Source organism: Ammospiza nelsoni, chromosome 7 (genome assembly GCF_027579445.1).
Source record: "Ammospiza nelsoni isolate bAmmNel1 chromosome 7, bAmmNel1.pri, whole genome shotgun sequence".
NCBI lineage: Eukaryota > Metazoa > Chordata > Aves > Passeriformes > Passerellidae > Ammospiza > Ammospiza nelsoni.
The window spans coordinates 26,257,915-26,330,003 of record NC_080639.1 but is presented as its reverse complement, the minus strand read 5'-3'; the positions used below and the strand labels follow the sequence as shown (position 1 = coordinate 26,330,003).

The window sequence follows — 72,089 nt, the reverse complement described above, 5'->3', positions numbered from 1 at the left end:
TTACTCTTCTTTAGAGTAGGAATGCAAAATTATTGTCTTTTTTCTCTTGATCTGATGGTGCCATGGAATATATTTAATGCACTACATTTAAATGTCTGTGCTTGACTGCATTATGTGCATTTATTAAAAAGACAGAAAATTTGCATAAATTCAAGCTTCCAGTAAAGTCTGCAATCTTCCCAGTGCTCATTATTTGTACTTGGTTATGTCTCCAATGGCACAGGACTGCCAGTGCTCAGTGTTTTCTCAACTCAGTCCAAGTAATTTCCTAACAAAGACACCAGCTTCAAATGGCCAGTTCTCAATGCATTTTTGTTTGTGAGAGTCATTTTTGCCATATACTGATAAAGGTAAATGATCTACCTTCACCCTGAACATAATCATATGTACTTTTATTTGTATTCCATCTACCCAACTAGCTAGACAGGTTTTCCATCAGCTTTTAACCACCTACTGCAGATTGCTCTCTCTAATAACTTTGTATGCCAAGACAGCACTTAAGATAATGGGAGCAAATCATACAAGAATGCAAGATGAACAGACAGTTCTGCTACAGCTTTGTTGGAAATGAAAGTGAAATAATTTGCATGGATGACATTAGAGAGGCTGTTTAATACAATAGTCACACTAAGAGAAACCTTTGTCAGAGGGACTCAGTCTTAAGGGGCTTTGTCAGAGGGACTTTGTCTAATGCAAATCTGGTGAAGCAAAAACATTCAACTGTTAAGTGACTTACTGAAGTGATCATATAAGAAGGTAGAACTGTGCTTGTCCAGAGACATTAGACTGAAATCAGGTGAAAAACTGAATTCTGTCCAAATTGGGGAATGCTTTTTGGTAAGTGATTTCAGTCCAGGTAACACAGCAGGTATATTTCTATCATTGTCTTCCCAGTTCCACTTTACTATTTTCACACAAATTTACAAAAAGCTCATATTTGTCGGGTGCTGAACCAGAGATGAAAGCAGAAGGTTTAATCTGTTACATGCAACAGAAAATGGGCACCTTAGTGAGTGAAGAGAGTAGCACATTCTCCAAAAAAAAAAAAAAAAAACCCAAAAAACTATCAAGAGATTCTCTATCTTCTCTATCCCTAGGATCAGCACCCACTACAAGAAAAGACAAAATATGTCTTACTGATTTTGCCTCAGTGTGCCTCTAACCAGCATCCAATAGTGAACTCATGTGGACTCAGGACAAGAAAAAAAAAAAGGCAAGAAAATGCACCTCTTCCTTCCTAATACTTTCCCCATCCCAAATTATTTTGTTTTGGAATTTTTCTGACTCCACCCCATATGTCTACTTCCCCAAAGATTACCTCTTCCAAACTCTCATTCAGTCCTAAACTCATGCAAGTTTTTTTGCATTTACAGCACTGCTTAACAAGGTTGTTGGAGGAAATGAAAAGTCACTAAGCATGAGATTAGAAAGAAGAATTTTAAAAAACCAAAATAATGTTTGTTATGATGTCACAGCATATGTCACAAATGAGACAGCCACAACACACAGAGTGTCAGCATACAACATCAGAAGGCTCCAACCCATACAGAATAACACCATACCTCACCAGAAGGCTGCAAGCATCTGCCCTTGTTCTTTAGCCCAAACTTTTATCCCCCCATGTTGATGCACTGCACCTGTGTGCCCTCTGTCCCTTTGGTGGCTGGTCAGTGCCCCTGGGCACTCCATGGCTCATTGCTGTCAGTGCTGCTCACAGCTGTAGCCATTAGAGATGAGGCTCTGCCTCAGCCCCATCCCAATCACCACAAACTGTGTGCCTACTTTATGATATCTGTGCAAGACTTTGAAAAGCTATCTCAAAATAGGACAATTTCTAGGACCCTTTCATCAGGGACACCTCTTATTTCAACAGTGCTCCAGCCCTTCAGAAGCCAACCAGTCTAATCATTAAATTCAAAACTTAATGTCACATAGATACTGATACCAGTCCAGGACACTGACATGTATTTTAGCAATAATAATGAGAATAGGCTGGGAACTACAATGTGCTTTTTTTGGTAAATTGGAGATCTTCCTGAGAGCAACTGACCCTTGCAGCACCTCATCAATGACTAGGGCAAACCTGATATAACTCACCTTTCTAAAATGTTGTTCAACTAAACAATGACTTAATCCCAGGCAATTCAATGATCTGTGTTATTGCAGGGGTCATACTACACAATAATCTCTCCTACAGGGCTGTGACTTTTTCATATGCAGACTTTCCATACTCACTGAGAATACAAGGACACTTTTTTAAAAAACAGAACAGGATATTGTGGTGTGGAACTGACCTGGCTTAGCAGATGTTAAAGATCCATTGTTATAAAAGCTACAATAATTGAAACCAGCTTCTTTTACATAAATGTTTCTCTGCTACTGGATAAAATAAATGGATGTAAGAGTAGAGAAAAGTGCATCTCTCTTTGTCTATAAAGGTCTATACCTATGAAAGAGCTGCCTTTCAGAATAATTGAGATATGAACATTTGTTTCCTGGAATAGAATTGTATTCATTTCTGTAACTTCAGTAAAAGCTAGCAAAAGCTTGTCCATTATATTCTGTAGCCATATATAAGGTCATGAAACTTCCAAGAACTTTGCAGAGAGATTCATGTAGCACACAAGGCAGAGTATGACAAGGCAATCCAAAGGGTCCCATGAGTTGCAGAGTGGGTGTGAGTAGGGGTGATAACAATTCTCACTTTCCCTCAGACACAGGGGGAGCTCCCAGCAGGCTTCAGTTAAATGAGAGACCTTAACCCTGACTCTTGAGGTGAGCACCCCAAGCATGGGAAAGGGAAATATGTACTGGAAAGAGTATCCATACTTGGAAAACTGATTTATCCTTCCCATACAACAAAATCAATGCCCAGGCACAGATAATGCCCTGGGTGACATCCTACGTTGTGTAACCTCCTCTGCACACAACGCACAAGGCAGTGCATCCTATCCATATGCAAAGCAGTTTAAATTTCAGGTGTCCTGTGCTAACCAATTGATGCCCTTATAGCATATTCTAGGGAGTTCTGTCTGGAAAGTACCCCACTTGACATTGTCAATATTCACACATTGCAAAAACAAATGAGCTATATGGTGGTAGGCACAGTGCTTCTGTGTTCATACTCTTACCTCAATGCTGGCTCAGCCTAAGATATGCTTAAGCCTGTGTCTGAATAGAGATTTGCAGCTACACAGAGTAGGTGAGAGATAAGCTGGGGGAGAATGGAAACAGTCAAAGCATGTCTACCACATGAAGCAATAAAAAAGCACCAGAAAATGTAACTAAGGATTCACAAGCAAAGCCATATGTCCTGTGAAACAGCTCTTCTTACACATAATCCAGACAAACTTTGATGCAATCTCTTTGCACTCTCTGGGGGGAAAAAGTCCTTACGGCCAGGGCCCGAACCACATTTTCTGTGAGACACAGCTATCTCATTCCAAGAGTTCACACAGCTGCCCCTGTGGTGTCTGTGGGAATAATCCTGCAGAAGTGACCTGTGTTCTACACCAGTAACTGCACAGCTCCTTTCAATCCCTCCACAGGCTCTGAGTCTTGTTTTATTGAGGCAGTACCTCCCAAAATTACTAGAGCAGCACAAGAAGAGCACATAGAAGCTGTGAAACCCTGAAATTAAATGCAGAGGAAAGTAAGGAAGGAAACTGGGTGGGTGTAACGGGCATGGGTCACCATCTTATTGCAGGGGTTCCAGACTGTTGTCTCCTTATCACAAAAGTTCCATACCTTATTGATGGTTTCTCATGGTCATCTCCTCAGAACACTGAGTCCTCTTCTAAAAGCAGCCAACTGACTCCAGTTCCCTCCTTAATCAGCCACCCCACTCTTTTATAGCATCTCCGTCTCACTGCTTACAGCTGTGGCCTGTTAGTCAGGCCTGTTCCTAATCTTTGCTAATTGGCCCAGCTGCAACTCCTTAGGGGGAAGATTACTTTCTACACTATCTTTATTTCCTTGTATTCTATCCCCCTACAGGTGTGTGGAATAGATAACAGAATTCATCGTAAAGAAAAATAAAATATTTAAAAATGCAACACCCTAACTGTAATGCCACCTGAGCTGAAGCTGCTTCCCCCTGATGTGTGTGACAGACCAAACATCCACCATGTGGCAAAGGCTTTTTGCAGTGAGCAAATCTGTATGGGTTGGCATGTGCGAAGAATAATGAGTGAAACTTTATTTTCTGACTTCACTGATTTTCTACATAAATATAAATATTTTATGATACCAGATGGACTCTACCAGTTGACCATAAGCTGAAAGCAGTTTGGGGGTCCCTCTGCTCTCTTGGAGGCCTTTTCTCTTGAATTTCTTTAAATAAGTAGAAAACCAAACTACTTCAGAATACGCTAAAGCCTTAGCCATAATTAAATTAGATGGAAGATCTCCTTTAGTGGTCCCAAGGTCTCTATTCCCAACATCTAAGGAGTATAATGGAATAAATTTGTCATCATCACTGAGTTAATTTCATATTTTTCCCCAAACAGTATCATCAGGACAATGAAATACATTTTCTGGAAATCAGAATGAGCAGTTCCCACCTTGAAAGCCTTAGATAACAAGGACCAAGGCACATGCAAGGGGGACAGAGATGCCTGAGGCTCAAATTCTCTGCAAGAGTATGGTATGCTCTGGGAGATGCCTCATAAAAAATTGAAAAAAATCAAGAAACTTGCTCAGGGAATAATCATGGCTAGAAGGAAAATATCTGAGGAAGATACAAGTGGAGATTAAAGAGATCGGCAGGGGCTGAAGTGTAAGGAACTTTGCTATGGGGCACATACACTATCCTAGTGCAAAAATGAGAGATGCTTTTTCATTTTGAACTAGAACTTACCTGCACTTGACAGGGTCATTTTAGGGATTTTTTTATCCTAAGAGAACACACACCCATGAGGAAAAACCCTTGGAGGAGGTGACAAAACAGATAGTAAGAACAGAAGGATCTAAGAATCAGAGGTGATAAAGAAGTAGAAAAGAGTCATTATTCTTCTAGCTCCCTGGATAACTGAAGTTGGAAAATTCATAATTTGAAACCCATTTTATTCACTGAAGACTGTCATAATTTCAAAAGTTGCTAAGCATGACAATAAGTACACTACATTGTTGAATGAACAGAAAAATTTGCAGTTTAGTAAGAGAGTTATTGAACTCCAACATTAATTACTCAACTGGTAAGACTAGGTTTAATAACTTATTAAAAGAGTACAGGTATTGAGCTGTCCATGCAAGACAAACAGGAGAGAAGTATTACATTAAATAGGAGAGAAGTGGCACATCTAACACAACTTTACATTAGTAATCCTTTCAATAAATTGGCACTAAAATTTTTAGAAAATTTCATTGAAGGCAAAAAAAAATTTGTTTTGTTTTATTTTGTTTTCATGGGAGAGTAGAATTTTAACTGTATTAGCAAAATTTCAGAATCTTGGTTTTAGAATAAGCAAGGTCAATTATTGAAAATGTTGGTATATAACAAGCATATTCATGCCAATGGAGAAATAAAGTATCAGCTTACTTTTCCCTAAAATCATGTAAATTTTTTCCAGAGGCCTTTTATTTTATTAAGAGATATATGATGGACAGATTAAAAGAGAACTAACATTGTTCTGTTTCATTTTCACCAAAAAAAAAAAGAAAAATTGATCTGAACACACTGGCTAAAATCAGGATGGCCATTTACAAAACAGTATTTTTATGAAAGTACAATTTCTGTCTCCCTTTGTTTAACTTTATTTTAAAAAGAGCTTTCTGTGAGTTGCACTTAATGGTGACTTCTTTCAAATCAGTGAGATTATGGGCAGCACATTTCACTGATTTCTTTCTATTCATTAGGTTTAGGTCTGATGAGTGAAGAGGAAACTTTAACTTGCCTACACAGATTTTGGTTCTTTTCATCCTTCTGTTGAACCCAAAAGGTTTTTATGAGTTTGGTTTGTTTTAACTTAGTACCACAACTGAGACCCTTGAATAAGGGAACTGAGCACCGCTGGCTGTGACAGTTCTGAAGTCCTGGCTGCTGGATGCACCCCTTGGCTCTCTCTCCTGCTGCACACAGAGACAAAATTCAGTGTTTAATTCCCTGGATTCCTCTAGAAGGACATCCCAACATGGGCACAGACAGAACCAGGGGACAAAGACTCCTGTCCACTGTAGACATAGCTGTGGTCTCCCCATGACTGCCCTGAGTCCCAGCACCACTGAAGCATCCCCACATCACTCAGACAGGAAGGTGATGTTCACCTTTGGCACCCTGAAACACCACCTGGGAACACCTGTCAGCATAAACATGCCCAAAATATCCCTGTGAGGACGCTCCTGTGGGCACAAGCCTCTCCCTGTGACTATGTACTTCATAGAGGCCACAGGATGAGGTTTGAAAACTTTGTTTCTGTTGCTCAATGTGGTGTCCAAACGTTTGGTACTTGTCAGAAATTCTCTCTACAAACAGCTCTTGAGCCTTCACATTATGACTTTATGAACTTTTTCTGTATTTCTCTACTGTTTTCTTTGAAGTGCAATTTACATCACAGACAGCAGTGGGAAGCTAAGAACTCACAGATCCCACAGATTTAATGTTAGTTTGCTTAGGAAAGGATGGAGGAAAAATTGCCTAAAAACTAAATAAGCACTTTGAGAATAATAAATATTAATAGCAGAGCTTTCTGCTTATAGAGCAGCTTCCATCTGGAGGTCTTGCCTGGCTTCATAAATATTAACAATCCAGTTCTATCAAAATCTATCAGAATATTTCCACTGGGAGTCCATGAAAATGGGTCTTGGTGATAGGTTTTTATGGTGGTTATCATTTTCTAACACTTCTGATTTAGTAATCCTGTTCCTCCTTGGATTTTGTCAGGCATCGTAGCATGTTCTCTGAACAGGCCTCAGTCAGAACATGTATCTTTGATTTGGGAACTTAATTATCCCTGAAGTGATATTTTTTCAAGAGGTGGTGGCTTTCTATGTTTTTCCCTTCCTCTACAAGCATGAGGTAAAGCTGGTCAGAAAATTGTTATCATGAGCAAGCATATTTGCCTCAGATGTAAGTAGAGGCTACTCCTGAAAAAAGGATTCAAAGGCCTTCTCTTATTTTTTGAAGTCCCTATCTCTTTAGTATTTCTCTGTTGCCAGTGGTTCCTGTGCTACAGAAGGGCTCTGGTTAGTAGCAGCAGTAACAAGGAATAAGGGGCAGATCTTCATTAAAAAGTGCTCAGAATGAGAAGGTAGAAGGTGTTGCAGCACCTTGAACGGAATCATATTTGCCAGAATTGGGGTTTCACTTCTGAAGGATTTTTTCCCTTGACTTTTCCCAACAGCAGCTCTTCTGTGAAGGCTCAGAGCCCTGCAGTGTGAGGTGGCTGGATGTGCACCTCTGGGACAGCCACAAGATCCTGGATAGCTCCAGAGGCAGAGCATCTGCTTCCCATGACACAAAGTAAGATCTGAGTTCTGAAGTCACCAAGAGCCCAGAGCTGCCACCTCACACAGAAGACAAATTTAGTCATTCAAATAACATTTGTTTTCCTATTAAGGTACATTTTGTTTGCCTGTGCAGGTTATTGTCTTGTTTTAGTCTCTCTTGCCGTTTTCCTTGCATCCTCAAATATTAATTCACTGAATAATTTCTCTCAGGGCATCCACAGTGCCAAAAGAAAGACTAACATAACTCTGTGGAGCAGGAATTTTCTGCAGTCTGGCTTGCTGCTGATGAAGGGTTTGCTTTGTTTTCATTTCATGGGCTCAACGACTGCTCTAGAGTGCGACACGCTGCTGGACACTTTCCTGTTTGTGCAGTTTCCAGTGGAAAGTATCTGGGTTTTAAATATTTCTTTAAGACTTTTGAGGGTTTGCTACTAATTTTAAACAATTTGGTCCTTTCATGCTTGATTTACTTTACAGCAAAACAAATATTTGAGAGTGGATGTTAGCAGGGAAGGCTGTGAGACTGTTTTCGCTTTTCCCACTTCCTTCATCTCTAAATGAACAAACACATGGTCAAGTAAGGAGTTCACAGGATGACTTGGCACTTATTTTGGAAAAGAGGGCAATAATGAACAAAGTAGCATATTGGTTAAAAAGGTCAAACAAATCATGACTTGTGCATTCAAACAGGAATCTAAGAGTCAACATTGATTTAAACAAACATGCTAAAAAATGTTCTGAAGTAGTCTGATTCATCATGGTTTTAAAACAGAAAAACTCAGAGAAAAATTAATAAAAATCTTTTAAAAAATCACTTCTGGATCACAAAAGCCAGAATGTTAGTACTGTCTGCAAGGTACTCAAGTTTGGAATGGGTTTCTGAAGCCAATATACTTGCCAGTAGGGACGTAGTTCCCTTTTACTCAGTGCTTTGTGTTATTGTTTTGTCCTGAATAAATGGTTCCACAAGTGAGCTAGTGAAATAAATTGCCTTTAATTTAATTCACAAAAAATGAATTGAAAACAAAAGGATCTTCACAGTTTAAAGGAGAAACATTAGGTTCTGGTCTTCTTGTATCTGAAAGTCCTGAATATCTTGTAGAAAAACACACATACAATATAAATGCTGCAGCAGATTTGTTTGCTCAGAGAATTTGCCTATTGACTCAGTATAAAGTGAATCCATTCTCAGCTAATACTCCAGCTGAGCCCAGGGGGTGAAATTATGTGATAACTTTGTAAAGTGCCTTCCATGGGTGAGGCTTGCCTTCAAAATCTAAGCATTTTACTATCATATATCAGAAATTATATTTCATGAAGTGGTAGCTAAAACCAAGCCACCTGTGGCTGCCAGAACAGTGACCTGAAGCACAGAATGTTCAAAGAGGGGTTAAAGGATTTGTGCTTGTTTATTGAAGCAAAAATGAGGCTAGGATTCTTGCTGGCAGTGGCTGCTGTCTGCTCTTATGATGCCTGTGCTGTGTCTTTTGAGCAGGGGAACAGCAGCACACAACACTGGGACCAGGGGCCAATTGCTCAGGGAAGTGTCAGAGATCCAGAGGCACAGACAGCACAACTCAGCCACCCTGACCTCTTTGTTCCTTCTCTGACTGAAACTGCCAACTTTAATTCACCCACAGAGCGGTCAGAGCAAGGAGGTCACTGCACAGAGACTGGCCATGCTGCCAGGCACTGGCAGTTCTTCATTCCTTCCCAACCCAACTCATTTCCTAGATGTGACAGAGCCTGCACTTCACTGACTCTTCTGTGGGCAAGGCAGTCCTGCCGTACAAGCCTGCCCAGAAGGCTCTAAAGTAACACACATCTTTTAACTGCTCAGGATTTGACCTCTGACAGTAATAAGAGAGGCAACCTTACATGAAAGTAAACAGCCTGAACCTTTTGAAGAGGGAATTCAATGTTGAAATTTCACTGTCAAGTTTCATACCACAAAAACACCCAGTTTATGTACCTTCCTCTGCTCTCAGAAGAACATTTTCCTCCTCCTACCCAGGTGTCCTGGTCATTTGGTAGGGTTTCCTCCTCAAGAATAACTTTTTTTCCTTCTTTTTTCTTTCTCCTTTTTCTTAATTTTTTATTTCAGAAGAAAGCAAGGAAAACACAAATCTGCTGAATGGCATTCAGAACCTCTCCTTTAGTCCCCCATAGGATGTTTATACCAACATTCCTTCCTGGACTTGCTTTTTCTGCATCTTTGAGGGTTCTTTTAGCCCAAATAAACACAGTGCATCCCAAAGCATGGATTTGCAGCACTTTGGTGCAGCAGCATGAATATCCACCCCTGGCACTTGGGATATCCTTCCCTCCCACTCAGGGCAACTGAGAGCAGAGTGCTGTGCCATTCAATAGCTGTGGCAGAAGCAAGGCAAGGAGAAAAAGGAGGGTGTCAGAACCAGATTTTTGTTGAAATGTATTTTCTTTCCTGGAGACCAGAGCTCCTCCTCCTCTGTTGTGTTTATGCAGGGCTGACTCAGCTCTGTGGACAATAAGAACTGAAATCTCCCCTCACAAGACTTCGTGCTGAGCCACCCACCTACTCAAATGTGCATCCAAGGCTGCCTGAAGGTCTCCCATGTAGTAGAGAGACAAGTTTATTTTCTGTTTCTGGCCTTTGGCTGTGAGGGTATCTTATGCTCCCACACAGTGTCAGAGGGCCGTGCTTCTCCCAGCGCACCTCTGACCATGAGAAGTCTTTGCCACATAAGCTGAAGGCCTGAACAATCCCTTTTCCCTTGCTGGTGACCAGAACTCTTGTTTTACAGCTGCTTACAGATAGTGTCTTATCTTTAATCCATAAAGGAAACTGTTTGAGCAGCATCTGGGAGTTGTGGAGATGAATAGATGTTTATCTGAGTCTTCCTCTTTCAGGATGCCTTAGCTCAGAGATAGGGGAAGGATGCTAAGCCCTTTATTTGTTTTCTAATGTGAAAAAAAAAAAAAGACTCTGGGGGATTGAGAGACTTTAAACAAGAAGTAAGGAGGCTTGAGTGAATGCAAGGAGTTCTTACATTTTTCTTGAAAATAAAAAATCAGAAAGTGAAAGAAGCGGAGCAGGGTGAAAAGAGTAAACAGGTCTGATAGGCAATGGAGAGAAGTAATGAACAAGACCAAAGCTAGACATAAATAAAAGGGAAAAGTAATAATTTTTCAAAATGGAAACACAGTTCTACATTCTTCAAGTCATTACCTCTTTCTGAAGGGGAATACTTGAACAGTAAACAAAAAACAAAGATACTGGGATATGTCCCATAGGATGTCTTCCAGCAGATGACTGTGGAGCTCCATCAGTGGGCTGTTGTCCTCTGTGGACAGGAATTCAGCTTTGCAGGATGCACAGGGCATCCCTAGGAAGGGAGGATGACTGCCCATCTTCTGGGGTTTTGGCTCTCATACAGGCTGGGGTTCCAGAGCTGCATAGGGAAGAAATTGGGATGGCAAAATGGTAAGGACATTTTTGGCTGCCTGTTACCCTGCTGGTTACCCAACATTGCTCTATCCTTCCTCTTGCTCTTCCTCAGGAGCAAAGCTGTGGCTGCCAGAGTCTCCTTCCTGCCTCAGTGGCTGCAAAGCCCCTCTCAGTGGAATCTGAGACCAGGAAGCCAGTGCAAGTGTTAGGGATCCCAGGACATAATCCTGACCCCTTCCTTTCCTTTCCCATGGAAATTATTCCAGCTGCTGGTTTTGTGCTTCAGATTCACGGTCTTTGTGTTTGGACCTCACCATGATAAAAATTAGGTCTTCAAGAACAAAGAAGAGAAAGTGAAGAGAGCAATACTAGCAATACTAACAACAACAACAACAACAACAACAACAACAAATTATTATTATTATTATTATTATTATTATTATTATTATTATTATTATTATTATTATTATTATTACTAGGAATATGTTATTTTGCAGAATTTTTCAGAGATAAGGCAGCTGGCGATGGAAAAAAGGTCAGGAAAGTTTTCTGGTGTGCTTTTAAATACCAAGGCCGAAGTTAACCAGAGTTTTTCCCAGGGAAAAAAAAAACTTTCTACTTCAGTTGCATTGTGTTTTCTTCTCAATGCAAATAAAAAACCCCAGAGCTCCTGCTGACATCAAGAGATTCTTCAAAACAAATGCTAATATGATGTTCCTCACTTCCCAGAGACAGGCTTTAATTTTGAACAGAGCTTGTGAGTGTTCCCAGTTTCACCCCCTCAAACTCCAGAAGAAATTAATCCAAGCTACAGTCTGGAAAGACAAACACCCACTTTAAATTAAGGCTTTAAAATTACTCTCTATGAGTACTCCAAATGAAACAGAGGATTTGTATTATTGTGATTATATGACTTGAAACATAGCTGGAGAATCTAATCTAATATGCCACACTGCCTTGCAATGCTGAAGTCCATTAAACCAAATTAATTAACCAAGGGGAATTAATTAATTCCTTTTGATACTACCAAGTTTGAGAGTAAGTGTTTGGAATTGTTTTTTAAACCTTCAAACGGGCAGCTGAGAGAAATTATTTCTTTTAAACAAACACAAAATTTAAAAATATGCATGCTGAAAATAATGTTTTCTCTGTATTGATCTAAGAAAACTTAGGTTTCTTCCTCATGTTGTAATTTTTCCTATTATTATCTTCTTCCCTCTACCATTCCAGATGTTGGGTTAGAATATAAACATTATTTTTATTGCCTTGGCCCAAAGTAAGCCAAGGCAATAAAATGTTGGGAACAGAACCTAGGTGTGAAAGCAAGTATGGAAGCAGTGAACTAAGGAGCCCTTTTCTTCTCCATTATCACTGACTCCATTATTTCTTCTCCATTATACAAGACTACTTTAAAGCATTTTGCTTCTGTTACTTCTTGTCTTGGCCCTGCAATCATGAAAAACAGCATCCCTCTATAAATTTGTATATTTGGGATTGTTTCTGCACTCTGTGTTTTCTTTAGGCCAAGGGCCTAAATCACCAATTTTTTTCAACCAACATTCAATTCCAGATTGTGTTTATTAGAGCAATGATCATTCATTCATACAATCTCCCCTGAAGTTTTCAGTTGCTTCACATCTTTTCTATGGTATAGTATAGAAAGCTCTGCATTGCAGTTCATGTGAAGTCAATGCTCAGATAACTCTCTGGATTTTATGGGTGATACCTCTGCTTATATATTTGCTTTTCCCATGACATCATGAATACGACATCATGATTTGTTCAATTGCTGTAACTCTTCATCTGTCTGAAGAACTATTACTTATTTTTCACCTTGTGTTTCTACTCTCAATTTTTGCTTTCTCATTCTGGCATCTCATTTTTTTTCTTTTTATGTTGTGTCATTAGAGATTTTTCCCAATCATGTCACCAATATACCAGAATTAGTTTGAATTCTTACCTTCTTCTCTGGTATCTTTGCAAGTGCTTCTACAGTTTTAATAAACATAGATTCTATTGCACTAGGAAGGTTATTCATGAAAATGTTAAAAGATCTGGGTGATACGCCTGCAGAATTACAGGCAAAATCCTATTCTTTTTGAAGATGGAATCACTGAATCACTACATTTCTCTCCCTTGATATCCACTGGATATCAGTTTCATCACAGAAGCCTCCCTCTCTCCCTTCATTTTCTTTTGCTGTCTCACAAAGTCCCTGTGTGTCCCTTTCTCTCTCTCATGCTTTATTTCACAACTGAGGACAGAGGGTAGGAACAGGAAAATGCCGTGTGAGGTTTGACTCTTCAGTGTTTCTCACTGCCTGCCCGAGAGGCTGCTGGACCCCATTTCTCCTGCTTCTTTGCTTTGCTGCTAAGCTGATACAAAGTGTACAACAAAGCAGCATCTCATTTTTTTTCCTGGGGCCTGGTAAAATGCATTTTCTTATTAAAGAACAGAGATAGTTTCCTAGTATTGTCCCCCCAATGATGACCCCAGTCATTTCCTTCTTCCTGGATGTACAAAATAATTTGTCCAGCCGTTCCAGACTCCCCTTGTCTCATTATTCAGAGGTTATGGGGACATGCTACTTGAGGGGGGGAACAAACCAAATATCTAGTCCAGATTTATTAGGAAAATTGAGCGGAATAAAGAACTGAAGTCTAGGCTGTTCAAAGGCACTAATGCAGTAAAATACCCTTTTTATTGTTGAGTGCCATTCACTGTGGTTTTATTGTGACTGATATATTTTGTATATATATATATTTGTGAATCCTAGCTAGCATTTCCAGACCACATTTAGACCACATACTGCAGCACTAATGCAGATTCAGTCCACATTATTACATCTACTGCCAAAAAACAACCAGCAATATAAACACAGGTGATAACAGTCTCATCACAGATGATCTAACTTGCACAGCATCTTAACTTGTAAATTCTTCAGGGTTTGCATCCATGGCTGAGGTTTGCTAGACTCCCCTTAGAGACAGTAGACAGAAATAGGAATTTCTCAGTGGTGTTTTGTCAGAGCCTAAATTGCATGTTTCAGAAGGACTAGATGAATCATGGCTTGCAAACACCTCTTGCTTTCCCTGAGTCATAAAATGAATCAACATGATTGGTACATACATCAATATCCAGACCCTTCCTCAGCCTCACTGCCCTCCTTTGGACCTGCTCCAACACCTGTGTCCTCTTTGTGGGGAGGGGCCCAAAACTGAACTCAGTGTCCAGGTCACACCTTGTCCTACTTCTCTTTGCTGACCTGATGGGCATAAACACACCCCTGGAAGTGTCACCATTCCCTGGAGGCTGCATTAAGTGTTCAAGCCCCTTTCTGTTGTGCTAAATGTCAGCAGAAGGGTAAGACCTAGCTGGATAATGTCAGATAACTCTGACTTTCAAAAGTGGGTCACAGAGGACAAAAAATTAATTATAAGTTCATTTGGCTAACTTTACTGTAAGAGGCAGCCTTCTGAGTTGCTCACTTAAGCTGGAGCAATGTTTTACCAGGAAAGGGAAGACATTTATCAGGCAAGGAAGGTAAATCACTTGAAAATAACATAAAGCATGTCTTTGAAGGCATAATACAGCATCCTTGGAAATTCAGGGTAGTGGATGTGACTTACACAGTTTTCAGCAGGATTTAATACATTGTTGCGCATGGGCAGGTGGAGAATGAGATCAGTGAAGGCAGAGAAAAGAATGAGGAACTTGGTATGAAGAAGTCCAAAGATGTAACATTTAGGCATTGCAAGGACACAGAAATCATTGCTGGCAAACACAGCATGAGAATCTAAAGAAAGGAAAGATCTGTTGTTATTCATCCATGCTTTCCTTGGGATTGGTTCTGGATTGGTACAATAAATGGTAGCTCTGGAAAAAATGAGACTTGGTCAGGATACACAGGGTCAGACCCTCAGTTTGGAGCAGTCAAACCTTAATTGTACTAGTTGTTGAAACAAAATATCATAAAATTGCAAACCGTATTTGCTAGCTGGGAAATAACAAACTGATGAGGTGACAGATTTCCAAGTTTACAGAAAGCTGAAAAACAAACCCTCAATTTAGCAAAACCCCTCAATTTCTTTTAAAGGAACTGATGGGGCTGTGAACGAGCAATACAATAACTACATGCATGTATATTACTCTGTATTTTTGTGTTACAGACATCCAGAACCATGTTAACAGTGTCCAGCACAGAGCCAGGTGTCACTAACTAACAGCCCCTGGTAGATGAATGGATAGAGAGTGAACAGCCTCTGAAATGAGGAGAGGCCACAAAAAGCTCAGGAGAATAAATTTGCTGAATATAGGGAAGAAAACTGCTAGGAGATTTCACTACCATTTCAGACACCCTAAGAGAAAGTGCAGCTCTTTAGAGTGCCCCAGCTGGTTTACCTCTGAGAATCCTCTTAAACATTGGTCCTGCCTTTCATGGATCAGCTCCAAAAATAGAACAGGAAGGAATGATCTGCTGTTTTTAAACAGGAAAAAACAGTGAGGACAACCTGAAAGCAGGCAGCAAGCACTCAGCTTGCTTCACCAAGTGGACAGCACATCAGAGAGACCAGAAGAGGCATAAAAGAAACTCCTGTCATTTTGGGATGTATTGTTTAGAAACATTTCCTTTCTGCCTGGACATTTAACATTGCTCTGTATGAAGTGGCTGCATATCCTGCAGTGTTGAGGGGCACAGACTCTTCAGCCTCTGTAAATTTTAGTGGCTGCTAGCATGGTCCCAGCCAGCACAGTGCAGATGTGTGACTGAAGACATGACCACTCTGCAGCAGTCACAAGACACAAGTGGGCAGATAACATCAGTCCTTGGCACCTGGAGGCGTTGAGCTGTGTGAAACATGCTGAGAGGGGCTGCCTTCTCTTCTGGCCTTGGATTGTGACACCACCAGAGAGAACAATGCCCCAGAGCTGGGACTTGGTCCTACTGTGGATGTGGTGTGTTGGACCTACACATGCTGAAAAGTAGGAGGAATAGTTGGCTGGCTGGTGTGCAATCGCCACTATTTTTTACATGCAATAAGTGTGTAACTACACTCACTTTGTTTCCACTAACTGATTAGTGTATCAGCAAACTTCACAGATAAAGTGATGAATTTCTGCCATAACCTTCCCCTCAAAGTTTTCAGTCATTTGGGATCTTGTTATTTATTTCTTTTGCCTTCAGATATTTCTACACAGACAGGAATTACAGGAATTTCCACATGTTTGGTACAGAATTATCTAGACATAAGAGTTTTAAAATTATGAAAAATATTCGTCACAGCAAAAGGAGTAATAAAAGACATCTCAAAATGCAAATTATGATTCAAGATTTTTGTCAAGACAGTTTTTACTGCTACACTTAGATAAGCAATGGCATATCTATATATGAAAAACTATAGCAGGTTCCTCTGCATAAAGGAATAACAAAATACCTGCCCAGACATCCACAAAGCAGCCTTTTTCTAGTGAAAACACCCACCAGCACTAGTCTGGAGAATGAATAGTAAGATTCATCATTGGGATTGCTGGTTTGGAGCCCTCCTTTCTGTCAAAGGGCTTTCAGTGACAGTTCATCAGCACTGGTCTCCATCTTTTTCTTCATTGTCTCCCAAGGATATATTCCCTTCCTGAAGAAATGCACACAGACCTTTGAAGTCTACAGGCAAATCATCATCTGCACTATGATACAAGGATTTTTCCAAGGGGGAACCATTTGTTTCCAGAGTCTGCAGCCCCATCCCAAGGCATACAGACCCACTTTGATACAAGCTCCTTCCAGAAACTTCAGTGGAATTGCACATCACGTAATTCAAACTGAGGAAATTTAGGGACATGTGCCCTCAGATTTGAAACCAGATGCCTCATAAATAGCATTCAGATGTTAGAAAACCCAGGGACTCCAGAGGACTTCATAAAGCATAAAAGGAAGAAACATTATTACATTGTTTGGAGAAACCTGGTGTCAAGAAAAGAGTAGATATTAAAAGCAAACATGAAAAAGAAATAAGAGTTGTTTTGAAGAGCTGCTATAGTGTTAAGCATTGGGAAGCTGTAAAACCTCCTCAGTCATTCTTGTTGCTTCATTTTCCTACATTGTTACTAATATCCAAGCTACTATAGTGATTTAATTTTACTTTATTGCACTGCTTTTCCAGCCCTTCTAATGAGATAAACATTTCTGACAGTGTTGAAAATTGAGGTGACAACAATTTTCAAGACAGACCAGACAGAATATGAACTACACATATTATGAAGTTATAAACAAGAGGGAGGAAGGGAAAAAAGAAGTATATTCTGCATTCCTTGGAGTCAGACCAGGGAAGAAGGACTCCAGTTCTCACTGCTGAGAACCATTTGAGGCACTGGGGGGGTTGGCTCAGTGCATGACTAGCCATAAATTTGGCTCCCACACAAAACTGGCTTTCTGATTACATTAAACAAGAGGATGGATGCCTTTGTGGTTCATGTCCTTGAACTCTGCTCAGGAGGATGACCACACTGAACCTCCTGGTCGACCTTTTACAGGGCACATAGAAGAGGCTTGCTTTGTGTGGGGAGGGCATGTCATGAAAAGCTCATTTATTGAGTAGAGCTACATCCAGCAGCAATAGGAGTGCAGAGCTCTGCCAGAGCTGCTTTCCTTTCCAGAACTCCCCATGGTATTGGCACACCTGCCCTGGTTCTTGAATGCTGAAGGACAGAGACAGATAGATCATCATTCAGAGGTAGCTTTAGAACACTCCTACACTGAGCAGAATGGAAATAATCTCTCTCTTTTCCTCCTTTGACTGTTTCTAAAAGGAAAATTTCTTCTCCACTCCTTTTTCTTCCCATTTGCATCCTCCAAATCAGTTTACAACAATATCACATGATAAAATACTTCAACTACTACTATTTTTTATCTTGTTACCTTCCACTAAATCTCCTACTTCTCACTTCCAGGCACCAAACCATCCCTGACCCCATTGTTTGCCACATGTTTTGTCAATATAACCTTTGCTGGCAACACCACATCCTTCCGAGAGCATTTTGGGAAAGGAACAACAAGCAGGTTATTTTTGGTAGAGCACATTTCGTCACACCAGGGAAGAAGAGGCTGCACTGCAAGGACAAATATTTCATGATTTCCAGGGGACACCAGTGTGTTTAGGAGCTGTAGCTGCAGGTGCAAAGAGAGCTCATGGCATCGTCCACAGCAGGGTAGCAGAGAGAGCCTGTAGTGAACGACTCTGCAGCGAGAAATTTTGATGGCTTGGGTTCCAGCTGAGAAAAGCAGTTGTACTGAAATCATGGAATAAAGTAGAAAACAATATATCTTCCTGCTCAATTGTTCTCTCTGGGTAGTTTCTAAGTATTCTGAATACCAGGTCAGAATCTCTTTTATTTGCAAGTGAGTCCCTATTGCTTTACATTAGCAGAGAATTTGGCCCTCTCTTTCACACAGGGATGGGTGATATTAAATCTGACACCTAATATCACTCTTGGTTGCACAGTGATAAATCTGAAGTTACTCTATTCTTGAGCTTAGAGTACTGAGTGCAAATCCAACAGGTTTGTCCCACTTTTACAGGGAGATAACAGAAAATAAGCTGAGCTTTGGTGCATTAAGAACAGATAAAAAATACTGCAAAATGACCAACTTTGGACATAAATTATTTGTATTATACAAATACAAGAAATTAAAATTTTCAAAGGCAAGGAGAGAAGAGCTAAGGCACTCTGCCTGGAATTGCAATCTATTTTCTTTTCCCAGTAGAAGCTGCCCTGGACCTGATATGCCAGCTGCTGTCTGATATATGTCTCCTGCCTCCCCATATGCTTCATGTATATGCTTACATATCACTTTGCAGTCAGCCAGCAGCTTGAAAATGTCACAATGACGGCTTGCTTGGTGCCAGCCCGCACCCTCTGTGCTCATGACTGAATGTGTAGGTCTCAAATCTACCTATATGCACAAAAAAGCAGAACAAAGAGGGTGGTTTACAGTGAGATTCTTGAGCAGTGAGCTCTGGAGTGAGCCAACACAGATGGTTTCACCTGCCTGGGGCCTGTAGGGACAGAGGAGACATCACGATTGTGTTGTTGGATACTCTGCCCTTTATAGGCCATAGATTTTCACTGGCTGATTCACAGATTAATATCTTCAAGGCCACTCCGGCCACAGAATGATATTGAACTAATAACTTATGCTGGACTCATAAATCTTTCAGGAAGGTGTCTGTAAGATTTCAAGAAATAGAAAAATTCACCCTTTTTCTCAGTGCTTTCTTCCAAATCTTGATTGCTAAAAATTGTCTCTTTCTTATCACTTGCATTGTTACAGAGTAATTGCACAATTGTTAACACTCATTAAAATTTACTCCACTAGATTAAAAACCTCTTTTAGTACCTGATTTTTGCTTCTCACTGATATCCTTGTGAGCAATAAACATATTGCTTCTTTCTGATAAGGTAAACAGAGACATTTCTGCAGCAAGGCCCTGGCCTTGCATGAACCATGAGTCCAATATACTTTAAGACATTTATCTTCCATGCTTTAAAGATGGGAAAGAGAGAGGTCTTCCATGCTGTTGCATCTTGTTCTTCAAATGTAGACAAGATCACAGAAGTTAGCTCAAGCCACCAGTTTCCAGAATAAGTGAGGTCAGCCATGAGCTGTTCATCACAGACTTTTTACAAAGAACTGCAGCTGATGAGACATTTTTGTAGGAGAGGAAAGACACATTCAGTTTCAGAGAGTCAAATGGCCTAGCCAGGAATTTCATCCAGTATATGAATGGGAGCTAAAGTCCCTGTACAGTCAACAGAGGAAAATTAAATGACACCAAAAGGCAAGTTAGTGAGCCTAAGAGACATATTCCTGTGGTCCCCTTAACCTCTGTTTCTCCATGGGGTGATCAGACCCTCTGACACTCCATGGGTTCCCACATGGACCTCCCAGCCTGGAAACAGCAGGGCTCAGGGAAACTCCAAATATGAATCCAAGGAAATCCTGTGCAGCAAACATTCCACCTTCACAATGGTTAATGCACTATTCAAAACAGATGCCTGATAGTGGAAAAATCAACGAAGAATGAGCTCTAACCACAGCACTATGCCATGACCCCAGTGGAAGGTTAACTTCTCAGCAGAGAGTTATCAATATCTATCTGTGGCAAAGACACCAGTTAAGAGTAAAGTGGACATGACCTTAATTCTCATTGTACTTGTGCATATTTACAAGGAGACAGATCATGTTGGTAAAATTTTTATTCTGGCACGATTTTTTTTACTTTATTTATGTCAAACTAATGTGACTTCTAAATGGAGAAAAGCCCTTTATAGTTCAATATTGTAGGTATATTTCTCTTTATAGATAATATTTGCAGTGCAAGATGTTTCTAAATCTTTTTTTTCCCCAGTGATCAAAAAACTCAGCATTTCCAACCTTTTCTGGCAGTACATTTTAGATGATGTTTTGTTCCTCTAAGGGATCCAAATAATAGGTCTCTGCCAGAAAATGGCAATTTTGCAATATCAGCACACTGGCAGAGTACAGAGAATTGTTAGAAACACATAATCACAGAATCACAGAATATTTGGGGTTGGAAGAGACCTCTGGAGATCATCCAGTCCAAGCTCCCTGCCAAGGCAAGGGTCATCTAGAGCAGATTAGGCAGGACCTCATCCAGGTGGGTTTTGAATGTCTCCAGAAAGGGAGGATTCACAGCCTCCCTGGGCAGCCTGTTCCAGGGCTTTTCCACCTGCAATGTAAGGAAGTTCTTCCTCATGCAGAGGTGGAACTTGCTTGCTTGTGTTTTAGTTCATGGTCATTGCTCTGTCAGTGGTCACCACTGAAAAGAGTCTGGCACCATTCCCTTGACAGCCAGTTTTGAGATATTTATATGCATTGATGAGGTCTCCTCTCCTCCAGGCTAAACAGGCCAAGCTCCTGCAGCCTCTGGAGCAGGTGTGAGGAGCCCTCCCACTGAGGAGGAAGGAGCAGCAGTGATAGCATCTGATGGACTGACACCATTCCCTGTCCCCCTGTGCCACTGCTGGGGAAGAGGGAGGAAAAATCAGAAGTGAAGCTGTGCCCTGAGAAGAAGGGTGGTGCGGGTAGAAGGTGGTTTAAGATTTGGATTTATTTCTTAATATCCTACTCTGATTTGATTGGCAAGAATTTTTTTCTTGTCTCCTAAGGGAGGTCGGTTTTGCCCATGACAGTAACTGGTGAATGATCCTTCCCTGCCCTTATCTCAATGCACAAACCTTCCAATATATTTTCTCTTCTCTGACCAGCTGAGGAGGGAGGGCTGGATCAGGTTTGCTGGGCACCTGGAGTCCATCCAGGGCTAGCCCACCAGAGCAGAACATTTCAGAGGACATCTGAGAATCAGTTTTTGAAGTTAAAAAAAAAAGCAGAAGATTGTGGCAGGTGAAAATTCAAATGGTGGAATATTGATAGAGAGTGTTAATTAACACAGAGTGTTTATTTGTGCTACATAGTGCATGTAATCAGTTACACTCACTAAATGAGGATTTGATTGCCCACTGCTCCATGCATACCAGCACTTTCACATCATAAAGACAGGGATTCTGTCCATTTGTATTTGCTAAGTACAAGCAAAATGGCCTCTGGGAGGAGCACAAAACAGTACCAGAATAGAAACAGCAAATTTAAATATTTGTAGAAATGCTACAACATCCTTTATGTCTGGATCTCAGCAAAGAAGGGTGTTGGCTTTTTCTTAGGGGGGAGATAAAATTTTGAATGTGATATAATCCATTGCACCCAATTTTAGCCAGAGAATGAATAATCTTCTGGAAACCACTATCTCTTCCTTTGACTCCAGAGAGTATGCAGAAGACTAGGATAGATTATATGACTAATATTTCAAACACAAAATTTACATAAAATGACACAACCCCCTTATCTTTAGAAAGTTTCTTCAATAGACTGACTCATCATAGAGTCTAATTAGGAAATTTAATTTGGGTGATGATGTAGAGGAAGAGCCCATATATGAATATTTATAGGAAGCCTTTGGTAATCAGAAAAATCTTTCAGCATGCTTTCAGCTTGTAACAAGACCTAATCATGTACTTAAAACTTAAAGGAATCTTTGTGTTTTCCTAAATCTTGCTAGCCATAAGGGCATTCTTCAGTGCTTCCCCAATAAACTTTGAGCTCCCAGAGACGAATCAGTAGTGTAGCACTGTGCTACACAGCATTGCTCCAGCTCTTATTTCAATGTTTGAAAAAGCTGACAAGATCCAGGGATCCTAAAGATTTCTGAACTAAGTTTTTTCTCAAGACTGCTTGATATAAACCAATTCCATTCCTGGACTCTCCCTGTAACACTTTTTTCAGCCTGACTTCACAAGAGAGAATTTATATTTATCTCCCTCATAGAGAAAAGATATGTTTAGATTATTCAGATATTTTCCCTGTAGTTATGTTTATTGTTCTGAATTATAACTTCCTGGGCAGCTCTTTGATTTAATAAGGAAGAAAACTATTCCCAAATAAAGCATTGCATATTTCATAGTGAACTATATATATTTATCTCAGTTCAGTTTGCTTGTAGCTCACTTCAAGAAAGGAGTAATTTCTATACATTGTCTTTCAGCATCTCATCTTTCCCTTGCAGTTTAATGCTTACCATGTCTAACAGGAACACAAGGACAATAAAAAGTAGATCTGTGTGAGCATTGCTGAATTGACAACTGAAATCTTCAACCACGTTTGCACATGCCATTTAAATAAGGTTCGAGGAAGTCCATGACATTGTACCCAGAGGGAAATTTTGCCAGCAAAAGCATCCATTGTGTGTCCCAGTGCCCGAGTCGCTGTCAGCGTGAGCTGTTGCAGTCAGGCTTGCTGCCATCCCAGCATGTGCACTTTGAGAGTTTTTAGCATTGTTTTGTTTCTTGCAGCTGTATATTCTCCTGCTGAACATCAAAAATCTTGAACTAGTGCCAATCAGATACAGCTGAATTGCCTTTACTGCAGTAAGAAAAATTATCAGCATGCAATTTATTATTAGAACACACCATTCTAAACTTTTACTTCCATCACAGCAGACAGCTATATCCATTTTTGTATAAAAACTCACTCAGCACAAATAAAAGGAACAGCAGATTAGCTGGCTTTAAAACCATATCCTATTTTCAGCTGGACTCACTGGAGAGTGGACCTCAAGGATAGCCATGTCCAGGGCATTTAGTTGCACTTGGGGAGCTTTTTCTCTCCCACACCCTGTATAAGACCAATAAAACAAATTTCTTATCTGTGGCTTAGGAACCTCACTTCAGTGAGATTAATATTTTATTATATAAGAGAACTACAACCACCCATTTAGCAGGGGTAAGCAGTAAGCAAAAGTTATTTCTACTGTAGCTGTAGTTTACCCCAGGGCTACGTGGATCCTATACCAATGGCATTTTAGGAGCAAAACAAACAGACAAAAACACCAGCAAAAACAAACTAATAAAAAAAGCCAAACCAACACTACCAACATAAAAGTATTGATGCTCTGCATGCAGGATATGATAACCACTTGCCACTTTGGGAATTATCTCCAAGAGCCTAAGGATTTGCAAGTGTTACAGTCAGGAAGCAGAGGAGAAAATACCCTGAGGGACCTTGGGAAGACTAAGGTCTGTTCTAATCTCTTGTAAGCCCTTTCTTCCCCCCCTCCCCTCACAGGGCCAAGTTATTTGTGGTATTCTAATGAACTCCATTAGGATTGCTGACTGCATCTTCTAGTTCTTTAACTAATCACTTAACAAAGGAAGCAACCTAGGTCAGCAAACACAAACAAGTTGCAGAACGAAAGAAAAAATTATTGAAGTTTAAGGTTCTTTTAAAGTAAAACCAACTCAAGTCACATTATTTATGAGAAAAATGAAGTTCGAGCCTCCCTTGGGCTAATAATTTTGCAGAGTTATTTTTAAAGCAGTGATAGGAGCAGTGCTAAGCAACAGGGTCTTGGGGTCATCACACACATCCTCATGGAGCCCTAGTTTCATTCAGTGTAACGGTGACTTTACCACATGCCAGCTTTGTGCCCAGATAGAGGGTTGAAAAAGTAAACTTCACTGAAGGATCTCTGAAGAGAAGCACAAGATTTTTGCTCTTGCACTTATAGAAGAAAGCAATCTTAAACTGATGCCTTTTTCTCTGGAGAGAATAGTACACCCAGGCTAAAAGAGCAAATGCCTCAGTGTTATTATGCTTTAGGAAATACCATCAGCCAATCCAGCTGATTCTGTTTGGCTAAGTGTTGCTGCAAGGGGGGAAGCAGACTTAGGAATGGATTTTGAGCCCACACCCTTATCCAACACCTTAGTTGGATGTAACCCAGTTCGCACTGTGATTAGAAAGATCTCTGCTTTGGATGTATCACCTCTGTGCCTGATACGTCCAGGCTAGAAAAGGGTAGAAAAGAGGCTGAAGTGTTGGGAATTTAGAGACTGGAAAAGTACAAGGCCGTGGCTAATTCCAAGTCCTGCACCTGCAAGATAGCGTGTCCTTGGGCCTAGCTGACTATGATAAAGGAGTGGACAGAGAGACGTGAGAAGTAGAGAACGTAGGTCCAAAGGAATGAGGAAGAGTTGATGGTATAGTTTAACCAATAGACCGCTTGGCTTACAGAATATTCATAACCTTATTACTTGCTGTATAAGTGTCTGATGCTCTCTTCAATAAACGGAACTTGCTTATCACTCATATTGAGTGTCTGAGTCTCCCCTCACCGACAAATGGCTCATCCCTCACAAAGGCCTCATTTCTGCAACACTGAAGCCCTTGCTAAAGTACAGGAGATCCAATCTCCCAGAGAGCTCAGGCTGAGACAAGCCCATTACTATGTTACATGAGGACAGGCAAGGTGCTGTACTAACAACCTTTGAGAGTATTTTCACCTATACTTAAATATCCACGAATGCAAAATTTAACGCTTAGGTAACAAAACACAGCAGGCTCCACAACCATCACAACTCTTGACTTTCAATTTTCTGGCCTTTGGAGTTATCACAGAATCACAGAGCATGCTGAGTTGGAAGGATCATCAAGACCAACTCCTGACCCTGCTCAGCAGCATCCCCAAGAGTCACACCATGTGCCCGAGAGCATTGTCCAAACGGTTCCTGAGCTCTGTCAGGCCTGGTGCTGTGGCCTCTTCCTAGGGAGCCTGTTCCAGTGCCCAGCCACACTCTGGGTGGAGAACCTTTCTCTAATATCCAACCTAACCCTCCTCTGACACAACTTCAGGCCATTCCCTTGGGTTCTGTCACAGGTCACTACAGAGTGATCAGTGCCTGCCTCTCCTCTTCCCCTCACTAGAAGCTGTAACTGCAGTGAGGTCTCCCTGCAGTCTCCTCTTCTCCAGGCTGAACAGACCAAGTGATCTCAGCCACTCCTCACCTGGCTTCCCCTTGAGGCCCTTCACCATCCTGGCTGCCCTCCCGTGAATGCTCTCTAATATGCAGCCACTAAAAACCCAAATTATTGAAATTATGCTACAGTTACAGTCCCATCTATGCAAGGAAGAGTAATGATTTTCAGTCAAACTGAAGGTCCAGCTACACCAGATCCTCCAGGAATTACGACTTTCAGTGTTTAAATCTTCCTTGTGTGAGCAAGTCTTCCCTTTTGTTTTAAATTGCAGAATGATTCACTTTATTTATCATTCTGTTCTTTTGTTATGATAAATCCATGTGCCAAACCCTGCTCCGATTTCTTAACTCAGCAAGAGCTGATAGTATGATTCACCCTCTCCACATCTACCCAGATGACATTACCACTGTTCCAAATATGCACCATCAAACTGCATGTCAACATCCTGTTGACTGCTCTAGAGTGTGAGCAGATGTGCTTTCCAGTGGTGCTGGAAATTAGACTGGAGAGGAGACAGTGGCTCTAAGACATCCTGTGTGCCCTTTGGACATGATGACACTATAGACTTACAGAGACTCTGCACCACTGTCTGCTGAACTCCTGACCTTACACATCTTCCCTCTATGGTGTCATTAAATGAACCACAGTTCATGGAAAGCCAAGCACCAGGCTACATGGAAGATGTAGAGCCTCCTTATATTTCCATTTCACAGAGAGATGGCACGTTTGGAGAAGTATTTGCATTGTAGTGACACTGGAGGTTCCCCTGAGTACAGACACAAATGGAAAAGAGTTTGGCCCAAACAAACAGATTAAGTGGGAGCCTTAAACACAAACAGGCAGACTACATCCTTTATCTGCAAATAATTGTGCAATAAGGTAAAGCAGGGGATATACATGTTTCAGGGATAAGAATATATTCCAAAGGTTCAAGCAGAAGTCAGGGGAGTGGTAAAAATAAAGAGAAATGCTTGGGATGCAAAGTAGGAAAGAGAGTTGATCTCTTATCTCCAGGGTAAACTCTTCTCTTCTGGCCTTGTATGAGGGTCAAGAACTACTTCAGTGTTATGAATGCAGACAGAAAATTCCTCCTCTGTGTTCCAAGGATTTCACAATCTTGTCGCACTTAAAGTCACAGGCTGCATAGGCACCACATAAAACATGAGTTACACCAGCATCACAGTCCATCCTGGCTAATAAGTCTCTATTGATCCCTTCTGGCATCACAAAGGTTTCATTCTCCATGACTTTACACCAGATCTGAGATGGTCCACATACCCTATGGCAAATATTCCTTGCCCTTTCAACACAAAATTAAATGGGAAACAGAAAGGAAACAAGGTGGGGGGAGAACCCCACACACAAGGTAACAAATAAATAAACTATTATTCCTTACAGAGATGGACAGGAAGATAATCAGTAGAAAACAGTATTTCATGGGATGCCCAGAGCCAAATGCTTTTCTATTAAGAGCTCTTCATTCAGGATTCAGCCTAGCGGTTAAATCTCTGATTGTGCTTGATCTGCACAAAGTCCTCAAAATTTGGGATTCCACCCAACCTCACCCAGCTCAGCAGCTTGGCATGTTTAAGGCAGTCTGAAGTGTGTAGCCAGGAAAGGAGAGGAGGAAGCCAACACCAGCTCTCCTGCCAGCTGGCCAGGTGACCATGGCATGCAGCCTAGTGGCACACTGAGCCAGGGTTCATCTGAGTGTGCCCACCAGTTCTGCCACGAGGCCCATCCTGAACTCAGAGCCAGGCACAACTGCTGCTGCATCCTCTCCTCAAATGTCCAGGTGATGGATCCAAACACCTTCTCTGAAGCTTGCAGGCTGTGCAGGGTGGGCAGTGAAATTATTAATAACTTTCCACTCAGCCCTTTTCAATCTTGCCTTTACAGGAGGAGATTACAGATTTTGCATTATGTTTTGCCATGAAAATCCATCGGAGAGAGGGATTTCTAGTGTGATGTCCTGTTGTTGCAAAGCACTTCCCGGAGAGAGCCTCCTTCCTTTGTTTTATTTATTTATTTTCCTCCGAGTGCAACCTAAACCCTCCCTTCCTGTTGGGAACAACAGCTGCAGCATGCACCATCAGCTTGCCAAGCCTGGATGACTGTGAAATGTCATTTATCTTGGAGCAAGATAGCATCAAAGAGAACAACTATGTGGGCCTGACCATGCATTCACTACATAGCTGTGCTTAGGAGGAGTAGGATAAATTGCAGTATTGGAGGCAAAAGAGGTCCCACTTCTGAGCTAACACTCTTGGACCTGAAAGTGCTGTCAAATCTGAAAGCACCGCTGAGAAAAAAAGGGAATTTTCATTTCCTTATTCAGAAAAAGACTCTTTCAAAGGCTGGAGATGCAAAAGTATTCACCAGGGCAGGAAAGCAATACTTGTTCTGTAGGTTAATGGGAACACTACGGCCTCAAGATCAAGTAATTGGCTGATGAAAACCACAGAGCTGACACAGATCTCCTAACATACCTGTGTTATCCCACAGACCTGGTGAATCCTGTATGAATGCCACAATCCTCAGATAAAAATTACTTTCAGATACTCTTCTGTTATCTTCTCCTTTTAACCCTTTAGGGGAGCTTTCATTTTTTTGCCAGAAGCAACTGCTATTTAAAGATTAGGGGAGAATTCAGTCAAATTGAAAATTAATCACACATTTTCCCCACCAGCACTCTACTCCCATCTTTTGCTCTGGGTTCCTTTGTTCCTCCTGTCCCACATGATCAGTTGGCTGAGAGCACTGAGATGCTTTTTGTTCAGTGCCCAGTCTCAAGGCTCCCCTGGAAGCATGCTGGGCTGCACGGTGCTTCCCTTGACAACATCACATATTTCCCATTAATGACGAGTGGAAAAGGTCAGGCAGGTCTCTTTAATGGCCTTTTTGAGAGCAAACAGCCTTGGGAAATGGCTCTCTGATTTCTGGGAACACCAGTCTATTCAAGAAGCAAAGACAGAAGTCCCTGGAAAAGTGAAGACAACAACATATTAAAGGGGACTTTCCCATGTGAGTTTGGATCTGCCAGAATCCTCCTACATGACTTGGGTATAACTCTTCCAGTGATTTTGGTGGGAGGAGAGCAGCATTAATGAGAACACAGACAGATGCAGAAGTGTTCCGCAGAGGTAGAGGGGTTGAGCACCAGGATCCAACAGTGCATGCCATTTTGAGTAGTTTGCCACAAAATTCCTGAGACAGTCCAGACCACTGGCTGTAACATAAAGCCATCACAACCATCATCCTTCACATCATCAGCAGCAGCTAGGGAATCTTTTCTCAATAGAAGATCTGAAATTCCTTAGGGATCATACAATCACAGAATCATACAATGGTTTGGATTAGATCACCTAGTTACAACCCTCCTGACATCTTACACTAGACCAGATTGCTCCAAGGCCACAAACTTGTCCTTGATCATGATGAAAGATTTAAATGTAAAAACTTCTCATGCCTCCTATTTTACCTGTGCATTTTGTATTTCTGACACAGAAGAAGCAGTAATCAAAAACATACCCATCAGTATTTTCACAGAGAATCTATCAAGTGTAAATGAATGTCATGCTGTGGAGCTGAAGCCAGTGCAGCAATATCAGGAGTTTTTCCTATTATTTCCCTGTCTTTGTTTTGTGCCTTGCTTTGCTCCATCACTAAATGTTCCAGAGATCTCTACCACGAGCCCAGAGTGTGGAAATGCTGAGTGAAGTCATTTACTGCATCCATGTGCACAAACAAGCTGTTAGTTGCTCTTGGTATGTAAATAAGTCACTGTTCTTTCCATCCTATAGCTGTTAAATAAACACTGTGAGCCAAGTTCACGGCACTGATTTCTTGTAGGAGGTCACTGAGATGATTTTGCAGAAATATCCTGTGACAATTTTGCAAAACAGGATGGTCCCAGCCTGAATTTCATTACTCTGTTTTTTTCCACTTCCATCCTGGTGGTGACTGCATTTCTGCTGTCACAGGCAGGCTGTTAATTCATCCTGACTCCATAACAGACACCAGGAAAATGGAAACTTTGTCCCCTCTCCTTAGTGTTTAAGGTATATGCATTAAAAATTGCTTGCATTCTGGGATAACCTAGAAGTCCTAGTCCATGTCAGCTACAGACAGGCTGTGTATGCACATTTACAGTGACTACATGCCACTGACTGCAGCACAGCATGCAGCCAGCCAAACAGATAGCTTTAAATGGCAGCTATATAAACAAGGCAGCTGGCACCCTAGTCCAGGCTGAAAAACTCACAGTGGAGTATGCAAATTAACCTCCGCAGCCCAATAAATACATATTATTTACAAATAACATCTGCCTGTACATTAAAATAAAAATACCAAGACTAGGGAGAAACCAGGTGTCTCATCTTTATTCTACCAATGGCAAACTGGAGCAGAAATTAAATATTTTGCCAAAGGTGCTATAGGAAGCCTGTGTCAGAGCCATGACTGGAGTCACTTGTGCTTCAGCCTGAGCTGTAGCCACAGGTTGCTGCTTGTTTTGAGCACAGTATAAATTCATGGTACATGCTCATATAGCTACGTGGACCCAGTAAATGCCATCCTCAATTTTCACCTGTTAAAAGGACAGAATCAGTCAGACTGTGAGGGTGAAGGGGGATAATGAGCTACAAAAATTGAAAGTCCTACTTTCAATCTTACCCACTAATGGTAGACATTTTAGGAAAACAAGTCAGCAGCAAGTTTTGCACTTAAAAGAAATAACATCAACAGCACTGGATAGGGGTTTGGGAAGTGGATTTAATAGGTGTGTCTAGATTTGGCTAAGAATGAAAAGAGCATTTTCTTTCCACTGGTTGCTGGCTAATAAAAGCAGAGGGGTGGAATACATCCAACTTGCAAAACTTGAATACAGTTACTGCTATCTGCAAATGGGTGCCCCTCCCCGCTCATGTGAGCTACACAGGCAAAAGAGAATGACACATGTGCTGTTTCCTTTTCCAGTTGCAAAGGGGTCAGGAGCCAGGCAAGGAGAGCCCGAACAAGAGGAGCATTTTCCTGGGTTCTTCCAGCTGTTCTGTTCAATCCCGCCGTCAGTTCTGCGCAGGGAAGAGAGGCTGTCAACACAAATAAGGCATTTTTCAAAGGCGTAAATTATGAGTTCCCCAAACAATGCGACATCTCAACCACGTGAGTACCCTTACCCCCCTCCCCCCTTACTATAAGAGTGGATTTATCAGCCTGCCGCTTAAGGAACAGATTGCCTAATGCGTTTCGTATGGAGTAAAAAAAAAATAAGGAATGCCTGAGACTAATCCTGAAGGAAAAAAAGTTGCGAAGAAGCTGTTTTCTTTCTTAATTCTTTGTGTTTGTGTGCGCGCGTGTGTGAGGGAAGAACTGGAACAGGCTCTGCAAACTCTGGCTCCTGAACAGGACCCAGCAAAATTAGCAACGTTTCCGCCTAAACCCCAGTTTAGAAAAGTTTCATTTGAATGTTTTTCCCTCCCCCCGCCTTCAGGAATGAAGTTATAGAGCATTTTGAAAGTGTGCTGACGCTTTTCTAAGATAGTAATGGTGCTGCCCAGCCTGCGTTTGGAGTCTCAAGCTGTCTGTGTGTAACATGAGACCCAAGCCACAAACTGACAGTCTATATTTAAAGCCACAATGTGTTTCTGCTCCTGGAAATTTAGAAACACGGACTTAAGGACAAGCAAATTGGTTTTTCAGCAAGAGAGGGTACAGGAGAGCAAGTCCTGTGTTTGTGTAACTCTGCATATTTCAGTAAATTTTAAAAGAGAGGATTTGGCCCGAACAGCCAAGGCAGCACAGAGCCTCAGCTGCTCTATGGTAGTGTTCATTTTGGGACAGTATCAAAAAGAAAGGTGAAGGAAGGGATGGACTATGATTTGATAAGCTGTGAAAAACTCTTGAGTTTTTGCTGCTGCAATTTTTTTACATTATGGCTTTAGTATGATCTTTCTTGTTTCAATTCAAGAAAGTACATTTGTTTTATTTTTAATAAATAAACTGCCAATAGCAGAATTGTTTATCATACCATAGCATCAATAACAAAGGCAGAAAGCACAGACAGCTCTGCTGGGATCAGCCTGCAATTCAGAGTTTGATCCAGATACTGCTGTAAGGATATTTGTTCTGTATGACTGTAGAGACTGACAGTGTTTCCCAAGCTTTGAATGAGGCAGGCTGATCCAGCAGAAAAGACACAGCAAGCAGAATCTCTGGAATCCCAACCAGCAATTCCTAGTTACCCTACAGTCCTTTTTGCAGATTCTAACCAACAAGAAAGATTAGATGCTACCTTTATATTTTATTCTACTTCATTCTGCAGTTTAGAATATTACAGCTTGTTTTCTACTGCAGCTTGTTTTCTGTTATAGCCAGAAAAGATACAGGCAGGCTCATTCAGCATTCTGAGAGCTTGGGTTTGGCCCAGCTTGTGTAAATTACTGCTATTGGTGCTCTCCAAGCATGTCCAGGAGGGTGGTCATGACTCACTGAGGTTCTTCTTGTGTATTGTGAAATATCAGCAAGGGTCCAGATGCAATGTTGTATTTTAGTGACAGGCTTGGCCAAGTGACACATCCAGGACCAGCTCCACAGTTCTGAATACATTACAAACAGCCTCTCTGGCAGACCCAGGTTCAGAGCCCACAGAAGGCCCTGGGGGGACACCGGATGAGGAGTCCGTGCCCCATGGGGCCTTTTGCCTGCTCATAATGAAAAAAGGCAGATGCAACAGGTTCTCCGTGATTTTTTTCCAAAATGTGGACAGGAATTCTCAACTTGAACTATTTTAAGATCATACGATTCTCTCTCCATGAAAATAAATTGCTTGCAATCCAGCTAGGAGTATTCTGGCTGAAAAATAGTCATAATGTATTGTCTTTGGTTGGGTGTTTTGGTTTTGTTTTGTTGTTTTGGTTTTGTTTTCTTTAATTATATGGATAAAATTTATAGATTAGGAACAAAAGTTAAAGGTAAGTCTGATAGTACCATATTTCTGTATAATGCATGTTTGGTGCATTGATAACAGTTGAAGTTTTGGGGAAAGGTCTTTTGGAAAAGGGTCTTATTTCCTAGTAAAATTCCTGCTAATTTTGCAAGAAACAAGACAAACAATTGAAAGTTCAGTGTATTGACAGGCACTGCACAGCATGGACAGCAGATGTTTGCTAGAGAAGCAGAATAATTGGGAAAACAAATCTGCTTCATAGCCACAGTGAAAATCTTTGAGATGGGTGTGAAAATGCATAAAATAATAATCAAAACCTTTTTGATACATATTCTGAACTTATTAATTCTTTGCTGAATACCTGTAGGTGAGACCACAGAGCAGCTGCCAAGTGATGTAAACTGAACAGTGTTAAGTTACCTAATTGCTCATGTTCTTTGCTCATCTCCTTGTGTTCACCCACGGCTGATAAGGAATTTTATTCATGCTATAAATGCATATGATCCTGTCAATCCAGGGGGGAGCACACACTGTTTCAAATTTTAAATATTCAGCTCTGTGGGGTCTGTAAATGTATTCTGCCCCTATATGGGGATGCCCCACCCTCTCACCTTGGGCACTTCCCATGCCCAGCTCAGCTATCCCCCAGATATCTGAGTGGGTTCTCTGTACCCATACCAGAGGTGAGGGAGACAGTAACTCTGTGGTGCACTTGCTTCCTGCTCACATGTACAAGCAGTAGCTGCCTGACTAAACTATGAAACCTGAGGAACTCCACAGGTTTGGCAGTCTCAGTTCAGCTAGCAGCTTTTGCCCTCTTCCTGTTAAACTGCAGTGACCCTATTTTGAGGCAGTGGGACAGCTCAGATGAGGTGAAGGATTAGGACAATAAACGTCACCAAGTCAAAGGTTCAGCCTGGGCAGGCAGTGATCTGTGCAAAGCCATCTTTATGGGTCAGAGGTGTTCACCCCTTTGGAGAAGGTGTTCTGCAATTTACAGGATTTCATCTGTACCCAACAGGCTGGGAATGTTTATCTGGGCTCTCTTATACTCCAAATGCCAGCTGTCAAAGTAGTTAGTGGTTTAGGAGAACACTTTGTGGAGGCTTTTCTTCCTCATCACCCATCAACAGATAAGTTCCTCTTCCTGGGGGGACAGGAAGCAGTGTGATGTGTGCACTGCAGAAGAATTGGCCCAAAAGGAAACCAAGAAGCAAGGCTGGTCTTCAGGCCATGCCCCAGCTGCAGAGAGAGGAAGAAGGTGAGGAAGAGGGTGAAGCAAAGTCTCCTTGAGCTGTATGCACTCCCTCTGCATTGCCAGCTGTCCTCCAGCAGTAACCCAGGCACTGCCCTGCTCAGGGAGCAGTCTGGTGCTGCCTCTGTTCCACAAGCAGGAGGCCTTGGCTCCATCAGCCCAAGCTTCTCCACCTGCCCCAATGACAGTCAGAGCTTCTGGCAAAGTGAGTCATGTATATCTGTCCCCTCAGAGAGGCTGAGACCTTGCAAAGGTGGCCTCAGATAAAGGCAGAGACTTCATGATGTGAATGGGGAGTGTGGTTCTGAGAACAGCCTTGCCACATCTTCAGCCTATAATGAGATCTATTTTGGGGCTGCAAACTGGTTCTTTTGTATGTTCCTGGAGCAATACCTCTTGCCTTTCACACAGGGCTTGTGAAAAGCCTTGAATGAACCCTTAAGGTTTTTAATTGTGTTATTCACACCTTGGCAATATATGTGATTTCATTGCCCTTAATCAACAGAAGTGCTTGCCTGTGACAGTAAGTGATAAACAAAAACAGGGGCTATTGATTATGAAAATCTGGTCTTCACTGGTAAACCTCTGAGCATTTATACACAAGGAAACCTACAGATTATAGTAACCTCTCATTTTTAGCACAGAAATCTCAAAACATATCCTACCAGCATTGATGTAAATTGAATGCCTCTGCTTGTATGTTTGTTTCCCACCACTGTGCATATGAATTGGAAAATTTGGCTTTATACCCCAGGGCTCTCCTGACACCCTCATTGTGTGACATATTTATGTGAAAGTCTGGGAATTGAAAGGCTCAGAATGCACCTAAAATTTCAGTAATTAACAGCAGAAATGTTGGCAAACCGCTGAGCTGGAGAGAATAGGGAGGATGTTGACCCAAATAGGAGTCTGCTGGTTTAAAATACACAATTTCAGCATTGCTGGGCATCATTTTTAAAAACAACAAAACACAGTAGATGTTAAAGTAGATGTTAAAGATTCAGGTTGTGGCTAGTTGTGTGCTTAAGCCTGTTAATATTATAGAATTATGCAGTGTCTGCATCTCATTGCTGCTACTGCTGCACCTTTCTTTCTAGGCTCTTGTGTAATATACTCTGTATGCATAGCTGTTCAAATGACTGAGTCCAATCAGCAAAGTCTTTTGTAAAACAGGCTTTCAGAACTGCATTGTCTGATGAAAGTCTGTTTGTGTGTGTGCTCTGTGCAGTGCCTGCCTCTATTGTTGGGGAGGGATCAGTATTCCTATAGCGTAGAGAAATCCAAGCCAGCAGAGGGATCTGACTGTGCTAGGTGCTGTACAGGCACATCTTCTTCAAAAGGCTGGTAAAGGGGAGAGATTACAGGTGGGAGAGAAATGACTGCTCTCCATGGACACTGCTGGTGAGGCAGATTTTAGCTGGGAAGACTGGGGAGGAAGGAGTTGGTTTGGTTCCAGCAGAATCACTGGTGCAACAGCTCTTTGCTTCCCACTGCCTAATTCTGTAATGCATGCTCAGGAAAAAAAACATAGCTCACAAGTTATTTAGCAACTGGCCTGCTTGTTTCCCACAGAAAGATCAAAAAACTTCTAAAACAGCATTTGACATGAGTAGGAAGTTTGTTTACAATTTTTTGTTTCACATACAAGTTGTGGTAGAAAATGCATGAATAACCCAAATGTGACAAGAATATAGAAACACCATAGGAGGGCAAGTATTCGGGCAGCAGACAATTGTGTTTTACTTCCTTAATTTTCTAAGTCAGATGAATTTGACAGCATTACCCCAATAATGAGTAGATGAAAAATTCACCAGCTGCTAAGCATTCTGAAAAACTACTTGGAGAATGGAGAAAATTGTGACTTGGAGAAATCAGGCCTTGTTTGCCAACAATTTGTGAACACAAATGGAGGAATAGCCTCTCTTCTCTGGGTAATTTATTTGTAACTGATAACTGCATCAAGTACCAACACTGCAATGCTACAACAACAGACATGCAGCTCATAATTTCATGCTGAAATAAGATCTGGACTCCTCTGTTTCTTGAAGAGTCAGCACAATCTAATTCACACCAGATTCCTATCTCTGCTATGTTAGCATGGAAATCAAATGCACTGTCTGTGCTAAACTGATCCCTTATTGCTGATGTACCTTGCACGTGTAGCTTCACCAATGAGACAGCTGGCTGAGTGATTTTCCTCTTAATTAATCATCTCATATGCAAAGGATGCCAGTTTCTCATATCTTCTTCTCTTCTGACATATGTTTCACCACAGGGTTCTTCCTGATGAAGCAGAAAACTTCACTAAAAATCTCAATGGGTTAAACTTGTTCTGCTGCATTAGAGTTTTAAAGAGATTTTTCTTTCCTTTTCTCTGCCTCTCTTTTTCATCTTAAGAGGGAAAAAAGAATTCAGTTATTTCATGAGGGTCTCTACCTCTTTTTTCTCCAGATAAGCCCTGGAACTGAGTTAAGCTTTTTATCAGTAAGTTGCAGGGGGGCATTTGAACACACCCTGAGACAGTTCTTTGTTATTGTGAGTGATAAATGCCTATTTTACTGGGGACTACATGTTTAAAATACCTAGTTTTATGAGACAGTCCACATCATACAGTACATGTTCATGAATAGTTCACAGCCATACAGGATCAGACATCAAATCATTACATATGTGCAGGTGTTTATAGTTGTGAGCAGGGACTCTTTCAGTAACACCAGACCTAAAAATCTAGTTTGAATTCTGTTCCCACATATATACACACACAGAGTGTGTGTATATACAATATACCTTATATCTGTATGCATACGTATACAAAGATGTGTATTTATACCCACCATCCTTTCCACTACTTATATGGCTTTATTTGTTCAGGTTTATAATCCTCTTCTAGCTCATCTGTGCTGGGAGAATTTGGTAGTTGCATCTTTAGCACAGTTTTCTAGAAATGGTGATCATATTAGTATATTCATAACAAAAATAAAGTTATTCCTTTTAAAAACTACTCTCCTTCAGAAACAAAATACTTATTCAAGAATCAATTCAATCCTATTACATAATTCTATGTAATAATTCTCAAACAGTTGAGAAAATTAATTTATGCTGGAAGAGATTTTACAGAATTGTTATTCCAGTTTAACTTTTTTTTGTAGGCAAACTTCTCTGTAGTTCATCTCAATTATTTGAAAAGTGTTCTTACTAAGACAAAAGTAAGACACTTCTTTTCTGATAATTGGATGTTTCAAAAATTTCAGTCCTTTAAGAAGGGATGAAAAAGTAGGTCTTCATGGCTGACTTTAGATGAACCAAATAATCCTTAGGTGAGACAAACAGACCACAAATCACTTAAACACAAGTGATTAAACAGTTATCTGTCTGAATGAGTAAAGGAAAAAAATATTTCTAGTGGATGGTGAAGAGTTACCATAAAATGTTGTCATCCTAGAGTTCAGGAAACTTGTATACATTTTCAAAAATCCTGATGTTTAAAATGACATTGTGGATTTTAATATTTTATTTCTGTCTTCTAGAATATATTGTTGAATTCTGCTTTCAGGATTTTCTTAGCATGTATTAGGGCTAGAAATTTACCAATTTATTATTAAATAGTCTAGTCTTTTATTTCCTGAAACTTTAAAAGGAGCACTCATGAGCTAGCTGAGGTTGCTCTTCTGTCAATGGTTCATGCCAGTGTAATGAGCACACTCCCTGTCCCATCCAACAAAGCAAGCAGGAAATTAAATCCTTGATGTATCTGTGGCCTCTCTCACAGCTGCTCTCTCATGTTGTCTAGTTCAGATACCCTCTGCACCTCCTAATCCTACCTGTCTGTCCCTTTCTTAGCCCACAAGTAAATGGCCAACTCTGAACATACAACAGACACACAGGTCCCAGCTGTTAAATGCCATTTCCTCCCTTCTCTCAAGGACCTTCCACAGTGCTGCAGTGGGAAGGAGGAAAAGAACAGGTCAGGAAAACATAGATCTTTCCCTGTCACCATCTGGGCTGAGGCTTTGTTTCCTTTGGGAGTTGCCCTTTCTTCCACTCTCTTCCCTGTTGATTTCTCTTTGCTCTCTCATCTTCACAGCTTGCTATGAAACAACACATCCCCTCTCCAGATCTTTCCTGTCATCACATAGCAATTTTTTATTTACAACTGGGACATGCTTTTTACATTCTGAATCGCACGATTGGGAGAGATTATTATTGTCTGTCTCTCTTGAATTTCCATAATTACGTCAATGGCCTTTGATTTTTGGACTGTATTGCATAAAAATCCAGTTTTCCCCACACGGAACTCATAGGGACCTTTTTTTTTGGTTTAAAGAAGCTGTGCTACCAGTTATTAATGGCAATTAGTGGAAAGAGGGGCTTTACACAAAATTAGTCTGTATCTCTCTCTACAGAAAACCCTGCATGATGTGTTGAGTACACCAGGAAACAAATGTGCAGTTGGGAACTAAGTCCCAGCTTCCTCTTTGCTTTGGAAAAAAAAGGGTTTTTCACTCTTTTGCAAAACCACTCAGTATGCTCTGAACACTGTCACTTTTCCTGTTACTCAACCTATCCCCACTCCAGTCATGAAGAGGAGTGGAGTGAACAACTTCTGCTAACATCACCAAAGCCAGGAAGAACGCCACCAGGTCAGGGAGAAGAGGGCCAGGCTGGCTGGGACTTGGAGCAAGATAAATCTGACCATGGGGGTGTGGTTAGAAACAGATGCTTTTTAAGGCTCCTTTCAACCCAACCCATTCCATGATATTATTATTCAAAGGCTGCTTCGTAGGTCCTTTCGTGAAGGCTGTGTCCACCTAATGTGAAAAAAATTAATTCTTTTGACACCTTGCTGATTGCCTTTGGCATTTTACCATCTCCCACTAAGAGCTGTCTACTCATCATACCTACAGCTCAGGCAATAGGTAGTGACTGAACCCACGAACATCCTTTAAAAAGGGAAAAATACCCTTCTATCTTATCTTTTCTATGATTGAATGGATCTGGTTCCTCACAATACCTCTTCCCAAGTCAACCATCCCACACCCTGACCCAAGAACCCAGATCTGATTTGTACTTGCTGTACAGGGGACAATTTGAAATTACTACAAATCCAAGATATTACCACATGGTGACTTGGCATGGTGAGAGATGGAAAATCTGGTGTTGTACAGCCCCCAAAATAAGCTGTTTTTTTTATACCATTGGTTATCTGAGTCTTTCCTCTGTCTCCAGCTCTCCAATTAATGTCTTCTTCCTACTCATGATTAATAGCCAGCTTTCCACTCACATCCTTCCCATTTCTTCTTGACAAAATACAATATTCTTCATTGCAAAAGTGTATTCTTTTTACTTTGTTCAGTCTGTAAATTTCTCAGGGCAGAATGATCTCTCCCTCCATCTCCTTTCTAAACAAGAATCACCAAATAATTATTTGACACTTTGGTGCTCATGTGGTGCTGACCACATCTGTCTTCTCAAGTTACCTCATCAAGTTGCTGATTCTGGGTAGAGATTTCAGCCTCCTGAAGCATGAAGATAAAATGCAAAAAACAACCTTAGGTATGACATCAACTGGTAATGCATATCAAGCTGGAAGGATTTTAGGGGTTTCTCCTTGAAAATATTTTTCCCCTAAACACATATATTTGTATTCTCTGAGATAGTCTCTAGACTGTGGAGATCAAAGAGAGCAGAAATCCAGCAGGGTTTTTAAGTGTATTAAAAGTACCGTGTTTCAAAGCCACATGCCTGAACATTTAAGCACCATGGAAGAAATGAAGTAGCAGGTGGTAACACCTGTAAACATGATTGTTCTAATCCTAATACTTTTCAATTTGTCAAAGCCTAACTGTGTGACATAGAGCCAAAATAAAGCATGCTGTGTGCACATGCAGACACACACGAGAGCATAAAACCCAAGGACGCCAGCCAGCTTTGGGTTTTCCCTTCCAGCCACATTTCTGATCTTGTAAGTAATTTAAAGTAACGAGGATGTGTATTTACCAGACTTATGTGGAACCTGGCAAATCTAAGTATGGAGTGCTTCTTGAGGGATTTGAATACAGAAGTGTAATTCCCTGCTGCACTTCTTTTTTGCTGAGGTAAAAAATATAAAATGCCATCCACCATAGAACAGTGGCATATTGTAAATATCTGCATATTGTGAATGTATAGAGAGAAACACAGTCTATAATGTTAGCAACTGAGACATTATATAGATATTTTCAGGTGCTTTCACAGATTCAGAGTGAGACAAAATGAGACTATTGTTCTTTTCATTACTCCTAAAGAAATGAGAAAATATTAACAAGTGGTGTCCACCAGATCTAACCCTTTTCCTACCATAGGTTTTTGTGCATGTTTTCTGCACAGCTCTAGCTGTAAGTTGAAAACTTCATCACCTGAGATCACCCGATGTCCTGGCCTGTAAACAAATACCCAACTATTTCTGTGTCCTTCCAGTTTCTGGTGTTTCTTTGGCATCCCTTTCTTATTGCAAGCTGCCATTGCAGTGCTGAAATCTGTTGTTGAGATACTTGTACCCCGGAATTTGACATTGCTCATATTAATTTTATTGGACTTTCTATCAGAATTTGCTGATTTCAGATCCTAATTTTTTAATACTACTCTACTTCAAATGCCTTGGTTTAGCTCACAGCAGCCTCATCTACTATCACCACAGATTTTATTGAAGGCAAAGTGATTTATGAATGGTAACTAGAGCTCTTGTAGGAAACACTATTGAAGACTGGGGGTAGTGGGGAGCAAATAAAGATAAACTGATCCTGTATGCTCCCAAAGAAAACTTCCTGCTGATTCAAGGTTCTTGCACATTAAGAAAAGATGTCTGCAGCTCCTGAGCTCATTCCCCCTGAGGATTAATGATCCATAAGGGATTCTTTGTGCCAAGGAGGAGTAAATCACCCCTCCTGCTTTTGGCAGGCAGGAACACAACTGGGGAGATAAATACTTTTACATTTCTCTGAACTTTGCTGTTGCTCCTGGGTAAAGGATTTCCCTTCTGGAATCCATTAAAATCTGTGAATCTCAGAAAAAGATTCTTCTTCCTCCTCCCACGTTCTGTGTGAGATGCTTAATCTCAGCATCCTGGGGACATAACCATTTGTGAGCTGGAAGCAGAGCATGGGCTGAGCCCTTCTGCTCTCGAGGTACCTCCTCTGGCTTCCTTTGCTTGCAATGAATGAAACCTTTCATTGTGACAGCCTCTGATTTCTGTCAGAAGGTTCATGACTGACTGGAGCAACAATGGGCTGGCAGAGAGGTATGAAACTCTTTAAAATGTGGCACTGCTTAATAAATAAAGATCAGCTTTAAACACAGGGGAGAAAGTGAGATGAGGTACAGCTGCATGACACTGCTTTTAAGACAAAAATGCAGCCTGGACTTTTCCTCCCTCTCCACAAATTGCATTTCCTTTAAGGAAAAGGTCATGCCTTCTTTCCCAGGCTGCCACAAGCCTTCCCCACACAGGAAGCACATCCTGTGTCCTGTTTTCCCCAGAGCCTAGCAGCAGAACAGACAGCAGTGTAACTTCCATGCTGCTGCTGTTACTGTGCTGTTTTTAAGTGACCTGAGTACCAAATCTGGCTGAATCTTCCCCCACCTCAGTCGTGGTGCAGCCCCAGGGCCTTGCAGAGCTGGCAGCTGCTGAAGATGGCCACAGGGAGAAATACAAGCTCCTCCCTTTGGACGTCTGGATGGCTATTTTTGTCAGATATGAAACTGCAGCAGTCACTGGGGGGAGATGTGGGAGGGGGAAAAGCACATGTTCTGTAATTGAAGATTGTGTCTGTGATTTATTCCAGAAGAGAAGGGTAGATTTTCCTCATTGAATGAGAAAAAGAGACTTGGAGACCATAGCAGGTAGCACATGCCCTTTTCCACCCCAGTGATTTCCCTCACAGCTCACACCTGAGAAGAAGCTGGGGACCAGCCCTGCCCAGTCATGCCCTGCTGCTTGCACCACAGAGAACAGCCCAGCACTTGTGGGTGGCCAGGGGAAGTTTGCCAGGGAAATAGGGATAAATGTGGGTGTTCAGCTTTGCAATTGATTTTGTTTTCCACTACTTGGCACTTCAGGGCACCAGCTTGCTGTCTGTGGACATGAGCATCCATATCCCTTAGAGGATAATTTCCTCCCACTCCCCCCTCCACTGAAAATATCCTTGGTGAAAGGAGATGTAGCAAGAAATGCAAACTCTGTCCCTTAACAGGCACACAGCCATGGCATGTCAGCTGTGGCCGAGGGTTATATGTCTCTCCAGACTCCCAGGGCCACACACATCTGTCTTTTCCATTCCCCTTCCTTGCTGGGATATTCCCAATCCATCTTCTAGCTAATGAGATTTGGTACCAATTTTCCCTGTCCTTTGTTTCACTGCCACTGCACAATGAAGTGATGCTGTGGCATTACCGGAGCTGCTGCCTGTGTGTCCCTTAGCCCTCACCAGCTGTTAGGTTACACCAGCATTAAGGAAATGACACTTCCTTTCCCAGGGACAATGGGAACAACTCTTCCCATCTGCTACAGAGTCCATGACAAGTGATGGCCAATGTGAGTTTGATCCTGGTGGTGCTGGGTTTTCTTGACTAACCAGGACTTAAAATCCTTTTAATCTCTGCCCATGGAAGTGTTGCATGGAGCTGATGGCTCTAGTCTTAGCCACTAGAGCCAGTAGCAGATGCTTAATGGAGAGTTAAAGCACAGGCCAACCATCAAGGGATCTGAGGAATGGGAAAGTTTTGAGCCAGAATTAGTAATTCAGTGTTTAAATGGGTGCCTTGGGGTATAAACGCTTTTGCATGTACCAGAGTTTCTCATATGAAGTCCTTTAACCTCCTGCTCACATCCAGGCTTGGCGCTTGGCGGGACTGAGCCTTGTCTGCCGCTCTTCTTGAACGAGATCTTTTAACTTGGACTTGAAAGAGTTCAACCTTTGAAGCTCAGCATTACTGAATGCACAGCTGGTGGCAGGGAGCAGGGAACTCCTCTGTCCAGTTCTCCCAGGCAACTCCAGTGCCTGCAGGGCTGTGTGACCATGACTTTATGATTTTGTCCCCTCCATCTGTGCAGCAGCTGCCTGCCCCAGCAGTGATAAAGGCTTTTGTCTGAAGCCAGCTGTGCACCCAGCACAGCACAGAGAGGTGCTGGTAAGCCTAGACCTTGTCTTGGAATGCAGCCAGGGTAGGGAACATCTCTGCCACCCCTTCTTCCCTCCTCATTAATCAGGCCTCCTCCTTCTCAAGCAAAAATATCCAGTGTAAGGTCTTAAAAAGTTAAAGCCAGGCTGCTGTGTATGACCCTTCTTTATAAAGCATGTGCATCTCCTAGGGAGCCCTTCCTGCTGGCTGTGTCCTAAAAGGACTCTTAAGAGCAAAGAAGCTGGAAGGACAATCCTTAGAGCTCCTGCTTGTGGGTTTAACACTCGTGGGCATAGCAGGGGAAGAGGGAAAGACTACCACATCCCATTAAAGGAGCCAAGTGGCTTTAGAGATGCAGACATTCAGGTCTTGTGGGAGAAGGAATTAAAATTGAAAGAGAGGCCCTGTAAAGCTGGGGCCTGAGGCCTGTTTTATCCACTCCTTTAAGTTTTCTATTTGATCTATGCAGACAGAACCAAAAAAATGCAAAAAGGAAGTGGGCTTTACTCCTCTCTTGTAACAGATACGTTCTTGTGTCCAAGCCCTGCCATGGCATGAAGTACAGCACAGCTCCCCCTGAAATAAATTGCAGCTCACACATATCTCAGGGTGGAACTTGGCTCTTAAACAAAATTTAATGGGAGTCTGCTCTGGCTGAACTCTACTTATGACTTCATATTTTCCAGGGCTGTGCTGCTGCTGTTGGCTTGTTCATTTTTCTTTATTTTTTTCTTTTCATTCTCTTTATAGTAATAGGTGTTTCAGTGGGATAACTTGACCTTTTGAGACTGTTCCAAAGCATACTTCTCTGGAGGCAGTGGTAAATAGTTTTGATATATTATAAAAGAGCTTTGAGAAATTTTCAGGCTGTCTCATGACTGCTTGAGAAGGCAGACTTCTGCAACCTGTTAGGCAGCATCAACTGGTGAATTAAACTAGGAAGTTGGAAAGCAGAGAAGGTGTACAGAGGCTATATATTATGTTTCTGGCTTGATTCTATCATGTTTCTCACACTCATAAAATGGAGTTTTCAAAACTTTCACCATCGGCCCAACTGAGCAGGTGGAATGTGTGAGAGAACGGATTTCAGAGGAAGCAGAAGCAGTTTAGCAGCGAGAGCTCTTGCAAATCCCACCTTGGGTGTGAACCCCTCCGTGTTTCCCTTGGTGTGCTGGGAACGTGCCCTGCTTTGGGCCAGCAGGGCCAGCAGTGAGTGCTGCAGCTGTGGCTTGGCCGCGGAGCCCCACGGCTGCTGGTGCAGCTGAGGAGCAGCAGCACCTCTGCAACTCTGCAGGGAGGGTGGCACAGGGTGACAGCTCTGCCCTGGGGTCCCCATCTGACACCTGAGAGAGGGGCCTGCCTTCTTAGTGCATTCCAATATAATCTTACACAGGAAATACCAAGCCCAGCTCTTTCCATGGCCTTCTAGAGCTGCTGTAGCTCAAAGGAGTCACTGGACTCTGAATGTCCAGAGTTCTCTGCTCTGCTCAGAGCACTCTAGAAAAGAAGTTTCCAGCTTCACCAGCTGCTTTTCTCTTTATGCTTTTCTTCTGGGGAACTTGTTTTTCCTGCAGGTAGATTTATGATGTACTTCAACCACTCAAAAGAGCATTCCTGCTTTTTGCCCTCTCTGTCTGCACCTAGCAAACCTCTCCCTGTTAACGACAGTCAGACTACAGATTGACTTGGGTCAATTTGCCAATAAGCAAATAACCTTCTAAATAAACAATAAATATGAATAAATTATATTAAATGGGGAAGGGGCTTTCCTTTTGATGAGCTGGTTTTCTGCTTGGAAGGAAAACATTTAGGAACAAGAATGACCTTTGCTGCAGGAATGTAGTGGCCAGCTCAAGTCACAATCCACTGTCAGCTTTCCTCCATGGATATTTCATACACTTGGAGCAGCCCAAATGCTTTACAGTAAATGAAAAATATGTTGATCAGAGAAGTACCATAGCAAGCATTTGTTGCTATTGAAAACTACTAGACCATATTTCTTTGCTTAATGACACACATTAATCCTCTATTGAAATTTCCAGGGCTGTCCAAGCTGAATTTGGCTTTAAAGGCTTAAAATGCGGTCCAGACTATAAAAATGTAGCATTCTGACCAAAAAAAAAAGGAGCTGGAAAAAAGTCTTAGCAATGTTCCTTTGTTTTTCCCTTTGCTGTTTAAACTGCTAAGGATGTAATCTACAAGCTTTGAAATGGTTTCAAAAACATGGCATTTTATAAATTGGTGACCAGAATATGAATATTATCCAAGTACCCACTGCTACTTCTGTTTTCAGTCCAGTTTCCTCATGAAATGAGTCTTATGTGTTCCTGCTGTCTATCTGTCTGCCTAATCATCTGCTCATCCATCTGCCAGTTCTCATCAGGAACTTTTGGGTCCACTGACCAGTCTCAACCAGATTTGAAAGAGAAACAAGAGCCTTGGAAATTAATGTAATTTTCCATGTTACATGAAAGTCAACACTGTCTACAGAGAGCCATTCAAGTGAACAGTAAAAAGGACTCCTTATTGGGGGATTAAATTAAATGAAGTTCTTTTCTATTTAAGAATGTAGCAGCACCAAGTTTTGGCATGATTAGTTTCCTTCCATAAACATGACTCCAGCTTAACAGGCAGAACACAGAGGGTGAGACCCCATTTAAGCACCTACAGAAGCTATCAGGCCCTTCTCACCAGGGCATCTTGAAAGCTCTGCAAAAAAAATGGGTCTCACTACCTCATAACAAGGTTAAGCCCTCAGCACAAGCTTTGGAGAGTGATGATTAAGAGGTGTTAACAATAATGCTTGGGATTTATTTTCTCTAATTACAGACTCTAGAAATCCAGCCTTCTTTAAGCTATTCTAAGTTTGCTTTTTGGTTGATGGGAAAGAAATTCCCACACCATACTCCAGGATTCACCACACAGTGTGGAGGCTGAATAGATCTTGCAAAAAGGCATGTCAGAACAGGACGGGACAGAATAGCTCCAGCTGGAAGAGACACACAGCTATCATCTCGACCAGCTGCCTATCAGTGTCCTTCTGCAGCACCTGTGGAGACAGCTGAGATCACACAGACTCCTTCCAGCAGTCAAACATCTCATCAGGATGGTTATTAGCCTCCCACCTACATGGTCTTTGACATTAGCAATAAACTGTTAATGAACTTCACAATGTAAATCTCTGCTGAGCAACATTCAGTTTATGGCTTCAGTGCAGGTCTTTTCATGCTTAGCTCTGTTAATCTGTTCAATATGCTATTTTCCTATTTTCCAAATAATTCCAGACAGTTGTCCAAAAATAATACACAAATGATCCTATTTCCTTTTTTCCCCAACAATTATTGCACAGTTTGTCTAGAATAGCTCAGATGAATGATAGATGGTAAAGAAGTTCTGCTAAAATTCCTCAACTCTGTTCAGACACCTTGAACTGATAATGTAAATGCTTTTCAGATAATAATGTGGCCTTTGTCTTTAGAGCAAATATGCAGAAAAAATCTCCATATTCATTGAAGAAACCTTGGGCAATAAGAAATATTGTTGCCCTGAGCTACTATTTGCTTTGCAAGTTTCTAAGGTGTTTCAATATGTTTTATTTTCTTTGTTTAATATGCTCAATATTCAAAGCATTTGGAAGATTGTTTCCACTACAGATATCTCCATTAATAATATTAATCTCATCTGTGCTCCAGGAAAGATCTCTGTGTGCCTGAAGAACATATGCTAAACAACCTGACATTTCCACTTGCAGTGCATACTAGATAGCCTTAGGCAAGCACTGGTGTATGAGCTGGATGGAGCTGAATACAATTCATATCAAATAAGCCGGGGGACAGAGCACAGAGAACCCCCATTTCCAAGCATTATCACCTGTTGGACTGCTTTGCTACAAAATATTGACAGTGGGAATGAGCATAAATGAAGAAACCTGCCCATGTTGGGAAAATTATACTTTTCTAAGGATAGAAGCCTGGTACTACATTCTTTGAACTCTTTAAAGTATTATCAGGCTTTCACCAGTTTCCAGGTGGTTTCTAGGTGCCATTATGTGTAGTTTGATCATATCACCTCTAGTTTAAGCACAAGGTCAAGCTTTTTCATCTCAATGAGAAATAGGCATTTACCAGCCTCAATACAATAATGGCCGTGTTTCTATCTCAGCATGTCTGTGTTTATTAAAATCAGTTTTCTGCCAGCAACAGAGTCAGTGGAGCCCTCTTGCTTTTGGATCTATGCCCCCTAAATCCCACCCCCAGAATACAGAGCCTCCCTCTCTCAGCAGCTCCCCATGGGTTACTGCACTACTGACTGCTGCTAAACAGAGCTTAAAAATGCTGAGTCCTCACTGCCTTTCCTTTACTGCTGGGCCACTCTGGTCTCCCTTTTCGCTCCAGTCTGCAGTTTTCATGAAAATTGAAGCAGTCCTTATCTTTGCCTGCTTTTCCTTTAAAAACAGTTGGAGTTGAATAATGGAGTCAAAATTTGTGAAGGATAAAAGGACAGTCAGGCAGATAGCAGGAACAGAGAAAATCAGTACAAAAATGCTGTTGAATGTATTTGATGAAAATGTTTCCAATTCTAGCAAGTAGTTCTGACTGTCTTAGTTAGGGGGACTAATTTTAACTAATGTTTGTGTTCATGCCAAATTCATAAATGCTTAGTGCCATGTCCATAAAAGAGGGTATGTTTCAAATGTAAACCAAAACCTAATCTTTAGAAGTTATTTTGATCATAAAATCAAGCACAACAACATTAAGAAACAGAGATCACCTTATCCTCTTAAGAAACAATCAAAAGGCTTGAGAGTCTGGTCTGAGGCTGCTAGACCTGTTAGTACAAATTAAAAGCTTGTCTTGGTAAATAATTACAAGCAGTTTAGCAGTTAAGTTGTCTTACTGCTTCATGTAACCACTTACACAAGGGACTGGGAAGAATAATCACCTACTCCAAGATCTCTTGGCCTCTGACTGTTCATTAAAAGATTCTGACTCAAATCTTTATGCTTATGTTTTTAACTTGAAAAGTTTAGATCAGTGGGGTATGCTGTTTTCATGAACTGTTTATTGAGAATTATAAGATAATTATCAGCTGCTGGTCATGAGATGGGCTTTCACTATGTCTGTGGTCAGCTGCTTGGATTACCTATGGTCATCTGCAAATTTGCAATGATTAATCAGTTAAGCCAGCAACTCCTGTCTTTTCAGCTTTGACCTCAGTGAAGGAGCAAATGGCTGGTTTGTTCCCATTTTGGTTCAACAAAAATGAATAGAACTTAAAATTGTTGACTTTGGGGGAAAGTCAGGCCGAAATTAGCAAGAATCATCCAATTCACGGGATATTTAGTGTTTCTTTCAAAACCCTCTCAATTATAAAGCCTCAAAAGGAGTACTCTGCCCTAATGAAGAGGGAAAGGTGGGAGGAGGAGAGGCAAAGGCAGGAAAATGTCCTGATCATGGACTGTATGAGACAGATTGATTCATACTCCATTTGTCACTCCTTTTTCAATGAAACAATTCCAGGTCAATTTATCTTCCCCAGGAAGATGTTGTATATGAGCTGACTGTGACAGCTATAGAGGAAAAATGTAAATGATGGCCTGGTTACATCAACTTATTGGAAGAGTAAGGAAAGAGTAAGGAAATTTTGCAGTGATGTAACTATACATATGAAACAGACAAAACAGGACACAACTTCCAGATAGCCACATGTAGCATTTTTTCAATAGATTGGATCTTCCTCTAGGTTCTCACACTTCATGCACCTTTGTATGATAAAAAGGCAACATTTGGTCTTCAGACACTGAGCAGCTTTGCCATAGGAGCACAGCAAACACGTGTCACTGCAACATTTATATTACTTCTAAGGAGGCATTGACCATTTAAATACACTTGCCAGATGGATTTAATTGCCATCAGAATTGGTGGCAATTCTCAGGGTTCAGTGACCCTGAGCAATGAAGTTAAAGTCTCCAGTAACTTCAAACAAACAAACAAACAAACAAAAAAAAAAAAAAAAAAAAAAAAAAAAAAAAAAAAAGTACATGGTTCAAACTGTTAAACTGTGAAAGGGGAATTTGAGGGCACTGTCAGTTCTTTTTCAGTTCTTTTTGGGGATAAATGGAAAAGTTAGTTTTAAAAAATCTGTATTTTTTTTAGTTTATATAATCCTTAATTTATAAGGATTATAAACTAATACACATTTTTTCCTCTTTTTAAATTTGATATGTGTTTTTTTATTTCAAAATATAGAATATATTTTCCCTTTAAAATATCCTTATTATTTTTAACCTAAAATAGTTTCCCAAATTTCATTAATATTTTCTCCTTTTCCCTCTTATCATTAAGGGATATCATACTATTATTTTTTTGACAAGATGACTTTTAGTGTCTCTCCATCTCTGCTTTTCCCAAGACCCAACAGCAATTCATCTTCACCAAAGAAGGAGAAACTGTGTGAATGAAACATTATTTCTGCAAACATTGTAAAACAGATTTTCTGTTATTTACTTCATAACATTTTAGAATGGTGAAAAACTATTTTGCTAACACTGTATACTAGAATCAAATGAGATTAAAATTATGTGACAATCTAATTAAACTAATTTGATAATTGCTTTTTATCCTTTCTGTGTTATAAAGTGTCAAAAATCTTGAACAGACCTTTATTTGAATGAAACTGTACTTAGTCTGTTTAGAATTAATGACAAAGTACTTGTTAGCTGGGATAACAAAGAATTGGACCCACTACAAAAATAACCCTTAATTTCATAGGTATTTTTAATCTGCATGATGTAACTTTCATTTTCAACACAATCCATTTACTTGTCCAAAAGATCATATGATTGTTGTTGTTATATGACACCATTATTTTCCTTATAATAATTTCGTATACAAGTGGCAGCCAAATTATTCTGTCTCTTTTCCAGATTGACAGATGAGAAACTGTTCCTTAATTTTGAAAGAGCAGCCTTAATGTGTTTCATGGTCTAATGGGAGATGGTGATGACTTTTTCAGCCGAATATGTCAAATTGATGGGTTCAGGCTGATGACCCTTAGGGACAAGAGATGCCAGCTCTGGCAGGGCACTGCACACTTACTGGCAAATATTAAAACAGGTAATGACTTTTTTTTCACTCAGAATGGCCTCAGTGTGATGCATCTGATATTGTAACGGGCCAGAGAGCAGCTTGAGCAATTAACATATTTCTAACATGAAGTTTTCAGAAGTTGGTTTGACTCATTTTTACAGACGCAGCTGCAGTGAACCAGTTCTAACTATAGCTTGTAAATTAAATTGGTGTGCTGAGGTTAATAGATTAATGATTTTCTCATGAATGCAGTGTGTTGGCAAGGCACAAATATAAACCAAAGGGCAAGGAGGACATACCATAGTTGCATAAACAATCGAGGTGTTAAGACTTCATTAGTTTTTCTATACTAAGTGTGTGATAAGAAAAGTCCTGCGTCAGTGGAGGAAACAGGGACACATTAGGACCTGCTTTTCCAGACAAGAGGAACCATAGCTGCAGAAGAGCTTACAAAGAACAAAAAGAGCCCCTTGGAAAGGAACAGTTATGATAAATACATTTCTATATAAAGAATATTTTAAAAAATTAAATTGCAGTAGTTACAAAAAAGGTTTTTAACAACTACAAAAGCTGCCTGGTGGACTCCATATACTCCTCAGTGCTTTCAGAAGTTCATAATGTTTACTGAACCAAATCAAATACCTGAGTACCATCTTGAGTGTAGGCAATTAGAACCTCACCTAAATTCTTTACATAAAAAGGCAGTTCTCTTTTTAAATTACAACTTTTTAAAAATGAGGCAAGGTTATTATGGTATGTTGTGCTAGGTCAATTGATACAAGCCAAGAAAATAGACAAAAATTTATTAGACTCTGTATTACTGAGTAAACTGTATTTCATTTGTCTTGTTGTAACCAAAGTTATTTTTCAAATGTATGGAAGAAGTAAAGAACAATCAATACTGAGGTAAAACCCTCCTCTGAATTCCATCTCTATCTGGCCTGAACCATGAACTGGATTCATGAGCTATCATTCAATTTGAACATCTCCCTTGTTTACTAAACATGCATGGATAGATAGTAGGAATGTTTAAGACAAAACCATTAAACATTTAATAGCCAAATTCTAAAGACACATTTCAGCCTACAGACAGAGACTGCTTACACACCACTGCCTGCAACAACTCAGTCAGTATTTGGGGTGGTTCTGCAAAGCAGATCCCTGGGTACACTGAGGTAAGGGTGGCTTGTTCCTCACCTGGAAAGTCCCATTAGCAGCAGATTTTCATAAAGTGATTAGGTGAGTTGATTCAAGATGAAATCTTCCTGTGTGTTTCCTAGCCTGCATGCCTAGGAAAGCCCTGAGAAGGAAATGACTGCCATAAGGATTTCAACCCTCATTCACATTGAATAAATTTCAGCCACTTCTCATGCAGTGAACAGGAACATCAAGAGAGAGAATGGGCTGCGAAAGAAAGCACTTAATGACCTACTTGAGTGTAATTTAGCAGCCAAGGCTTAGTCTGAGATTGTAACCGAATGGAGCATCATGATAAGAGATGCTGGGGTTGTTAAGAATCAAAAGCACAAGCTTGTGGGTAGGAAGATCCTGAAAGACAGGAGCAGGAGCAGTGCTGCCTGACTGCTGTCGAGTGGCTTTGAAACCTGTGTTGTCAGAGCTGCTTGTCACAGACAGATATCTGTATATTCACTCAGCCTGACAAACTCCCAGATGCAGGATCACCCACAGCTGCATGGGAACCATGACAATATGGGTTGTAATCTCTGGCTTTTCATTTTCTACTCACTGCCAGCTTCAGCCTGGAACTTCATCTTAGGAAATTGGAGAGGTCTTGAGAAGTCTGGGGTAAGGTCTTCAGTTACACCATCAAATTGCCCTTGTGGATTGCACAGTAGAGATTTGTCAGTTCACACCAGTAGATTAGATGTATCCTGTAGGGTCATTCCCATGCATTCCTGTCAAATGTGCCAAATGGGGGTCCCCTTGCAGATACGGTTTTCCTTCCATGCTTTTCCCACGTGTAAATCCATTGTAATTAAGCATGTAGGTGCTTAAATTGTTGATTAAGGTCCTGAATGCAGAACCATCAAGAGTAAAAATACTGGATTTTATTTTCTGGAAACTAATTCAGCAGGCAAAAATGATGCCTGAAAATTAGAAAGCTTGAAGCTTTCTACAAGTTTATTCTATGTGTCACAAATAATAACCACAGAATCACTTAAAAGTATTGTTTCCTGCAAGGAGCAAGATCTAAACTCAGAGCTTTCTATGCTGAATGGAAGAAAGTATTTGGGGGATGAATATGCCCTTTCTCACCACCATGTAAGTTGAACAGCTTGTCAGTTGGAATGTCTTAACATGGTCAGGCTTCTAAACTAGAAGTCTTGCTCACTGATAAGTCTTGCATCTTTATCAGGACTGCCATTATACTTTGTGTTTTCCTTAAAGACCTGTTCTCTGGTGTCACAAAATGATGCCAAAACCTCACTTTCCATCTACAAAGCACATTTAGTCCTTGGCATTGTAAAGAGCTGGAAAGATTTACTTGAATGAAGCTCAGATATAAAGAAAGTGAAAATTTAAACAAAAAATTTGTTTTAAAGTCAGTGTCATAATTTTGGGGCAGGAAGTGATTTATGGCTTTTAGTGGTTCAGATTTGCAATTTATAGAACAAAAGAAATCATTACAACTATCAGAAAAGTGCATAATGAGAATAGGAGAGTGCTGAACCTCAAGCAAAGATTTTCACTGCTGGACCTGCCCACTTCAAACAAGTGTTCCTTAGCCAAAATGGAAGGGTATAGATTAAAACTAGGGGGAGGAGGAGAACTACTGAAATTCATAAAAATCAATTTTTATTGGAAAATTGCACCTGAAGGAGGTAGTTTAACAAATTTACCAACAAATTTAGCAGGAATGAGTCACCACTGGCTTTGTGAACATACAAGTCAGTTGAACTGCTGTGCCACCTTGAAGCACAAAGCCAGAGATCTGCCTGCAGTATTTAAGTCAGGAGTATTTCTGGGACTTTCACAAGCTGCTGCCTTCTCAGCAGGATGTGATTGATGAGAATGAGAGAGGTAGCAATTGTCATTCTATTGCAAAAATTCCTTATCTGTAAGTTTATGAGCAAAACTGGAATTTGATGAATGTCAGGTCATGACAAAAAAGCATTTCTTTCTTATCGTTCTGGCTTTTAGAAACATACTTTCCAGCAACAGACAATTTGATTTGTGTGTTCTGTTCTTGATTTGGTCAACTCATTCTGATGGCCAGAAATTTTATGAAAAGCATGTTTCCCCACACTCTTTTGATTTCTGTGTGTCATGGTAACCAGTGGCAGTAAATAACAACAATGTTCAAGCACTTTCTGAACCAGATTGTAGCTGGACAAGGGCCAATATAACAGGGAGAGGAAGTTTTGCCATGACAATATAGCAACAGATAACACAAAAGGTGTCCTTGAAACAAAACAGTTTCGACAGCAGCTATTGAACCACAGACCTCTGAGCACTCTGCATGTGAAGAAGAGCAGAATAAAGAAGGTACAAGAAGGCCAAAGCCATTGCTGGGCTAAATGTTCCTTCAGGAAGCTGGATGTCTTTTTTGCCTGAGAAAGTGAAGGTTCAGTCCTCAGTAGTGCAGGAATGCACTGTATTTCTCACACAGACTGAGTTTAGAGAGGCCATGCTGAGGTTCCTGGCCAAGCACGGGTTCCCTTCTGGACAGCAGCCACTGTTTCACTCCTGCTCAGGGAAGATGGTCCCATTCCATCCCACATGCCTTGCATGCTCCTCAGCCATATTTCAGGAAGGATGACACTGCTTGAACCTCGAACAACACTGATACTTTCACACCTGCCTAGCAGTACTGTAACATTGCCATGAATCACATAGCTATTTTTGGACAAAGTGATATTTCAGAGACAGTGAAACAGGATTTAAGAGGTGTCTCTGTGCTCTACATCAACATTGCTCCAAAACTGATCTGGGGAGCAGACCTTGACTGTCTGTCTGGTCATTGGTGGTATCTGCAATGTTCTGGCACTCCAACTGATGCAGCCAAAGGAGGTCTGGGAGCACAGCAAGCCTGTTCTGTGGCCAAAAGGAGACACACAAAGAAGTAGCCAGGCCCTGGTTCTTGTAGTAAAATGGGAGCTGTGGTGGGAGAAGCCTGCATTCTGCTGCAAACTTAGAAAGATGGAAACAAAGACTTTTCTGCAAAGTGATGATACTGTAATCCATTATCAAAAAGCACTGTGATGGCAAGTCCTAGAGATAAGGCTTGTTATCTGAATCTGAGAGGCACCTAAGAATGCCAGGTATGAGCAGAGAGTTACTCATGAACCTTTTTTTAATTAAGGGGATAATAATTTGATCTGGAATTAATGTTTGGCAGCAAGCTGTGTGGCTTGGGAAGCACTTTGGAATTCACACCTTCAAGTGTTTGCTGCTTTTTTGGCGTGCAGCATGTATTTGGTGAGTGAAGAAATATAGAGCATTTTGACCTTGAGGCAATTAATCTCTTCTGAGCACGTGGGTTTTGAACAGACATAGACATAATAAGAGTTTTTAAATTACAGAAGATGTGCTCAATCTTTCCATCGGTATAAAGATGAAAGAAAATGTGGGAAGGATCTCTGGGGGAGAGAAAAGCGCTCTTACTTTCTAAAAAAAAAGCACCTTCCATGTTTGAGAAGAGGTGGATGCTTTGAATCTCAGCTCTTCTTAGTTTGTTGCAAACTAATGTTAGAGATTGAACATGAGCAAGGAAAGAACTGCCGATAGTGTTTTGTCCTTGAATCGTATATACTGATATAGCAAAAGGCAACTCAGGTATCAACTATAGTGTCATTTTAGGGAAGGATTTGGAGTTACATTTTCACCTTTTCCAGAGAACTTTTCTATGTTCTGCATTTACCAAAGGGAAATTTTAAATAAAATTTTAAATAAATTATAATGCAATTATGTTATTTGATTTATCAGCACTGAATTCAGACTTACTCTACATGGGGACTGTGTTTCATACCACACACGAGAGGCTTGCCGTGATTTCAAATGTAAGCTGAGAAGAAAACAAATGCAAAGATTAAAAAGAGGACATTGCGGATAAATAAATACTAATTGAAATCAATAAATATAGATTAATTTGCACCAAATCAAGATCCAGACAATGCTCTGAAGAGCCATAAATGGGAAAATAAATAGACATCAACCTTTTTTCCGCAAAACTACCTTTCTGAGAGTAATCACAGTACCTAAATGCTCTTAATTTAAGCATTCACTGGAGGATGTTACAGGTAAGTGCTCATAATACACAGTAGGTGTTTCCCTGGGGGCCATGATAGTTTGCATAATGTGCTAGCTATTTCTTTTCCAGTGCTGTGATGGCAGAAAACTGTTACAGTAAGGCTAACTCTAATGTGAATTTTCATAACTGTCTTTTGCTAACAAGATCTATTGATTAAGTTCCAAGTTTCAAAGGTTAAAATAATACAAAACTGCCAGTACAGTCACTGCTCCTCCAATTTCGTTTTTATAATTAACTTCTTTATGTTCTAATCTATTTATAGATGGAGAAGTGGAGAGCCCCACAGCTGGAGCAGATGTGGCTGTTATTGGAGGTGAGTAGCAGACCATACTAAGCAGCACCATAAGAATTAAACCAGCAGGTTTGTTGATTTCTTGCATTTTGTAAAACCCCTGCTTTGCTGACAAGACAACATGAGCGGCGCAATTAGAGTTAATTAGGCCAGTGGGAAATCTGCTCCCAGAGGGGCTATTGGCAAGATAACAAGATGAGATAATGAGCACAAACCATACACTGAGCAGTGCCACCCTCATCCATTCCCCATTTTAGGACAAAATACCAAGCAGTCCAGCAGAAAAGTCAGTCTCTGATTTCGCTCAGTATTCACTGGATCAGGCTTGTCCTTCCGCACAGAGCTGGTGCAGCACCTTTGATTTGAGCGATGTTAGCTCATACCAGCTGACCCTTTATTGTTGCAGAATTCACCACACTCTATTTCCTGGTGTTCCATTAAAGCTCTCTCATGCATTTAAACTAAATACAGTTGTCAGAATAAATGAGCAGAGCTACGTTCACGGAGTGAACCTGTCTTTTTATTTTTATTGTGTTTGTTCATTTCCATGCTAACACACTAATTTCAGTCATTCACAAGGGGCTATACCAATCATTAGTGCAAATTGGTGAGGTTCTGCTATATTTCCCTCAGGTCCCATCTTCTGTAACTTTAATTTCAGCTTTCTATGAACAAGAAGCAGGTAAATTGATTTGTACTTAGTCCCTTAGGCTTATTAATATTGTGCTACATCTAAAGCCTATTAGAGCCTCTTGTGTCAAGGGATACCACTGAGGTCCTAAAAATTGATGAAGCCCACGCTGCAACCATGATATTATTTTCAACTTGAAGTTCTTTGTATAAGTGATTTCATTTCTGCTAGCAGTAACTTTACCTTCCAGAACCAAGCACCATGAAATCTGGGGGATAATGTTAAGGCATTATATATACTATATCTTTAAAGACAGAGTTATAATCTTTATTTGCCCTGCTAATATTCTGTCTATTCCTATGGTTTTATGCCAGTAGGGTATCAACACTCAGTTTACTGATGCTGATAAACGTAAAGCTTTGGAGATACCCACTCTTGCCACTTATCTTGAATATAAGATGGAGAAAAAGGGTACTCCACCTTCCTGTCGTTGTCTCTGCAGAAAAGTAGGCATTTCCAGGGAGCAATTCTTCTGACAAAACATAAAATTCACTTCTAGAAGAAATGACCCCACACACACACTGACAGCAGGGGAAGCCCTAGGAATGTTCTGTTCAAGTTCTTTTTGTTGTGTATTTCTTTAATATTTGGCTTATTCCTGGATTCATATGAATATAGAATCAGCTCAGTATCATGTACTCATACAGAATCACAGCAAAAACGTTTATAAGCATATTCTGGATCCATGAAAAAAATAATGTTTAAAAAATTAGAAAAGACACACAAGTTTAATAAACTTCAAAATACTTAATTTTTTTCAGAATTTTTAAGTCCATAATTTGATCTGGGAGGAAAGGGATAGAGTTTGTAGGTCTTTTAAGAATGGACTTGTCATGAACTTTTAATGGACTTCTACCTTTCACAGTGGAAAAGGATCATTAATTTACTTTTTTTCACTAGGATTGTTTCCATTCACCATTTAGTCCTACACACATTGAGGTCATCTATAGAAATTTTTGTCCAGTCAACACATAGCTGGAAATTAATCGAGAGGACAAGAAAGATCTACCTGGAACTCTTTCTTCTGCCAGGTGCCACTTTCACATTCATTACAATCAAACTTTCTTAATTAGAGCACAGAATGAAATGGCAGCTTGCAAATATAGAGCAGTTCCACAGCTCTTGCTATTTGTTTAATGTTCCCTATGAAATGCTCAGTGTCCTGAACATTTGCTGAAATTGAGAACACTCGAGAAGGCAGTGTTGGGTTGTCTGCAGCACCCCCCAACCCGGGTGTATGTTACCAGAAGGATGAAAGAAACCCATTGTTTTCCCTTTATGTTCTTTGATTTCTCCTCATTTTGAAATGAACTTTTAGCTCCAATATGTTCAATCAAATCAAGCCATTGGTTTAAAAGAAAGCTAGTGAGAATTTTTGTGGTATTCCTGTAGTATCTATATCCCACCTTGGGTTTTGTAGCATGTTCTGACTCTGCAACAAGCAAACCCCTTATGACACATGGGCTTTTCCCTACCCAGCAACTCAGGTCACGATGTCTGGCTGTGGGACACTTCTCATGTTTTACCACTGGTGATAGATTTAAGTGGTTTCTTTGCCCTAGGTGTGATTGCTGCCGTGGTGTTCGTCCTCATCTGCCTGCTGGTGGTGATGGTGCGCTACATGTACAGGCACAAGGGCACCTACCACACCAACGAGGCCAAGGGAACCGAGTTCGCCGAGAGCGCCGACGCCGCTCTGAAGAACGACCCCGCTCTCCAGGAGGCAGTGGATGAGAGCAAGAAGGAATATTTCATCTGAGAGGCAAGGATTTCCATGGAGACTTCCCCGAGGGAATCAATCAGAAATGTAACATCAACAGAAGTACTAAGAGGTGGATAATACGAGGATACAGGCGAGCATCCTAATTGAAAAGTATCTCTCTACTTTTTTTTTGTCACTGGGTTGTTTCTTTTCCTCTAGCAGTGAAGAACTAAATGCCAGATACTTGCCTGTTGATTTTATTAGCAACACAGCTGGTCACAGTTGAAATCAATATCAGATAAGAAGAAACAAAATCTCAGTATGAGTGATACACCAAAACCAGATAAAGATAGCAAATGTCAAGCCTTGACATTTGGTGAAAATAGCAGATGCCAAATGAAAACATCCTCTTAGAGTTAATGATGCATCCTATTCTGATATGATGAAGAACTACCTGAAATTGAATTTCAAATGGTAACAGAACAAACATTAAACTAGATAATGGTGATCTAGCTTGAAAAAAATAAATCTATAGCCCAGATATCCCCTCCCATCCACTTAAATGTGCATTTTTATTGGCACAGGGGAGTTTATGTTGGTTTTCGGGGGGATTTACACTGGGATTTCTTTTTTTAATATTTGAATTTTATACATATATAAAAATCAAAGACACTTCAAAGAAATAAAACCTTGGAAAACGTGGTAAAGGTAAGAGTGAAGGATTTATTACTGACTTTCTCTGCATGGCAGCTTGAGAACTGCGAGATGTTGGAATTTACACTATAGTATACAATACTCAGTAGATGTACAAATATGATTCCAATTAGTCTGTAGGTTTTCTGCACACATGCATAAGTAGATAGATACTAAAAGGTAAAGCATCCTGGTTTGAGCAGGCCCTTTGAAACAATGGAGCTCAGCTACATTTTTTCCATGTAAGATATTTTTGCCTGAATATTTATTTATTTATTTTGCATTAGAAAATTCTCTGAGTGCCTGCCAGCAGGATTGTAGATTTTTGCAGGGAGAGGAATGCAGTTCTGGTGCAGATATGAGTACATCTTTCACAAATGCAACCTTATGACTGTCACTATAAAGAAGCTTGTTCATCTGCCTCCCACTGGCTTTATTTCTCACTCTGTATGGCTTCTGTGTAGCCTTTGCAGTATGCTAGACCAGAGAATTACACTGAAACCAGTGCTTTATTATAAATAAATAAATAAATAAATAGATTATTCATGGTGGGTCACATGAAAAGATCTTATTCCTCACCTAAGAATCAACGGTGATGAGTTTATTTACCCCAGTAAGCTGGCTTCCTAATTGAAGCCCACAATTACCTCCAGAAATAGGATAATTGTTCTCTGCACCTGCTCATCCACAGCTGTCATGGTGTCCTGGACTACTGAAAATAGAGGTGGAGAAATGCAAGATAACAAGATACTGATGAGCTCTGCTCAAGCTGATATATTTTTTCCTATGCTTTGATCTATATGTGTGTGTACATTATATATAAAGTCATCTACAGCTGTGCTTTCAAGACACTGTTGCTGATCACTTGTGCTCATTCTTGGCACCAAAGCTCTGGAAAGATTCTGGACTCTGGTGTTCATTACTGACATTGGCCTCAAAAATGCTGTAAGAGATCTGAGCAAGGTAAGACTCTGAGGACCCAACTGAAGAAAGAAGATATTTTTGTCTTTCAATCACAGTCTCAGTTTTTGGTCAGTACTTGAAGAAGATGAACTCTGAATTATTTTTAGAATCCCAATACCTTTAATTTTGAATGTTAATCCACATGCGTTAGCATTTTAACCAAAGAATGTGAAACTTGTGCCAAATTTATTAAATGCTTAAGATACTTTCTGTAACTTACCATTGCAGAACCACATTGTATTCTGTGGCTAGTGCAGTATAAAATGCACAAAACACAGAGCTGAAATATTTGATATTATGCATCTATCTCCTTCTTAGACCCATTAATATTTTAATCAGTTTAAAATATTAATAATTTTTAAATCATTTTGCTTCTGAAATAGGAACTATTTTATTTCTCTAGGACAAGTGTTAGAAACAAAATCACCGATCTTAACTGTAAGACTGAGTTTATAAAACTGAAGACCCTTGATCCTCCAGTTCAATAAAAATATAAATATTTCCTTTGGGAAAAAGATAACTGGGGTGACTTGAGCTCTGCTGCATCTCCCACAAAAAGTGTGGGAACACCAAAGAATTTTCCTCCAGCCCTAGCAGGACCTATAGAGGACGACCAGCCTTTTGTCCCCTTTCATACATTCAGAACGTGTAACATTATCATAACTGTTAAAGAAAATTGACTTAACAGAAAAGTGTGATGGACATAGAGAATAAATTCCTGCCTCTCTTCTCAGTCATGAAATTCTGGCTTTTGCAAGTTGAGCTTGCAGATTTTCATTAGACACCTGTGTTGTACCTGTTACACATGGGAACCTGACTTGGTGTTTCTTTTGGTGTGGGTGTGAGCTTTTAAATTATGATTTAGACAAAATGCCACAGTGGAATTGTAGAGGCCATTTTTTCTGTTGGTATAGCATGAGCTCAGCGGAGCTCAGGCAATTCTTACCAGTTCAGTCAACTTCAGACTTGGTGTCATTGCTTCCCTTAAATCTCAACTGAAAGCAGCTTCTGGTCTCTGACTATATCTCTTCTTTGTAGCTTAGTTAACAGTCTTTATCCCATTTTCCCTATTTATCTAGGCTGACAGACAGTCCAAGCATTCAGGAACAGCTTCCCTGTTGGTAACAAGCCACTTTGAATAGTTGGGAAGCAGCACTTCTGTCATGAGCTGTGGTTTTAGTGAATTTATTTCTTTACTGTGTCCTTCTGGGTTTCAGGGCCTTGTGTATTTAGAAATTACTCAAGCACACTCAACAGAGAGAAGAAATGGTTTGTGGAGATTTTCTGTTTCTTTGTTTTCTTCAGGAAAAACTTAGCTTTGTAATGAAGAAACCTCATGATATCAGGCGACTGGCACGTTCTAATGGCCTCATCCTGCTGTTTTTTACTCTTACAATAACTCTACTGTCTTGAGTCATTCAATTTAGTTGTAAAAAGAGTGCATTACAAACTTCCTATAACTTTAACAACTAATTAGCAAAACATCCCTCTGCAAGCAGCATGCTGTGCTAAAACAAACGTTATGTACAACGCTGACACATCTCAGTTGGCAGCCGTAGCTTTTCATCACTGATGGTTAAATGATTTTTACAGTTTGCTGCCTGAATAGGATAATTAATGAAACAGATTCTGCTTCCCCCACATCTGGGGTCCCTCTAATGCTGTGGCCTGTTGTCCTGCAGCTCTTTGGTGCCTCATTTTCTCAGCTGTGGCTGCTGTTCTTCCTTGCACTCCCTCAGCTCCCATCTGGATCTCTACTGCCTTCTCTATGGCAAAGGATTAGCTATTTACTTATGTAGTTATTTACCTATTTTTTATCTATGAAGTTGCTCTGCCCCTCTGTGCTGCCCAATAAAATTTTTCAGAAGGGTTTTAGGTCTGGATTGCCAATGCTACATCAAATTTGAGCAAACATGACTAATCTGACCTGAGACAGATTTACAGAGTGATCACATATGCCACATTTTTACAGAAAACAGGTCTAAAAATAGCATTGTAAGTTCTGTAGTTGTTAAATATAGTGCTATTAATCTGCAGTGATCATCTCCAATGTTTCTCCCCAAACAAGGCATCATTATGATGATCCCTCAAGCCAGTTGATTTTGTCCTCATGCCTTAATGCCCTGTGAAAACTTGTTGAATCCCACTTTGCATAGGAAGTCACAGGTCCACATTTACAAGTATAAGTAAGTCATTTTTCAATGATGTATGGGAAAGCAGTGCACCAAAATGACCAATATTTGCTGAAGTTGGCAGGCAGAAAATAAATATGATCCTGTAGGAACACATGATATTTTTTTTAAGATACATGGAAATTACAAAAATTAAACATAGTATTTCTGGTGACATTAGTGAGTTTTAAGAGAGGGTTCATAAAGCTTTCAAATTCTTTCACTGATAAAAATAATCCCTTGCAAAGGGAAATTTATCTCCTTTAAACCATTACTTTTTGTCAGTGTTTCAAAAAAGTTTTCACAGATTCAATATTCTGACATTCCATCTCAACGTCTTGAGCTCAATTTCTTCAATGACTTTATGAGCATAACTGACAGTCCCCCCCTGCACAAACATGACTGCTTGCCCATCTCAGCCTCTGAAGCATCATTACAGCTCAGCAGAGTAATTCTGTCCAAAAGAATTCAGTCCCAATTGTGTATCTGGCCAGCCAGACCATGGACCTGGGGTGCATTTTTCTGGGGCTTGGCCTCTGCTCTTCCAGGTTTTCCTCAGTTCCCATATGCCACTGCACATTAATACAGACCTGAGGAGAATTTAGTCAGGCACTTGTCAAGGAAACAAGACATACAGAGATATACAGATGTGTAATTTTTTTTCTTTTTAGAATACCATGACCAAATCACTTTGGACTACTATTAAAAATAGGACTATGGTATTTCTCAGAACATCAAGTTTTCTCTTAAATCAAATCTAGGGATCACGGGGGTACACCAGTACATGGAAATAAAAATGACTATTTTCTTTCAACAAGGAATGCAGACAAAGTGCTGAAACATTTATAGTCCCAGGATAACCAGAAAAGGACTGCACTACTTAAAGCCTGCACAAATTCCTTACAGAACAGAGGAAACAATGAGACAAGATGCTGAGAAAATCAGTAAAAAGGTGCAGAGCAAGAGAAGGTAATCTGATGTCAATAGGGATGGAGAGAAGTTTTTCTTCAAATAAAATAGATATTGCTGTTTGGATAAATCAGTGTATTTGCTGACTGTAACTGCTGACAACAAATTTCTTTGAATTTTATGAGATGTTTTCTTTGAATTAAATGAGATGTTTGGATTCCTTGTGTGTGCAAATCCAATCAAAAAATGATGGTACATACACACCAAGAGGACACTCGCATTAAATGTATTAAAAGCTGTTTATTGCATTTTCTAAAATCTCTCGTTCTTCTCATAAGAAATCTTTGTATGTTTAGAAAGTGCAGAAGCCTCACAGCAGCAGCTCATTCAGAACAGAGTACTAAATACTTGAACAAGCAATGGACTCACATCTGATGTCTGGAAATTTGGGTATATAAAGGAAGATAACAATATCAAAATAAAACATAGATGGTGAGAAAAAATTCCAACCATATTATAAAGAAGTTAGTTATTTGTTGTAAGAGATTCTTCTCTAATTAAGGACAGTAGTATTGTAAGCAACTTAAAATAAGGAATCTTTATGCTACATGCCCATTCCCTTGGGACAGAATCCCACTGCATTCAATGGGACAAGCATTTTATTCATGACATTTATCCTCCCTGCAAAAAAAATTGTATTTCCATACAGGTCAGAAAGAAAACACATTAAATTAAAATGCAGTCTTTATAAGTGCTGATCTTTCAGCACAACTTCTTGCCTTTACATCTTTTCTGTTGTTTCAAACTGTATGTGTAATGGAAAATAGCTGATATGTTATACTAAGTCTGTTTGGATTGCAGCATTGCTATGAAAAGAATGGAAAAAAAGAGCATCCAAAGCTTACTGCTGATTTTATGTTAAAGCTGACTATAATGTTTGTATTTACCAAAGCTATTAATACACTGATGGTGTAAATCTACTATATTTTGAATGGAAAATAAAAGAAATTAATAACTTTATAATTAAAGTTCTAATTTTTAGCATTTAAAAGGCTCTTCTTATATTTTTCTTCTTTTTCAAAACATCATAAACTTAGACTTGCCAATTACATTACTTTCATGTGAATATAGATCAAAAAGGAATAGTCAGCTAGAATTTTTCTTAATAGAGCATATAAACCCTAAAAGATATACTGCTGGTGTTTGCATTAAAAAGCCAGAGAAGCTTTTGATGGATCTAAGAAGGAGTCAACCTTCAAATGAGAAACCAAACAATTGTTCTCTTTGAAGAAACATTATCCTGTGGATGTTGGTGTGGACCTGTGCACTGCTCTGTAATCTAAAGCATGGCACTCTTAAAATTCTGGGCAAATTGTAAACATCTGATGGCTATTTGCTGTTGGCTGACCTGCCTTCCACCCAGCTGGTACCAAATGTGAATACTTCTGCTTTGTTCTTTATTGCTTTCCATGCAACTTATCTTTTATCTTAATACATCCCCAGTTTAAAAGTATTGAGAGGGTATGCCTGGTATAACAAGTGTTGGAATAGAATCATAGATTTGATAAGGCTCATGATCCTGCTGGATCATCACTTCCAACCATTAACAATCTTGCCACTGCCAAGCCCTTTTTCAAAGATCACTCCTGTCAGTGAAAAAAGCTCCTTAGGTAATTTGTTATTGGGTCAAGATGTTATCTCAAAGGGGTCAAACCTGGAGGCTCCAGAAGGACAGTGGATCACCTCAGTTTTGATATCTGTACAGAAACTATTCCAATGGGCCTCTAATGTGCCATAGGATTTGATGTGTAGACTGGAGGCCAGCACCAGCCAAATGGTTCATCAGCAATGTTCTAATGCTGAAGCAAAGATAAGCAGAGAGGAAATGCTACTGAAGACTATAAACCAGATCCTTCATTATCAGCCAGCACACTGTGGAAATTGGACCTTGGCTTGGTACCACATCAGACAGCAGGATCCAGTGTTACTGGAGGTGCTTCCAATTTGGCAGCCCAAATCTGTGATGTCTTTTACTGTTACCAGTGGCCCTGCATGGCAATTCCATGGACACTGGCCACAGGCTAACTGCCAAGGAATTATCAAAGTGTGCTCACACCAAATGAATCTTTAATGGATGGCCAGTTATTGACAATCTTACAGCAGAAACAGAGGTGAATAAAGAAAAGATTAGCAGATAAAGGGCAGTACATGAAAATAAGAGCTTTCAGAATGAAGTGCCATCACATAGCATCACCTTACACATACATGTGATTTGCTTCATACTTACTCTATCAACCTAAACTTCAGCACAAGATATTTTGACTACATCAAGAAAGACCTCGAAGTAATAAATCTGTCTCCCAGCAAATATTTTGATTAACATTTCTATTTCAGCTTCAAAAGAAAGGTTTCCCACCTTAGCAACTAATCTTGCTAGGACTATACACAGAGATGTTTCTTAATTTCTGATGTTTGCTTAATGACCAGGAGCACCTGAATGGTCACTCACTTACCAGTACCTTGTAAACAAAGTGTTTAATCTCCCTGAGGGATTGCTACCAAATTCACTTGGAAGGATTTCTCAGTGTGACATATGAGTATGTTGATGAAATGCAACTCAGCATCACCTTCTTAGTTACTGGAAACAATCACCTTTATTCATTCTAACACCTAATGGAGTGATCAATAGGATTTTAATAAAGCCCTGTTATTCATATTTAACATAAATTTTATATTGTATTTCAATTAAACTTTCTGCCATTCTTTACTGTCAATTTTTTGCTTTCTTCTCCATTGATAGGTTTTTTGTTTCACAAATGCATGTGAGACCCTCAGGGCTCTCCATACCTTTCCTCATATTCATGTAATGTTCTGCATAAGTGTAGCCTTGTGCTCAGAATTTCTTCCATAGAGAAGAAATACCTCTATTCCCTTCTGTTCAGCAGCAGCACAACTTACCTAGCAGAACAAAAGTTGAAGAATCAGAGATTATTACATCTCTCAGTTTTCTGGTAAAGAGATAAAGACCCTTGTTCCGTGAAGGGAGCTCAGGACTCTCTCAGTCTTTCTTCATGCATGACATGAGTGATGCTTCTGACACCAGGATGCAAGAAAGCAAAATGAAAAATGGAAGGCACAGCACAGAATCAGGAGCAAGTGCATTCCCCTGAACAGCAAGAAGCTGAACTCTTGCCAAAAGCCCCCACAGAATTATTTCTCTTTTTCTTCTTGTTCAATACTTCTCTCACCTCCTTCCCTGCAAAGAAACATCTGGCAGCTGTGCTTAACTTTAACCAGATCTCTGCAGCTTCTCTGACTGCAATGAAAAATGGATTACAGGCACAAGGATAAGAGCAAATAGTTCAGGATCAGATTACTTCAAACCTTATCAGACCCACCAAGTCAGCTCACTCCTAGCCTTACTCACAGGTATAAGTCACATGAGCTTTGAAAACCTGTCCTCATTTTTTCATTTTGTTCCAGCCCTCAAGTCCTGTTTTCATCCTCTCCTGCTATAGGATTAGGATTTTTCTTATTAGACTCTGGCTGAACTTTTCATGGATACAATCTTCAGGGGAGAGAAGAGAGTGTTGTTGTATTGGCTGTGGTGGGGTTTTTTCCCATACAAAAAAACTTAAAATGTGAAAATATTGTTTTTTTAAACTCCAGTTAATCAGGCTTTTTGGTAAGGAACATAATGGAATAGTTGTGAGTGAAGGTCATATTCCCAAAGATCAACTGCCTCCCCAAAGCATAGGGGCATTAAAGATTTAAAAGAAAACAGTACCAGAATATTTTTCTGACATGGATCAAACAATATCTTTCCTATAAACTAAATTCTTGGCCAAAGTTGAATTGTTTCTGAAAAAAAATTCTCAGAACTCCTTATAATTATCTTTTCTCTGAAATAAAGAGTAAATAAATAATCAGTATGAAGAAAAAGCATTTTTAATCAACCAGATGAATAGAGGTCATTATTCACTAAAACAATTTCTTTTCCAGCAGTTCTGTGTTGTGCAGTAAAATTTGTTAAGACTGCACAAAGAAACTAATATTTGGTTTCATCTTCCCTCTGCAGGAACATTCATGAAATGTGTTTGTGTCATTTTAGCTAATAAACATTTTTTTTTGTGCAGTGTCTTCCAGGGTCTTGCCCTTTCTCTCTCTATGAATTGTATTTAAGGTGGAGATGGGAAAATATATATAATCATTCACTGTCTAGCTCCAAGTCCAGACAAAAGTTCCCACCTTTTAAGTGTTCTTTTTCATTTTATTGATTTTATTATGGCAAATTAAACTGCTGAGAAAATTCTGTACAGCTTCCTAAAATTGTATATTTAGTATGTATCTTTCTCAAGTTGGAATTCCCAGCCAAAAAGACAGCAGAGTCTACAATGAATTGGGAAAACAGGATGAGAAATTCCATTTGTCTCATAAGGAATGCCTCTGCATGTGCCTTGGTTTGCCCTGGATTTCAATAAAGAGGGGGAGGCTATGGGGTTTTTTTGCTTGCTTCTTTGTTGGTTTTTGAGGTTTTTCCTGACTGCAGTATAGAAAAATTGGTTGGCAAAATTCGTGATAGGAGTAAAATAAGATAATCCCTCCAAAGACACAGAGCCTTCTCCTCCAGCTGCTGGGATGCAGAACACACACAGGTCCATTCTTAAAGTCTAATGCTAAACCCAAATAGAGAAAATTAAGCTTTGCTTCACTGTTCCCAGTAACACCATTCTGAGCAAGATCAGAGAATTATTTTTACCATTATTTCTACCATTTTTAAAAATTGTTATTATCAGGGAATTAATACACACCCCAGGTGTTTATGCCCTAATTTTGGATCACTTGAGAGCCAGAAGCTCTGTAACAGAGCAGCTGCTTCATCCCATCTCTGTCACAAGGAGCTCTGATATTTCATGTGTCTGATATCAGTAACCCCCACACCAACATCTGCCACCAACTTGTGAGGGCCATCAGCTACTGACAAAATGCTTTCCAGAGGGTCTTATTACCTGCAGCTGAAACAGCAAAAATGGACTTTGCATTAACTTTGGCAATAGCAGAAAGAGGCCACAGATGCTGGGCAGAGTCCATAACTTGTAGCAATGGGATCAGGTGTGGTAAAACCAGAGCAACCTATGATCTTGAAATGCTGTATTGATGAGTGAACACACAAACACATAGACCTGGGAAACCAATGAGTTTTCCCTGGTACCTTGGGAAGGTGAAAAGTGAATTCATTCTGCCTGCCTAGCACCTCACTGTGTAAACACAGCTATATCCCTGTATTCAAGAGCAGCATGGCCACAAAGACAGGCTGAATTAACCCAGCCCCCTTTATCTGTGGTTGTTCAAACTCAGCTACAACAAAATCTAAGAGAAATATCTTCTGACAGCTGAGTCAGAAAGCAGCAGGAATTGATGGCAATCACTCGCTGTGAAGATCAAGCTGTGGCTCTCACAAATATTTTATCACCATAGAGCACAGAAAACCTCTCCATGAAATTCTCTGCACCTGCACACTGACAAGCAAAGTCCAGGCAAGATGTCCCTGTAAAAGCTTTGTTTTCTTATTTGTGTCCAGAGGTTTGCCTCAGCCCACAAGCAGCTTGTATAAATTAACACAGGTCCCTTCCCTTCAATACCATTCACTTCAGCTAACTTGACTCAAAAAAACACACCACAAACAGAACCAAAAACAAGAAAACAAAAGAACATTCATGTAAATTTGTCAAGGGCCAATGAACACATTGAAAAGGGAGATCTGCATGAAGAGAAGTTATGAAAAGGCTTGAATCCAACACTTGGAGCTAAAGTGTACTTTTTGTTAGGCTTCCAGGAAAAATTAATGTTGCAATAGGTAAACTGGAGAATGAAAATGACCTTAAACACAGCAAAAAACCAGCATCTTTGAAAGCAGAGGGTTCTGATCCTTTCTAAATTATGTTGGCAGAGTCTTAATTTTGCAGAACTGATGGCTTTTGTTTTATCTCCTCACCACAGTTAATCTGACAATGTGCTACTGTAATTATAAGCCAACACAAACTTGCATGCATTCTAGGGAGACCATCATGAAAAAAAAAAGAGGAAGAAATATGCTATTGTGCATTAATGACTTCATTAAACAAAATTTTCATGATTTTGTGATGGAGGACTTGAAATGATGGGTAAAAATTATCTTCTTCAAACATCTGGGAGCAAAGCACAGCTGGCTCTCTATTGGAGTTTGGCACTCAGCGTGCTATGAGACATACTTGAGTACATAAGAGAGGCTCTTATAAAGCTGAATCATTTGGGCAATTAACACTCAAAGCAATTTTCACACAAGCTCTTGATACATGAAATTTGAGTTTTCCATAAGTGACAGGCAGGCTGCTGCGTGCAGACAGAGCCAGCTTTGCTGCAGCACTTCAAGGTTTATGAGGGGGAAAATGCATTCAGAGATGGAAGGTGCTTTAAGCAAGTTTTCCTGCTCATTTGAAAAGGAAGGCTTACTGACAATGTTTTACTGTTATGGGCCTGTGCAAAGTTAGTTACCTCACAGGAATATTCAGATCAAGGGGAAAATTCTGTAGGTTTTACATCACAAGAGTTTAATGTCTTAAGAGGACCAAAAAAATAATTGTAATTGATTTTTCACCTCTCGCACAAAATCTTGCATTGGGTATAAGCTGAAGAGTCTCTCTTAAGAAGGCAGTTGGTCATGTTTTCTGTGAAGAGCAACAGTATAAGTTAGTGGCAATAAATTGAAACAGATGAAAAAAAAAGGATTTTATAAGTGCAATTACTTTTGATCAAAATTCCTAGAAAGTCATTGATTTAGAAAAAATACATTTCTAAAAGCCAACTATATTTAAGTTTCCTATTACTGTTAAAAGGCCACATACAATATAGTTTCTGACTCAGAATTCCCAGTGATCTGGGAGTTGACTGATGGATTTATCATGCTTCAAATGGTTAATCCTGTTCATATGGCACCAGGAATTACCACACACAGAAAAGTATGGTAAAGTACGGAGTTAGTCACAGATAAAATTAGAAATGGAAAATAAAATTTGTTCTACCATCATACATCGCCCAAGCACTTTGCAAAGTAAAGACATCACCCTTAAATTTAAAGCATAAAATGAGAGGAAAATCAACATTCTTCTCCCACACCAGTCTGTGAACCAGAAGTGAAGGTCCAATGTTCACAAAATTAGTTTTGTTTATTTTTCAATGATTAGAATTTTTTTTCTTCTTCTTCTTTTTAATTAAGTGCTGGACTGAGTAAAACACAATCCAGAAGAATACTCTGAATTTTGCTGCTCCTTTGGTTCTGCAGAGCAGAACCAGTGATTTCAGGTACTCTTTGAACTGGAATATAGTGATTTAGTAGCAGCACAAGGAAGGTTATTTAGAAGACAAAGTCACATAGAGCAGTTGCTGCCCACCATTCTGCTCTTAAACTATCAGCTGGTTTTGATAAAGCTGCTCAATTTCCACAGAGATAACTGAGAACAGAAGCTGTCTGAAGACCCCTGACTTGATTAGAGTTTTTAAGTCAGAGTCAAACCCTATCTTCTGAAGCAGCCTTCCTATCAGGAGCTGCTTCAGAGTAAGCAATAGAGATACACAGCTGGATCCTTCAGACCTAAGAGAAAATTGAACAGAGGTGCATTGGAGAGGTAAACCTCTGCACCTGAGGTAGCTCAGAAAGCCTGGATTTACTGACAAGTAGGGTCAATACCCAAGACTTTATTTATGCATTGCTGCTTAGACTGACAATAGCACTTTGCCATTAAGTGCCTCAAACTCATTTCGCCTAAACTCATATTCCACCAAAGCTATTTTAGGCTTCAATGACCAGAAGCATTTTATCAATGACTCAGAGCTCCCAGCACACCTTGCTTCTTAACACTGACTCAATTGCTGCACACCTGGACTTCATTCCCCAAAATACTGCTATTATCCAAGAGTCACGAATCCTGCGAGTCACCCAGGGTTTGCAATCTAGCACAGCAACTGGGTGTAGTTAACTTTCTGTGCTTGCTTCCACTAGGGAGCAAATCCTCTCTTATTTAGCAAATAGTCACAGCTGGGAAAAAGATTTTATAAGGAAGTTTTTCAGTCATCTTTTTATTTGACTAGAGGGGTGCAAAACAGCATGGTTTTCATTTGGGTTTCAGAATGTGTTTGTAGCCAAAAATGAAGTATGGAGAAAAGTTTGAAGGAAGAAAAACAGTAGTGTGAAAATACAGTGATGTTTAGTGAAGAGCACCTAAAAATAGCTCTTGGAGAACAGAACACTGAATTAAAGGACCAAGTCCATATTTCTGTATAATTCTCAATGGCTGTTCTATGTAAGGCTGATTTTCTGGCAGACTAGGATTCTTAGAGGGAGAGCAATTTCTTCCACCCTCCTTTTCTCTCTGTGCTCACCTCATCCAGTGTGGAGTGGACTTTTCAGCCAGACCCCAGCATTGCACCATTCCCCTTGAGGAATGAGCAGCCCACACACTCTGGTGTGTGCTGGGCAGTGCCTCTCCTACCCTGCTCTCCTGTTGTTACCCTGCTGCCAATATCTTGATTTTATCCAGCCCTTGATTCTTTGCTACCAGCGTGGTTGCTTCCCACCAGTGAATATTGAGTCTGCTTCCCTGTGTGGTGAGCTTTCGTTTGAGCTCATTTTGTCTCTAGTGACTCAGGTCAGCAAATCACTCCCATCTTCCTTGTAGTGACATCTGAGTGAACTTTAGAAGCAGTTAGAGGCTGACTGGTAATGTAGGGAATGTGTGTAGCCCTGTAAGACTGCTGCAGTGGGACACAAGAAAGGTCCATGTAGCCTGGTACCTCATCTCCAGATCTTTACTGATAGCAGGTCTATAAGGGAAGGCCACAAAAACAGAGGAAACTTACAGTGTAATTTCCCTAAAATGTACTCTGAATATTTATGATATAGAGATGTCTCATATCAGAGTAAGGTTGTATTTTCAGACTGTAAGGCTTTTCCTCCATTTATTTTTAATTCACTAATAATAGGTTATGTTTTGAATTAACATAATTCTTTTTTGTGTCTCAGATATGCTGAAGCAATAAGCTACACAATTTTATTTATTTAATAAAGCGGTACTTTCTTTTCTTTGTTCTGAACCTTTTCCTAAGTTTCTCACCAGATTCCTGAAAGTCTTTGCATCAGAACAGATGAGGAAGAGTTATTTCCATTAACTTCCTTGGTGGTCCTCACATCACTTGGAAGCCCTGTCCACCCTCTACAAAGCTATTCAAAACAGCAGCAGTAGCATGACATGTCTTGTGTGAGGAAAACCACAGCAGCAGTTTCAAAAAATGTTAAATTAGCTGGAAAGTTACGTTCTTTAGATTTTTTTTGTATTGCTCTCAACTTCCGTTCAATGAGTCTTTTAAAGCTTGACATCCATTCTCTGCATAATACAGTCAGCAAGACACCGCCTTTGTGGCAGCAGCTTTATTCAAGAATATAATGCTCTGCAATCCATGGCTTCTATGCAACAGACAGCATTTTAATCTTCATGTTATTATAGACCACTAGAGGGTTTTCAGGACTGTCTTCATGTGTAGTTTTGATAGTAAAAAAACCCAGAAATTTGGCTTCCACACTTTGTAGTAAAGCTGTTCTCTTTCCCAGATAATGAACAGAACTCATTGGACTGAACTGAGACAATTTGCAAGGCAAA

General features: G+C 40.3%; 1 protein-coding gene across 1 annotated transcript; it reads left to right on the top strand.

Moving 5' to 3' along the window:
• Nucleotides 1-30,243: 30,243 nt before the first annotated feature.
• Nucleotides 30,244-63,448, top strand: GYPC (glycophorin C (Gerbich blood group)). The gene is made up of 3 exons (XM_059476245.1): nucleotides 30,244-30,422; nucleotides 55,239-55,289; nucleotides 57,522-63,448. The coding sequence occupies exons 1-3, from the start codon at nucleotides 30,389-30,391 to the stop codon at nucleotides 57,716-57,718; spliced, it is 282 nt and encodes a 93-aa protein (XP_059332228.1). The 5' UTR covers nucleotides 30,244-30,388; the 3' UTR covers nucleotides 57,719-63,448.
• Nucleotides 63,449-72,089: the final 8,641 nt, after the last annotated feature.

What these genes read in the sequence shown, in the direction of transcription:
- GYPC (XM_059476245.1), top strand. Translation starts at nt 30,389, where the DNA reads ATGAGTTCCCCAAACAATGCGACATCTCAACCAC. An exon ending in CAATGCGACATCTCAACCAC is followed by an intron (nt 30,423 to 55,238) that starts GTGAGTACCCTT and finishes ATCTATTTATAG; the next exon opens with ATGGAGAAGTGGAGAGCCCC. An exon ending in AGATGTGGCTGTTATTGGAG is followed by an intron (nt 55,290 to 57,521) that starts GTGAGTAGCAGA and finishes TCTTTGCCCTAG; the next exon opens with GTGTGATTGCTGCCGTGGTG.